The sequence below is a fragment of the Zea mays genome, chromosome 3 (assembly GCF_902167145.1).
Source record: "Zea mays cultivar B73 chromosome 3, Zm-B73-REFERENCE-NAM-5.0, whole genome shotgun sequence".
NCBI lineage: Eukaryota > Viridiplantae > Streptophyta > Magnoliopsida > Poales > Poaceae > Zea > Zea mays.
The window spans coordinates 127434845-127506933 of NC_050098.1; the positions used below are offsets into that span (position 1 = coordinate 127434845).

A 72089-nucleotide genomic window follows, 5' to 3' on the forward strand; every position below is an offset into this window, starting at 1 on the left:
CCCGTCTGCTTCGGAACGCCCTCCAACTTCCGAAGGGAGACCTTGACGTTCGAGGTGGTCGGTTTCCGAGGAACCTACCACGCGGTACTGGGAAGGCCATGCTACGCAAAGTTCATGGCCGTCCCCAACTACACCTACCTGAAGCTCAAGATGCCGGGCCCCAACGGGGTCATCACCGTCGGCCCCACGTACAAACACGCGTTCGAATGCGACGTGGAGTGCGTGGAGTACGCCGAGGCCCTCGCCGAGTCCGAGGCCCTCATCGCCGACCTGGAGAACCTCTCCAAAGAGGTGCCAGACATGAAGCGTCATGCCGGCAACTTCGAGCCAGCGAAGACGGTTAAGGCCGTCCCTCTCGACCCCTGTGGCGACACCTCCAAGCAGATCCGGATTGGTTCCGGGCTCGACCCCAAATAGGAAGCAGTGCTCGTCGACTTTCTCCGCGCAAACGCCGACGTCTTTGCGTGGAGTCCCTCGGACATGCCCGGCATATCGAGGGATGTCGCCGAGCACTCGCTGGATATTCGGGCCGGAGCCCGACCCGTCAGGCAGCCTCTGCGCCGATTCGACGAGGAGAAGCGCAGAGCGATAGGCGAGGAGATCCACAAGCTAATGGCAGCGGGGTTCATCAAAGAGGTATTCCATCCCGAATGGCTTGCCAACCCTGTGCTTGTGAGGAAAAAAGGGGGGAAATGGCGGATGTGTGTAGACTACACTGGTCTCAACAAAGCATGTCCGAAGGTTCCCTACCCTCTGCCTCGCATCGATCAAATCGTGGATTCCACTGCTGGGTGCGAAACCCTGTCCTTCCTCGATGCCTACTCAGGGTATCACCAGATCCGGATGAAAGAGTCCGACCAACTCGCGACTTCTTTCATCACGCCGTTCGGCATGTACTGCTATGTCACCATGCCGTTCGGTCTGAGGAATGCGGGCGCGACGTACCAGCGGTGCATGAACCATGTGTTCGGCGAACACATCGGTCGCACAGTCGAGGCCTACGTCGATGACATCGTAGTCAAGACAAGGAAGGCTTCCGACCTCCTCTCCGACCTTGGAGTGACATTCCGATGTCTCAAGGCGAAAGGAGTCAAGCTCAATCCTGAGAAGTGTGTCTTCGGGGTGCCCCGGGGCATGCTCCTGGGGTTCATCGTCTCCGAGCGAGGCATCGAAGCCAACCCGGAGAAGATCGCAGCTATCACCAGCATGGGACCCATCAAGGACTTAAAAGGCGTACAGAGGGTCATGGGATGCCTCGCGGCCCTGAGCCGCTTCATCTCACGCCTCGGCGAAAGAGGTCTGCCTCTGTACCGCCTCTTAAGGAAGGCCGAGAGTTTCGCTTGGACCCCTGAGGCCGAGGAAGCCCTCGGGAACCTGAAGGCGCTCCTTACAAAGGCGCCTGTCCTGGTACCCCCAGCTGATGGAGAAGCCCTCTTGGTCTACGTCGCCGCTACCACTCGGGTGGTTAGCGCCGCGATTGTAGTCGAGAGGCGATAAGAAGGGCATGCATTGCCCGTTCAGAGGCCAGTCTACTTCGTCAGCGAAGTATTGTCCGAGACTAAGATCCGCTACCCACAAGTTCAGAAGCTGCTGTATGCTGTGATCCTGACAAGGCGGAAGTTACGACACTACTTCGAGTCTCATCCGGTAACTGTGGTGTCATCCTTCCCCCTGGGGGAGATCATCCAGTGCCGAGAGGCCTCGGGCAGGATCGCAAAGTGGGCAGTGGAAATCATGGGCGAAACGATCTTGTTCGCCCCTCGGAAGGCCATCAAGTCCCAGGTGTTGGCGGACTTCGTAGCTGAATGGGTTGACACCCAGCTGCCGACGGCTCCGATCCAACCGGAGCTCTGGACCATGTTTTTCGACGGGTCGCTGATGAAGACGGGAGCCAGCGCGGGCCTGCTCTTCATCTCGCCCCTCGGGAAGCACCTACGCTACGTGCTACGCCTCCATTTCCCGGCGTCCAACAATGTGGCCGAGTACGAAGCTCTGGTCAACGGATTGCGGATCGCCATCGAGCTAGGGGCCAGACGCCTCGACGCCCGCGGTGACTCGCAGCTCGTCATCGACCAAGTCATGAAGAACTCCCACTGCCACGACCCGAAGATGGAGGCCTACTGCGATGAGGTTCGGCGCCTGGAAGACAAGTTCTTCGGGCTCGAGCTCAACCACATCGCTCGGCGCTACAACGAGACTGCAGACGAGCTGGCTAAAATAGCCTCGGGGCGAACGACGGTCCCCCCGGACGTCTTCTCCAAGATCTGCACCAACCCTCCGTCAAGGTCGACGACACGCCCGAGCCCGAGGCACCCTCGGCTCAGCCCGAGGCACCCTCGGCTCAGCCCGAGGCGCCCTCGGTTCGGCCCGAGGTACCCTCGGCCCCAGGGGCCGAGGCACTGCACGTCGAGGAGGAGCAGAGCGGGGCCACGCCTGGTCGAAATTGGCAGGCCCCGTACCTGCGATATCTCCGCCAGGGAGAGCTACCCCTCGACCAAGCCGAGGCTCAGCGGGTAGCTCGACGCGACAAGTCGTTCGTCTTGCTGGGCGACGAGGAGGAGCTCTACCACCGGAGCCCCTCGGGCATCCTCCAGCGATGCATCTCCATCGCCGAAGGTCAGGAACTCCTGCAAGAAATACACTCGGGGGCTTGCGGCCATCATGCAGTGCCTCGAGCCCTTGTCGGGAATGCCTTCCGGTAAGGCTTCTACTGGCCAACGGCGGTGGCTGACGCCACTAGAATTGTCCGCACCTGCGAAGGGTGCCAATTCTATGCGAAGCAGACCCACCTACCCGCTCAGGCTCTACAGACGATACCCATCACCTGGCCCTTCGCTGTATGGGGTCTGGACCTCGTCGGTCCCTTGCAGAAGGCGCCCGGGGGCTACACGCACCTGCTGGTCGCCATCGACAAATTCTCCAAGTGGATCGAGGTCCGACCCCTGAACAGCATCAGGTCCGAGCAGGCGGTGGCGTTCTTCACCAACATCATACATCGCTTCGGGGTCCCAAACTCCATCATCACCGACAACGGTACCCAGTTCACCGGCAGAAAATTCTTGGATTTTTGCGAGGATCACCACATCCGGGTGGACTGGGCTGCCGTGGCTCATCCCATGTCGAATGGGCAAGTAGAGCGTGCCAACGGCATGATTCTACAAGGGCTCAAGCCTCGGATTTACAACGGCCTCAACAAGTTCGGCAAGCGATGGATGAAGGAACTCCCCTCGGTGGTCTGGAGCCTGAGGACGACGCCGAGCCGAGCCACGGGTTTCACGCCGTTCTTCCTGGTCTACGGGGCTGAGGCCATCTTGCCCACTGACCTGGAATACGGCTCCCGGAGGACGAGGGCCTACAACGATCAAAGCAACCAAGCTAGCCGAGAAGAATCGCTGGACCAGCTGGAAGAGGCTCGGGACAAGGCCTTACTACACTCGGCGCGGTACCAGCAGTCCCTTCGACGCTACCACGCCCGAGGGGTCCGGTCCCGAGACCTCCAGGTGGGCGATCTGGTGCTTCGGCTACGGCAAGACGCCCGAGGGAGGCACAAGCTCACGCCCCCCTAGGAGGGGCCATTCGTCATCGCCAAAGTCCTGAAGCCCGGAACATACAAGCTGGCCAACAATCAAGGCGAGATCTACGGCAATGCTTGGAACATCAAACAGCTACGTCGCTTCTACCCTTAAGATGTTTTCAAGTTGTTCATATACCTCGCACCCACGCAAAGTTTAGTCATCAAGGAAGGGTCGGCCTCGCCTCGGCAAAGCCCGACCCTCCCTCGGGGGCTAAAAGGGGGGAGACCCCCTCCGCGTCGAAATTTTCCTCGAAAAAGGATCTCTTTTTAGCAGAATTTCTTTCGTGCTTTTTGACTACTTCGAAAAGCGGATCCTGGAAACGACGGAGTACACGTAAGCAGCCAAGGCTGACCGAGCCGAGGGACTCCTACGCCTCCGGGATATGGATACCTCACTCATCACCTTCTGCGATAAGTAACTCGCGTTCGGATAAAGCGACTCCGTGGACCGAACAAGTCTTCACGTTCGGAAGCTCTTCTGCCGAGGCGGTCTTTCAAGCCTTCTCGACTGAATCGGTGACAGGGCCTCATGGACGGGCGAAAGTACGCGTAAGCGGCAAGGCCGACCGAGCCGAGGGACTCCTACGCCTCCGGGATACGAATACCTCACTCATCACCTTCCGCGAGAAGCAACTCTCGCCCGCACAAACATCCCTGTTACCGACAAAAAAGTCCAGATGCTCGGAATAAGAGGAAAAGAGACGCGACTTTACAACGCAGCGAGGGCTCGGGTCTTCACGCTGAAGGGGGCTGCAGCACCCTCGGCATCGACGACGCCTTCAGCAAGGTCCGACCCAGCCTCGGACGGCGACGCGATCCAGGGACTTCTCCGGGAATCCGGCCCGAGCAGGCGGCTCGGCCGGTTACCCCTGGGGCCTCAGCCAACCATCTTCCAAGGGCGCCAGCCCGACCCGAGGCCTCGGCTGATCGACTCCGGCGTCGGCCCCGCTGACGGGCAACCCGGCTAGGCTCCGGCCAACCAGGTTCCCATTTTCGAGCCAACTCCGCCTCTGCTCGTACTGATATCGCTACCCCTGGCCTCGGCTCATCGAAGAGCGGCCAAGGGGTCCCTTTAACTAAGCTAGAGGAGCCTCAGACAACAAGGCCGATCGAGCCGAGGGACTCCTACGCCTCTGGGATACGGATACCTCACTCGTCACCAAGACACGGGGCGACTCATGCTTGGTGAAGCGGTTCAGATAATCGACAGGCGAGACTTAGTGCTCGAAAATAAAGAAAAAACACGGCTCCGTGCCGAAATTACATACATGTTCAGGCCTCGACAGCCACAATGAACAAAAACACTGGCATTCGAAGTGCCATTACAAACGGAACTCCGGTTCCCCCTCCGCAGGTACGAACAACCCCACTCCGAGGGGGAAGGCCTGCGGAGCAACGGAAGGCCGATGAACGGCGCGCCGTCACCTGCTCCAGCAGCGGCGACGACGACGACTTCTGCTCCGGGGGGTCGAACAGCGGCAGCACTGACCTCAGGGCGGGTGCTGCTGCCAGGAGGCCCCCGCCCATGCCGAAACTCGTAAGGCAAGGACGGGCAGAAGGCCGTAGAGTTGGAGGTCAGCCCGTGGCCGGCCCTGGCTATCACGTCGGCGGAAGAACCTCTTCCAGCTGCCGTGGCGGACGCCGGCGCCGTGAGCGGCTCCGAAGCCACTCGCGTCCGAAAGCCGGGCACGCTGCAGCTGCCAGCGCCACGGACAATAACCGCTCCTCCCCCCCATCACTGAGTGAAGGAGCGGGCCACCGCCCACGCAGGGGCCAACTCCAACTCGGCACACTCCCCCCCGCCTTGGTGATGAAAATCCTTGAGGCTGAGGGAGGGGCAGGGGCCGCAGCCCGGCTCGCTTTCCCCCACCATCAAGCCGGAGGTCACCATCTTGGGTGACCGCCGGTGGAGGGGTGCGGCCGGGCTGCATTATGAAAATCCTTGAAGCCGAACGATGGCTGAAAGGTACCAACTCCCACGGAGTTGCGTTACTCCAACGAGGAGGCGGAAAGACGGCGGATACCCCCCATCCGGGGGCTTGGAAGATGGAAAGACACGACGCATAAGGGAGGAAGAAGACATGGTTGCCTTCCGAAAGGGGTCGCCCTCCTTTTAAAGGCGACTCTCCCTACGTGCGCCCCCAAACGCCACGGGCTGAGTCTTCTCCAACACGCTCCAAGGCCCTCCCCTGCGGCGCGGGGGCTGGGTCCCGCATGTCATGCCAACCGGCTCAGAGCAGAAGAAGCCAAACCGCCGCGCGTGGTGCACACAACCGCCCAGCGGTTACAAGCGACCCCCCACTTTTGCCCAGACCAACGGGCGGAAGGGGCGGGCAGCCATGCAGGCGGCATGCAACCACGCCAGGTGGACGCGCTTCTCCGACTTCTGACACGCCAGCTTGGAGGCCCAGGCCCACGCGTCACGCAACCAGCGCGCCAGTTGCTGCATGCAAGCAACCGCACCGCCACTTGCACCACCATCGCACCTCTTCGGTTGCGGAACCTACGCCGCGACTCGAGGCGACCCAGCGCACGACCCAACAGCGCCAGCCTGTCGCGACGGTCAATGCGGCCGAAAGTAGGCCGGCAGTAATGACGGTGGCAGGCGGGCGGGAGCAGCAGTCACGTCGTCAGCCAGGCTCACGTCCCATCCAGGGATAGCAAGAGAGCCTCCTCCCACGGCGTGAAGACGGTGCGCCCGTGATCCGTTCCTCGAACGGCTCGCGCACGCGCAACAGCCGCCCCGCCAACCACTCGCCCCGTCGCATTAACTCCGTGGCGGGACAGGCGGCGCCTCTGGCAGGAGCAGCGGGCGACGCTTCGCCTTCGCCGTAATAACCGCGCCAAAAAAGGTACGCCACGTCGTTCGATTTCGTATCCTTTTCCTTCTTTCCTCTTTCTCTATCTCTTGCAACAGGGACCGGGAAAGGGGGATACCCCGAAAAGGATCCTTCTCTGTGAAGGAACCGAGCTCCGAGCCCCCCTACTGATCAGAGGTTCGAAGGCTGGCCCTCCGAAGGGTTCAACAGTCGCCTCAGATCGCGTGGGCCCGACACCCACTACTGGTCAGGGGTTCGAAGGCCAGCCCCCCGAAGGGCTCCATGGCCGCCTCAGGCTACTCGGGCTCCGCGCCCATTACTGATCAGGGGTTCGAAGGCTGGCCCCCGAAGGGTTCACAGTCGCCTCAGACGCCGAGCGAGGGATGACCAGGGGTACGTTCGATACATAACCGAGGCTCGGGCTGCGCTCCCGAGGTACCCTAGGACATTTCCGAGACCAGCGGGAACAATCTTGTAACGGAATCCCATCGGAGGGAGGCATCGAGCCCTCGGACCCCGTCGCCAGGGGACCGGGTCCGGCAGATCACCCGCAGGTACTTTTGGGCGTGCCTCTGGGCCCCTAGCCGACCCCCAACGAACGGGGCACGGACGTCCACTCGGATCACCCGCTTGCAGCTCACCGGAGACACCATGTTCGGTGCCCATTGAGGGTAACATGGCGCTCTCCCCCCCTCCTCCTTGCGGAAAGGCGACGCAGGGGCGTATGTAAAAAAGCCGAGTCTGTCGCTGATCGTCCTCTCGCCCTGTGCGGAGGCTCGGGGGCTGCTCTCGCAAACCCGGCTCCGGCCAGACCGTTGACAGCGTCAACATACCAGCCCGAGAGCTTGGGCCCCGATCGTGCACCCGGGCTACGGCCAGTTCGCATGAGGGAACAACCAGACCAGCCGAAGCATTACGCAAGGCATTAAGACCTCGAAGTAGTGAAACCACTCCTCCGAGGCCTCGGGGGCTACACCCGGCGGGTGCGCTCGCGCGCACCCACCGGAACAAAATGCAACCGAGAAAGGCTGGTCCCCTTGCAAAAAAGTGCGACGAAAGCCTCCAAGCGAGTGCTAACACTCCCTTCGAGGCTCGGGGGCTACTGTCGGGGACCATAATTAGGGGTACCCTCAAGACGCCTAATTCTCAGCTGGTAACCCCCATCAGCATAAAGCTGCAGAGGCCTGATGGGTGCGATTAAGTCAGGGATCAGTCCATACGAGTGACTCGATCACGCTTCGCCCGAGCCTAGCCTCGGCCAAGGGCAGCCGACCTCGAGGGACTTCCGTCTCGCCCGAGGCCCCCCTTTTAACGGCAGACGCATCTCCGGCTCGCCCGAGGCCTTGGCTTCGCTAAGAAGCAACCCTGACTAAATCGCCGCACCGACTGACCGAGTTGCAGGAGCATTTAACGCAAAGGTGGCCTGACACCTTTATCCTGACGCGCGCCCCCCGGCAGAGCCGAAGTGACCGCCGTCACTCCGCCGCACCACTGACCGGTCTGACAGAAGGACAGCGCCGCCTGCGCCACTCCGACTGCAGTGCCACTCGACAGAGTGAGTCTGACAGGCAGTCAGGCCTTGCCAAAGGCGCCATAGGAAACTCCGCTCCGCCCGACCCCAGGGCTCGGACTCGAGCTAAGACCCGGAAGACGGCGAACTCCGCTCCGCCCGACCCCAGGGCTCGGACTCGGGCTAAGACCCGGAAGACGGCGAATTCCGCTCCACCCGACCCCAGGGCTCGGACTCGGGCTAAGACCTGGAAGACGGCGAACTCCGCTCCGCCCGACCCCAGGGCTCGGACTCGGGCTAAGACCCGGAAGACGGCGAACTCCGCTCCGCCCGACCCCAGGGCTCGGACTCGGGCTAAGACCCGGAAAACGAGAACTCCGCTCCGCCCGACCCCAGGGCTCGGACTCGGGCTGAGACCCGGAAGACGACGAACTCCGCTTCGCCCGACCCTAGGGCTCGGACTCCGCCCTAGCCTCTGCCGAACGACCTCCGCCTCGCCCGACCCAGGGGCTCGGGCTCGGCCTCGACCACGGAAGACAGACTCGACCTCGGCTTCGGAGGAGCCCCCACGTCGCCCGACCTAGGGCACAGGCCCGCCACGTCAACGGGAAGCGCCATCATCATCCTACCCCGAGCCGACTCGGGTCACGGAGAACAAGACCGGTGTCCCCTCTGGCTAGCTCCGCCAGATGGGCAATGATGGCGCCCCACAAGCTCTGTGACGACGGCGGCTCTCAGCTCTCTTACGGAAGCAGGGGGACGTCAGCAAGGACTCGACCGCTCCGACAGCTGTCCCTCCGCCAGGCTCCGTTGCTCCTCCGACAGCCACGACATCACGCCAGCAGGGTGCCAAGATCTCTCCGGCTGCCACATTGGCATGTACTTAGGGCGCTAGCTCTCCCTCCGCTAGACACGTAGCACTCTGCTACACCCCCATTGTACACCTGGATCCTCTCCTTACGCCTATAAAAGGAAGGACCAGGGCCTTCTTAGAGAAGGTCGGCCGCGCGGGACGAGGACGGGACAGGCGCTCTCTTAGGGCCGCTCGCTTCCCTCACCCGCATGGACGCTTGTAACCCCCCTACTGCAAGCGCACCCGACCTGGGCGCGGGACGAACACGAAGGCCGCAGGATTTCCACCTCTCTCACGCCCGTCTCCGGCCACCTCGCTTCTCCCCCCTTCGCGCTCGCCCACACGCTCGACCCATCTGGGCTGGGGCACGCGGCACACTCACTCGTCGGCTCGGGGACCCCCCGGTCTCGAAACGCCGACAAGTTGGCATCCACCTTGTACGAAGATGTAGAAGCAAGTGCCACAGATGGATTTGCTTCCTGATAGGAGTCATCCATTCGGCACCAGCATCGAAGAGCGTTGTGACCTTCTTTCTCACAAATCTGACATGTTGGGCAAGAGATGGATCCACAACCACCAGACCGAGGAGGTCCACCTCGTCCGCGGGGCGACGCGCCATGGCCACGGCCAGAGCGACCACGACCACGATGAGATCCTCGACGACCAGCGTAGTTCGCTGAGGCACCGAGGTTCAGTTGAAGTTCCGCATGATGACGAAGTTGCCGGGCTTCAAATGCCACCAGATGGGCGAAGACATCATCAAGAGTTGGAGCGGCGGGCAGAGTTGTCATCATCGTGACAAACGGATCATATTGAGTAGGTAATCCTGCAAACAAATATGTGAGGATCTCGTCATCGTGAAGAGCAGCATTAGCAGCGGCCAGCTCGGTGGCGAGGCCACAAACCTTGTGAAAGAAGTCAGCTGCTGTCATGTCGCGTTCCTTGCACGTGGCCAGTTCCACATGGATCTGCATCATGCGTGCTCGTGTGGAGGACGCGAAGCGCTTCTGAACCGAGTGAAAGGGAAATAGTGTTTAACCTTTTCCTACAAATAATTTTGGTGGTTGAATGCCCAACACAAATATTGGACTAATTAGTTTGCTCTAGATTATATATTCCACAGGTGCATAAAAGTTCAACACAAATCAATAAAAGATCAATCTTAGGGTTGAAAAGCAAAGGAGCAAAGAAACCGAAGAGTGCCCTGGTCTGGCGCACCGAACTGTCCGGTGCACCAGGACCGTACAACTCCAAACTCTTCACCTTTGGGTTTCTGAGGCAGCGCTCCGCTATAATTCACCGCATTGTCCGGTGTGCCACCGGACTATCCGGTGCATCAGTGGAGCGACGGCTACCAGCGCAACGTTCGACTGCAATGGACACCTGCGAACGCTACAGTGCGCGCAGAAGTCATTGCAGCCGTCAGAGGCGCACCGGACAGTGAACAGTGTCTGTCCGATGCGGCACCGGACTGTCCGGTGCCACAAGAAGACAAAGCTCCAACGGTCGTCCGCGCCCGAACCCTAATGGTTGGGTGACGTGGCTGGCGCACCGGACAGTGTCCGGTGGCGCACCGGACTGTCCGGTGCGCCCATCGACAGCAGCCACCCCAACGGCTGTTTTGGTGGTTGAGGGCTATAAATACCCCCAACCACCTCCACTCCAACCATCCAAGCATTCATCACTCTCCATTCAATACAAGAGCAAAGTGCAACACTCCAAGACACAAATCAAAGCCACCGATCCGATCAAAGTCCTGTTGCTCTTGTTTGCTTGGCTTGGCTGTCTTTTCTTTCTCACTTCTTACTCTCAAGTGCTTTGTAAGCGAGGCAAGAGACACCAATTGTGTGGTGATCCTTGCAGTGTCTAAGTGACCCGTGATATTAAGGAAGAAGCCTCACTTGGTCTAAGTGACCGTTTGAGAGAGGGAAAGGGTTGAAAGAGACCCAGTCTTTGTGACCACCTCAACGGGGACTAGGTTCTTTAGAACCGAACCTCGATAAAACAAATCACCGTGTCCATCCGTTTTATTTTCTTGGTTGATTTGTTTTCCCATCTCTCCCGGACTTGACATTTGTTCTAACGCTAACCCCGACTTGTAGTGTGTTTAAAGTTGTAAATTTCAGTTTCCCCCTATCCACCCCCCTCTAGGCGACTTTCAATTGGTATCAGAGCCCGATACTTCATTTAGAGTCTAACCACTCGAAGTGATGTCGGGAGGATCTGCCAAGAGGGAGATGGAAACGGGCACAAGTCACGTGAAGGCTCCATCAAAGGAGTCCGGCGCCAAAGGAAGGGATCAATCACCACCACGAGTCAAGTAGCATCGGAGTGGCGACAAGAAGAAAAAGATGAAGAAAGTGGTCTACTACGAGACCGACTCTTCGTCGCCCTCCACCTCCGGCTCCGACGCCGCGTCCGTCACTTCTAAGCGCCATGAGCGCAAGAAGTTTAGTAAGATCCCCTTACGCTATCCCGCATTTCTAAACGCACTCCTTTACTTTCCGTTCCATTAGGCAAACCACCATATTTTGATGGTGAGGGTTATTGCATGTGGAGTGATAAAATGAGGCATCACCTAACCTCACTCCACGCTAGCATAGGGGACATTGTTGAGTTTGGAGCGCAGGTACCATCCGTGGGGGACGAAGGCTACGACTTGGACGAGGTCGCCCAAATCCGACACTTCAACTCCAAAGTCACTACTATACTCCTCGCCTCTCTATGTCGAGAGGAGTATAATAAAGTGCAAGGGTTGAAGAGCGCCAAGGAGATTTGGGACATGCTCAAGACCGCGCACGAGGGAGATGAGGTGATCAAGATCACCAAACGGGAGACGATCGAGGGGGAGCTCGGTCGTTTCATCCTCAACCAAGGAGAGGAGCCACAAGCTATGTACAACCGACTTAAGACCTTGTTGAATCAAGTGCGCAACCTCAGGAGCACCAAATGGGATGACCATGAAATGGTCAAGGTTATTCTAAGATCACTCGTTTTTCGCAATCCTACGCAAGTTCAATTAATACGTGGTGATCCTAGATATAAGCTAATATCTCCCGAGGAGGTTATAGGAAAGTTTGTGAGCTTTGAATTGATGATCAAAGGCTCCAAACAAATCATCAACTTGGAGCAAGGTGGCACCTCCACACCCGAGGTGCAACCCATCGCATTCAAAGCGACAGAGGAGAAGAAAGAAGAGTCTACATCAAGTAGGCTCCCCATCGACGCCTTCAAGCTCGACAACGAGGAGATGGTGCTCATCATCAAGACCTTTCGCCAAATCCTCAAGCAAAGAAGGGGAAAGGCTACAAGCCCCATTCCAAAAGGGTGTGCTACAAATGTGGTAAGCCCAGTCACTTTATAGCTAAATGTCCTATGACAAGTGATAGTGACAGGGGCGACGACAAGAAGGGAAAGAGAAAGGAAAAGAAGAAGTACTACAAGAAGAAGGGCGACGATGCCCACGTGTGTCGGGAATGGGACTCCGATGAGAGCTCCACCGACTCCTCCTCCGACGAGGATGCCATCAACATCGCTGTCAACAAGGGTCTCCTCTTTCCCAACGTCGGCCACAAGTGCCTCATGGCAAAGGACGGCAAAAGAAAGAAGGTAAAATCTAGAGCCTCCACCAAATATACAACATCTAGTGATGATGGTAGCTCTAGTGAAGATGAGGATAATTTGCTTACCCTTTTTGCCAACCTTAACATGAAACAGAAAGAAAAATTGAATGAATTGATAGGTGTTATTCATGAGAAAGATGAACTTTTGGATAGCCAAGAGGAATTCTTTATTAAGGAAAACAAAAAGCATGTTAAAGTTAAAAATGCTTATGCTCAGGAGATAGAAAAATGTGAAAACTTGACTAAAGAGCTCAGCATTTGCCATGACACTATTTCCAACCTTAGAACTGAGAACGCTAGTTTAATTACTAAGGTTGAAAAATTAAATGCTTGTGATGATTCTATTGTCAGTCTTAGAAATGAAAATGCTAGTTTAATTGCTAAGATTGATAAATTGAATGAATCAATTTCTAGCCTTAAAACTGAGAATGCTAGTTTAATTTCCAAGGCTAGAGATTTAAATGTTTGCAATGATTCTATTTTCTTTCTTAGAGATGAGAATGCCATATTACATGCTAAGATAAAAGAATTAAATGCTTGCAAACCCTCTACATCTAGTGTTGGTCATGTTACTTTTTGTACTAGATGTAGAGATGTTAATATTGATGCTATTCATGATCACCTTGCTTTAATTAAACAACAAAAATGATCATATAGCTCAATTAACTAGTAAAATCAATGAGCATGAGATAGAAAATGAAAAATTTAAATCTGCTAGAAGCATGCTCTATAGTGGGAGACGCCCTGGCATTAAGGATGGCATTGGTTTCCAATAGGGAAGCAATGTCAAGCTAAATGCCCCTAAAAGATTGTCTAATTTTGTTAAAGGCAAGGCTCCCATGGTTCAGGATAACGAGGGCTATATTTTATATCCTGCAGGTTATCCAGAGCACAAAATTAGGAGAGTTCATGCTAAGAAGTCTCATTCTGTTGCTCACCATGCTTTTATATATAAGAATGAGGCATCTAGCTCTAGGCAATCTACACATGTTAAAATGCCTAAAAAGAAAACTCCTACTACATCAAATGAGCCCAACATTTCATTTAAGATTTTTGATGCATCTTATGTTTTAACTAACAAATCAGGCAAATTAGTTGCCAAATATGTTGGGGGCAAACACAAGGGCTCCAATACTTGTGTTTGGGTACCCAAGGTGCTTGTTTCTAACATCAAAGGACCCAAGACTGTTTGGGTACCTAAGAACAAGGCCTAAATTGTTTTGCAGGTTTATGCATCCGGGGGATCAAGTTGGATTATTGGTAGCGGATGCACAAACCACATGACAGGGGAGAAAAGGATTTTCTCCTCCTATGAGAAAAATGAAGGTCCCCAAAGAGCTATCACATTCGGGGATGGAAATCAAGGTTTGGTCAAAGGACTTGGTAAAATTGCTATATCACCTGACCATTCTATTTCCAATATTTTTCTTGTAGATTCTTTAGATTACAACTTGCTTTCAGTTTCTCAATTATGCAAAATGGGTTACAACTGTCTTTTTACGGATATAGGTGTTACTGTCTTTTGATGAAGTAATGATTTAGTATCATTTAAGGGAGTATTAGAGGGTCAGCTATACTTAGTTGATTTTAACAAAGCTGAACTCAATACTTGCTTAATTGCTAAGACAAATATGGGTTGGCTCTGGCATCGTCGACTAGCCCATGTTGGGATGAAGAATCTTCACAAGCTTCTAAAGGGAGAGCACATTTTAGGACTAACAAATGTTCATTTTGAGAAAGACAGGGTTTGTAGCGCATGTCAAGCGGGAAAGCAAGTTGGCGCCCACCATCCACACAAGATCATAATGACAACGGACAGGCCACTGGAACTACTCCACATGGATCTATTCGGCCCGATAGCTTACATAAGCATCGGCGGGAGTAAGTACTGTCAAGTAATTGTGGATGAATATTCTTGCTTCACTTGGGTATTCTTTTTGCAGGAAAATCTCAAACCCAAGAGACTTAAAGGGATTCTTGAGATGAGCTCAAAATGAGTTTGGATTAAGGATCAAGAAAATAAGAAGCGATAACGGGACGAAGTTCAAGAACTCTCAAATTGAAGGCTTTCTTGAGGAGGAAGGCATCAAGCATGAGTTCTCTTCTCCCTACACACCTCAACAAAATGGTGTAGTGGAGAGGAAGAATAGAACTCTACTGGATATGGCAAGGACTGTGCTTGATGAATACAAGACACCGGACCGGTTTTGGGCGGAAGCAATCAACACTGCTTGCTACTCCATCAACTGGCTCTACCTTCATCGAATCCTCAAGAAGACATCATACAAACTCCTTACTGGTAAAAAGCCCAATGTTTCATATTTTAGAGTCTTTGGTAGCAAATGTTTTATTCTTATTAAAAGAGGTAGAAAATCTAAATTTGCTCCTAAGGCTGTAGAAGGCTTTTTACTTGGTTATGACTCAAACACAAGGGCATATAGAGTCTTCAACAAATCCACTAGATTAGTTGAGGTTTCTTGTGACATTGTGTTTGATGAGACTAATGGCTCCCAAGTGGAGCAAGTTGATCTTGATGAGCTAGATGATGAAGAGGCTCCGTGCGTCGCGCTAAGGAACATGTCCATTAGGGATGTGTGTCCTAAGGAATCCGAAGAGCCTCCACAAGCACAAGATCAACTGTCATCTTCCAATCAATCATCTCCACCAACTCAAGATAACGATCAGGCTCAAGACAATAAAGATGAGGATCAAGAGGATAAGCCACCTCAAGAGGAGGACAATGATCAAGGGGGAGATGAAGTTGATCAAGACAAGGAAGATGATCACGAGATACAGGGTCAAAGACCGCCACACCCGAGAGTCCACCAAGCGATTCAAAGAGATCAACCCGTGAACTCAATTCTCGGTGACATTCATAAGGGGGTAACCACTCAATCTCGAGTCGCTCATTTTTGAGAACATTACTCTTTTGTGTCCTCTATTGAGCCATATAGGGTGGAGGATGCACTAAAAGATTCGGATTGGGTGTTGGCAATGCAAGAGGAGCTCAACGATTTCACGAGGAATGATGTATGGCATTTAGTTCCACGTCCTAATCAAAATGTTGTAGGTACCAAATGGGCATTCCGCAACAAGCAAGATGAGCATGGTGTGGTGACAAGGAACAAATCCCGACTTGTGGCCAAAGGATATTCACAAGTCGAATGTTTGGATTTTGGTGAAACCTATGCATTCGTAGCTAGGCTTGAGTCAATTCGTATATTACTTGCCTATGCTACTTACCATGGCTTTAAGCTTTATCAAATGGACGTGAAAAGTGCCTTCCTCAATGGACCAATCAAGGAAGAGGTCTATGTTGAGCAACCTCCCGGCTTTGAAGATAGTGAGTACCTGAGAGCACCTAGAGGGGGGGGGGGGGTGAATAGGTGATCCTGTAAAAACTTAAACTTATAGCCACAAAACTTGATTAGGTGTTAGCACAGTTTATGCCAAGTGGCTAGAGAGGAGTCAAAACACAATAACCACAAGAATCCAATCACAGAGATGACACAGTGGTTATCCCGTGGTTCGGCCAAGTACAAAACTTGCCTACTCCACGTTGTGGCGTCCCAACGGACGAGAGTTGCACTCAACTCCTCTCAAGTGATCCAATGATCAACTTGAATACCACGGTGTTCTTGCTTTTCTTTTCTCAATCCCGTTTGCGAGGAATCTCCACAACTTGGAGCCTCTCGCCCTTACAAAAGATGTTCACAGAGAATCACAAAGCAAAGGAGGGATTAGCAACTCACACACGACACAAAGATCACAGCGAATACGCACACACAAGACCCAGACTTGAGCTCAAAAGACTAGCACACTAGAACGGAGCTCAAATCACTAGAATGTCGAACAAGTGCGCGAGATTGATGTGTGAGTGATCAAGAGTGCTCAAGGAATGCTTGGTGTACTCCTCCATGCGCCAAGGGGTCCCTTTTATAGCCCCAAGGCAGCTAGGAGCCGTTGGGAACAAATCTGGAAGGCCATCTTTGCCTTCTGTCTCGTGGCGCACCGGACAGTCCGGTGCACACCGGACACTGTCCGGTGCCGATTTGTTTCCATAAAAAGCGAAGCCGACCGTTGCCGACCGTTGCAGATCTGGCGCACCGGACAGTCCGGTGCACACCGGACAGTCCGGTGCTCCCTTCCGACCGTTGGCTCGGCCACGTGTCGCGCGCCGATCGCGCGGCCGACCGTTGGCCCGGCCGACCGTTGGCTCACCGGACAGTCCGGTGCACACCGGACAGTCCAGTGAATTTTAGCCGAAGTCGCCGGAGAAAAACCCGAGAGCGGCTGGTTTGCGCTGCGCTGATCTGGCGCACCGGACACTGTCCGGTGCACACCGGACAGTCCGGTGCCCCAGCCCGAAGCAGCCTTTGGCTGTACACAGCCACTCTCCACTTCTTTTCTTTTCTTCTTTCTCCTGTTTCTAACACTTAGACAAGATGTTAGTACACAAAACTAATGTACTAAGGCTTAGAAACATACCTTTACTTGTGATTTACACTTTGTTCATCCATGAGCATATTTTCACATTTAGGCCCTTGTGTTTGCACTCAATCACCAAAATACTTAGAAATGGCCCAAGGGCACATTTCCCTTTCAATCTCCCCCTTTTTGGTGATTTATGCCAACACAACATAAAGCAAGTGGAACAAGTGCAAAATCACTTCAAATAAAAACTCAAATTGGTTTTGATTCAATTTTGGCATATATGGATCATCCTTTGCCACCACTTGGTTTGTTTTTGCAAATCAAACTTAAATCTCTATCTATAAGTCAAACACACATATTGAAGCATAAAGAGAGTCATTTCAAAAGAATTTGACCACGGATTTCAAAAACTCCCCCTTTTTCCCATAATCAACACTTCTCCCCACAAGAAGCCAACTTTTGAAAATAGAGACAATAAGAGACAATAAAAGCTTTTGACAAAACAAAAACTCTATTCTACTATTTTCAAAATCTCTCAAGTGGTAGCTGATCCATTTATCACTTTGGCCTTTATTTTCTCCCCCTTTGGCATCAAGCACCAAAACGGGATCAATCTTGGCCTCTTTAATCTCATTGCCTCACCAAAGTCTTCAAATAAGATTTCATGAGATGAACTTGGAATTAGTTACCCTCTCATCGGAGTGCAGTGGAAGTCTTTCATGGTCCAAGTCCACCTTTTCCCTTTCAATCCTCCTTTGAGACTCAATCAAGCAAACTCAAGCAAATGGTTAGTCTCAAAGGGTCAAGTTGTAACACATCTCCCCCTAAACATGTGCATCACTTTGCAACGGACTTGTGAGGTCCAGGGAGTGTTTGTACAACTTGAGCACCATAATAAGCAACAAAATGCAAAAAGGAACATGATCAAAAGCATAAGTACATGTATGCTACAATTCAATCCAGGTTCCGCGAATCTATGACATTTAGCTCACTACGCAACCTGCAAAAGGTCTTCTCATCTAGAGGCTTAGTGAAGATATCGGCTAGCTGGTTCTCGGTGCTAACATGAAACACTTCGATATCTCCCTTTTGCTGGTGGTCTCTCAAAAAGTGATGCCGGATGTCTATGTGCTTTGTGCGGCTGTGCTCAACAGGATTCTCCGCCATGCGGATAGCACTCTCATTGTCACATAGGAGTGGGACTTTGCTCAGATTGTAGCCAAAGTCCCGGAGGGTTTGCCTCATCCAAAGTAGTTGCGCGCAACACTGTCCTGCGGCAACATACTCGGCCTCAGCGGTGGATAGGGCAACGGATGTTTGTTTCTTAGAGTTCCATGACACCAGGGACCTTCCTAAGAATTGGCACGTCCCCGATGTACTCTTCCTATCGACCTTACATCCAGCATAGTCGGAGTCTGAGTATCCAACTAAGTCAAAGGTAGACCCTTTTGGATACCAGAGCCCGAAGCAAGGCGTAGCAACCAAATATCTAAGAATTCGCTTCACCGCCACTAAGTGACACTCCTTAGGATCGGATTGAAATCTAGCACACATGCATACGCTAAGCATAATATCCGGTCTACTAGCACATAAATAAAGCAAAGAACCTATCATTGACCGGTATGCTTTTTGATCAACGGACTTACCTCCTTTGTTGAGGTCGGTGTGTCCGTCGGTCCCCATCGGAGTCTTGGCGGGCTTGGCGTCCTTCATCCCAAACCGCTTTAGCAGATCTTGCGTGTACTTCGTTTGGGAGAGGAAGGTGCCGTCCTTGAGTTGTTTCACTTGGAACCCAAGGAAGTAGTTCAACTCGCCCATCATTGACATTTCGAATTTCTGCGTCATCACCCTGCTAAACTCTTCACAAGACTTTTGGTTAGTAGAACCAAATATTATGTCATCGACATAAATTTGGCACACAAACAAATCACCATCACATGTCTTTGTAAAAAGAGTTGGATCGGCCTTCCCAACCTTGAAAGCATTAGCAAGTAAAAAGTCTCTAAGGCATTCATACCATGCTCTTGGGGCTTGCTTAAGTCCATAGAGCGCCTTAGAGAGCTTACACACATGGTCGGGGAACCGTTCATCCTCGAAGCCAGGGGGTTGCTCCACGTACACTTCCTCCTTGATTGGCCCGTTGAGAAAAGCGCTCTTCACATCCATTTGGTACAACCTGAAAGAATGGTGAGCGGCATATGCTAGCAAGATTCGAATTGACTCTAGCCTAGCCACAGGAGCAAAAGTCTCCTCGAAATCCAAACCTGCGACTTGGGCATAACCTTTTGCCACAAGTCGAGCCTTGTTTCTTGTCACCACCCCGTGCTCGTCCTGTTTGTTGCGGAACACCCACTTGGTTCCCACAACATTTTGCTTCGGACGAGGCACCAGTGTCCAAACTTCATTGCGTTTGAAGTTGTTTAACTCCTCTTGCATGGCCAACACCCAGTCCGGATCTAGCAAGGCCTCTTCTACCCTGAAAGGCTCAATAGAAGAGACAAAGGAGTAATGCTCACAAAAATTAACTAATCGAGATCGAGTAGTTACTCCCTTGCTAATGTCACCCAGAATTTGGTCGACGGGATGATCCCTTTGAATCATCGCTCGAACTTGGGTTGGAGGTGCCGGTTGCACTTCTTCCTCCATCACTTGATTATCTTGTGCTCCCCCTTGATCAAGCGCCTCCACTTGAGGTACCTGTTCGTCATCTTTGGTTGGGGGATGCACCATAGTTGAGGAAGAAGGTTGATCTCGTTCATCTTGTTCATGTGGCCGTACTTCTCCAATCGCCATGGTCCGTATAGCGGCCGTTGGAACATCTTCTTCATCTACATCATCACAATCAACAACTTGCTCTCTTGGAGAGCCATTAGTCTCATCAAATACAACGTCGCTAGAGACTTCAACCAAACCCGATGATTTGTTGAAGACTCTATACGCCTTTGTATTTGAGTCATAACCTAACAAAAACCCTTCTACAGCTTTGGGAGCAAACTTAGAATTTCTACCTTTCTTCACTAGAATGTAGCACTTGCTCCCAAATACACGAAAGTAAGATACATTGGGTTTGTTACCGGTTAGAAGCTCATACGACGTCTTCTTGAGGAGGCGATGAAGGTAGACCCTGTTGATGGCGTGGCAAGCAGTGTTCACGGCTTCCGTCCAAAAGCACTCGGGGGTCTTGAACTCTCCTAGCATCGTCCTCGCCATGTCAATGAGCGTCCTGTTCTTCCTCTCTACCACACCATTTTGCTGTGGTGTGTAGGGAGCGGAGAACTCGTGCTTGATCCCTTCCTCTTCAAGGAACTCCTCCACTTGAAGGTTCTTGAACTCGGACCCGTTGTCGCTCCTTATCTTTTTCACTTTGAGCTCAAACTCATTTTGAGCTCTCCTGAGGAAGCGCTTGAGGGTCCCTTGGGTTTCAGACTTATCCTGCAAAAAGAACACCCAAGTGAAGCGGGAAAAATCATCAACAATAACTAAACCATACTTACTTCCCCCTATGCTTAGATAGGCGACGGGTCCGAAGAGGTCCATATGCAGCAGCTCCAGGGGTCTTGAAGTGGTCATCACATTCTTGCTGTGATGTGCTCCTCCCACCTGTTTCCCTGCTTGACAAGCTGCACAAGGTCTATCTTTTTCGAATTGAACGTTAGTCAAACCTATCACGTGTTCTCCCTTTAGAAGCTTGTGAAGGTTCTTCATCCCCACATGTGCTAAGCGGCGATGCCACAGCCAGCCCATGCTAGTCTTAGCTATTAAGCATGCATCTAGACCGGCCTCTTCTTTTGCAAAATCAACTAAATAAAGTTTGCCGTCTAATACACCCTTAAAAGCTAGTGAACCATCACTCCTTCTAAAGACAGACACATCTACGTTTGTAAATAGACAGTTATACCCCATATGACATAATTGACTAACAGATAGCAAATTATATCCAAGACTCTCTACTAAAAATACATTAGAGATAGAATGCTCATTAGAAATCGCAATTTTACCTAACCCTTTTACCTTGCCTTGATTCCCATCACCGAATACAATTGAATCTTGGGAATCCTTATTTTTGACGTAGGAGGTGAACATCTTCTTTTCCCCCGTCATATGGTTTGTGCATCCGCTGTCGATAATCCAGCTTGAACCCCCGGATGCATAAACCTGCAAGGCAAATTTAGGCTTGGGACTTAGGTACCCAACTCTTGTTGGGTCCTACAAGGTTAGTCACAATTTCCTTAGGGACCCAAATGCAAGTTTTATCACCTTTGCATTTTGCCCCTAACTTCCTAGCAATTACTTTTCTATCCTTTCTACAAATTGCAAATGAAGCATTCAAAGCACAATAAATTGTAGAAGGTTCATTTGCTATTTTCCTAGGAGCATGAATAACATTCCTTCTAGGCACATGATGAATAGCATTTCTTTTAGGAACAACATTTCTCCTAGTAACATTTCTATCATACACATAAGAGGAACTAGGAGCAAACATGGTATGAGAATCATAAACATATGAATCATAAGCATCATGACTTACATTTCTAGTTTGTCTTCTATCATGATACAAAAAAGCATGGTTCCTTTTAGCACTAGTAGCCATAGGGGCCTTCCCTTTCTCCTTGGCGGGAATGGGAGCCTTATGGCTTGTTAAGTTCTTAGCTTCTCTCTTGAAGCCAAGTCCATCCTTAATTGAGGGGTGTCTACCAATTGTGTAGGCATCCCTTGCAAATTTTAGCTTATCGAAATCATTCTTGCTAGTCTTAAGTTGAGCATTAAGACTAGCCAGTTCATCATTAAGCTTGGAAATTGAAACTAGGTGTTCACTACAAGCATTAATGTCAAAGTCTTTACACCTAGTACAAATTTCAACATGTTCTACACAAGAATTGGATTTGTTTGCTACTTCTAATTTAGCATTTAAATCATTGTTGACACCTTTCAAAGTAGAAATGGTTTCATGACAAGTAGATAGTTCAAAAGAAAGCATTTCATTTCTCTTAACTTCTAAAGCATAGGATTTTTGTGCCTCAACAAATTTATCATGCTCTTCATACAACAAATCCTCTTGCTTTTCTAAAAGTATATTCTTTTCATTCAAGGCATCAATTAATTCATTAATTTTGTCTATCTTAGATCTATCTAAGCCCTTGAACAAACATGAATAATCTACTTCATCCTCATCACTAGATTCGTCCTCACTTGAAGAAGCATAGGTAGAGTTGCGAGTACATACCTTCTTCTCTCTTGCCATAAGGCATGTGTGACGCTCGTTGGGGAAGAGGGTTGATTTGTTGAAGGCGGTGGCGGCGAGTCCTTCATTGTCGGAGTCGGACGAGGAGCAATCCGAGTCCCACTCCTTGCCTAGATGCACCTCGCCCTTTGCCTTCTTGTAATGCTTCTTCTTTTCCCTCTTGTTCCCCTTTTCCTGGTCACTATCATTATCAGGACAGTTAGCAATAAAATGACCAAGCTTACCGCATTTGAAGCATGATCGCTTCCCCTTGGTCTTAGTCTTGCTCGGCTGTCCATTGCGACCCTTTAGCACCGTCTTGAATCTCTTGATAATGAGGGCCATTTCTTCTTCATTAAGACCGGCCGCCTCAATTTGCGCCACCTTGCTGGGTAGCGCCTCCTTGTTCCCTGTGGCTTTGAGAGCAAAAGGTTGCGGCTCGTTGATCGGTCCATTCAAGGCGTCGTCCACATACCTTGCCTCCTTGATCATCATTCGCCCGCTGACGAATTTTCCTAGTACTTCTTCGGGCGACATTTTGGTGTACCTGGGATTCTCACGAATATTATTCACCAAATGAGGATCAAGAACGGTAAAGGACCTGAGCATTAGTCGGACGACGTCGTGGTCCGTCCATCGCGTGCTTCCGTAGCTCCTTATTTTGTTGACAAGGGTCTTGAGCCGGTTGTATGTTTGAGTTGGCTCCTCGCCCCTTATCATCGCGAACCGTCCAAGCTCGCCCTCCACCAACTCCATTTTGGTGAGCAAGGTAGCGTCATTTCCCTCATGAGAGATCTTGAGGGTATCCCAGATTTGCTTGGCGTTATCCAAGCCACTCACTTTATTATATTCATCCCTGCACAATGAGGCTAGAAGAACAGTAGTAGCTTGTGCATTCTTATGGATTTGCTCATTAATGAATATAGGACTATCCGAACTATTAAAGTGCATTCCACTATCTACAATCTCCCATATGCTAGGATGGAGAGAGAATAGGTGACTACGCATTTTGTGGCTCCAAAATCCGTAGTCCTCCCCATCAAAGTGTGGGGGCTTGCCGAGTGGAATGGAAAGCAAATGTGAATTTGAACTATGCGGAATACGAGAGTAGTCAAAAGAAAAGTTAGAATTAACCGGTTTCCTTTGTTTGTCGTAGTCGTCGTCCTTTTGGGAAGAAGAGGACTCATCGCTGTCGTAGTAGACGATCTCCTTGATGCGTCTTGTCTTCTTCTTCTTCCCATCTCTTCGCTTGTGGCCCGAGCCCGAGTCATTGGACTTGTCATCCCTTGGCTCGTTGACGAAGGACTCCTTCTCCTTGTCGTTGATCACAATTCCCTTCCCCTTAGGATCCATCTCTTCGGGCGGTTAGTCCCTTTCTTGAAGAGAACGGCTTTGATACCAATTGAGAGCACCTAGAGGGGGGGGGGTGAATAGGTGATCCTGTAAAAACTTAAACTTATAGCCACAAAACTTGATTAGGTGTTAGCACAGTTTATGCCAAGTGGCTAGAGAGGAGTCAAAACACAATAACCACAAGAATCCAATCACAGAGATGACACAGTGGTTATCCCGTGGTTCGGCCAAGTACAAAACTTGCCTACTCCACGTTGTGGCGTCCCAACGGACGAGAGTTGCACTCAACTCCTCTCAAGTGATCCAATGATCAACTTGAATACCACGGTGTTCTTGCTTTTCTTTTCTCAATCCCGTTTGCGAGGAATCTCCACAACTTGGAGCCTCTCGCCCTTACAAAAGATGTTCACAGAGAATCACAAAGCAAAGGAGGGATTAGCAACTCACACACGACACAAAGATCACAGCGAATACGCACACACAAGACCCAGACTTGAGCTCAAAAGACTAGCACACTAGAACGGAGCTCAAATCACTAGAATGTCGAACAAGTGCGCGAGATTGATGTGTGAGTGATCAAGAGTGCTCAAGGAATGCTTGGTGTACTCCTCCATGCGCCAAGGGGTCCCTTTTATAGCCCCAAGGCAGCTAGGAGCCGTTGGGAACAAATCTGGAAGGCCATCTTTGCCTTCTGTCTCGTGGCGCACCGGACAGTCCGGTGCACACCGGACACTGTCCGGTGCCGATTTGTTTCCATAAAAAGCGAAGCCGACCGTTGCCGACCGTTGCAGATCTGGCGCACCGGACAGTCCGGTGCACACCGGACAGTCCGGTGCTCCCTTCCGACCGTTGGCTCGGCCACGTGTCGCGCGCCGATCGCGCGGCCGACCGTTGGCCCGGCCGACCGTTGGCTCACCGGACAGTCCGGTGCACACCGGACAGTCCGGTGAATTTTAGCCGAAGTCGCCGGAGAAAAACCCGAGAGCGGCTGGTTTGCGCTGCGCTGATCTGGCGCACCGGACACTGTCCGGTGCACACCGGACAGTCCGGTGCCCCAGCCCGAAGCAGCCTTTGGCTGTACACAGCCACTCTCCACTTCTTTTCTTTTCTTCTTTCTCCTGTTTCTAACACTTAGACAAGATGTTAGTACACAAAACTAATGTACTAAGGCTTAGAAACATACCTTTACTTGTGATTTACACTTTGTTCATCCATGAGCATATTTTCACATTTAGGCCCTTGTGTTTGCACTCAATCACCAAAATACTTAGAAATGGCCCAAGGGCACATTTCCCTTTCAGTACCCTAATCACGTTTACAAACTCTCAAAGGCACTTTATGGGCTCAAGCAAGCCCCAAGAGTGAAGCGCCCCAATCCTGTGGGACTCAAATGTGATACAATTACTAGTCCCAGGAGGCTAGTAAACACATTTATACATCAGATGATCCCAAATCTGCTTAAACGAGACAAACCTATAAAGGTGGCGATCAACTTTAAGAGTTGGTCCACAACTCGGGACATATCATCAGAGTGGGGCTGAAGCAGCCCGATATACGCAGTGAAGCAAATTAGTGGTCCAACAGCCACATGCAAGGTTGGGAACAGGCGTAACTCTTACCCGATCAACGATCTCCTTCTCTGAAAAACAACAAATAAGCAAGGGTGAGTACAAACGTACTCAGCAGCCCACCTTCACCCGCCGAATGAGGAAATCAGATACAATGCATGGAATATGTGGAGCTCAGGATATTTTGCAGAAATAGCAATATTTGATGCAGGGTTATTTTGTAAAACATTTTATATTTTTCAAAGCACATCCTCTCCCAAAGGAGCAGGAAGTTTTTTTTCAATATAGAACAAAATCCCCTGGACTAAACCATCTAGGTATCTCAGCAGTTTCCCACTGGTTGTCATTTTCAAAAACAGCTACTGGACTTTCCGTCCACCATAGCTCAACCACCGAACCTTTTAAAAACCACTTTTCAAAAGCACCTCTTTTTTTGGAAAACAAAACACTAAATGTCATACCACACCAGACTCGTCCATTCCTGTGGACACAGACTATTCGAATAGGTTTGAACTCTGCACAGAGGGGTACACTTTACCCACTAGTCCGGCTCTGCGATCTCATGGCCAGTGAGACCCGAATCCGAATCTCTTTCTTTCCTCGCACATCCTTACCTTAACGGTTATACCGGAAGGAGTCAGGCCACCGCCATGTCCAAACCGGACAAAACATTCCCCCTCCTTCACTACAACACACATGACCTTCTATGACGAATATGCGATGACACTAGTGGGAATCGTCATTAGATCGCTCTGTTTATGACGATGTCAATGAGACGTTTAAGTTTAATGACAAAAAATTAACCATCGTCATTAAAACTGTCATAACTCATTGTAACATACTTTTGGTGACGATGATCCATGACAATATGGGTTCATCATGAGAATAAATCGTCATATTTTGCTATACATCAGACTTGTGACAATTGTATGACAAGCTCATTAATCGATATATGAGATAGAATATTTAAAATGCAATATTATATAATCGATGTAATGAGAGGTCCACCAAGGCTAAATGGGTTCTGCATGAGGTGCTTATTGATGTTACACATTAAACTACTTTTTAATTTTTCATCTATTTATATTAAAGGGCCTCTAGTATATAGCTAATCTATAGGATTTTGCCTCATATGACCTTGTTTTTACCCCATAATATACTAACTTACCCACGATGACAAATCCATAGCACCTACCCATATGGTCAAGCCACTGTTTTATAGACGTGGAGAGGCAAGGCCAAATTTTTTACGCATCTTTTAATTCTTGAGCCATCTAGCGTCTTTGACTAAGAGCCCACTTCAATTGAAGAGTATTCAATTGAGTCCTATTATTTTTCCCGACAATAGTTGCATATATTTATTGCATAATTTATGTCTATCAAGATTTTTAGATCAAAAATAAATATAATGATGAAGAATAAATATAATATATAATATAAACATGAAGAATAAATATAATATATAATATAATGTCTAGATCCATATATGTCTACACCCATACATGTCATGTTGCAATCTATTGTGCCCAAAAAAGCCCACATCGACCAGGTCCATATACACACGTGAGGTACAAATCAGCATGGTACAGCCCACCGAGTAACATCAATTTAAGTCCTAGTACAGCCGCCGCCTAGCAGCAGTACAGCCGCCGCCTGACTCCAGCCTTTACAGCCGTACATGCTTGCTGACTGGCTGTACCTGACTCCAGCCTTTTCAGCCGGACATGCTTGCTGACTCCATACAGCCGCAACAGCCAAACGCCGGAAACACAAGTAGGAGCTTGAAGCCGTCGACGGCTGTTCTGGCGCTATTACCGTGGCAAGGTGTTTCCTGCCGTACAAGAGAGAAGAAACATCAAAAGGTTTGTAGATCATAAGTACTATATGCCATAATGAAAACTGTCCTAGGTATTACTCCTAATGGATAGTATGATCCGTGATCCATCCATCTAGGTGCAGGAACAGAACTTGTGGCCTAATGTTGGGGCTGAAACCATTAATCTTACCATCCTTTTGATGTTCTTCCAAGATTCGCCATCTTCCAAGTCTCCAAGATAGAGCACTCGCCATCTTCCAGGATTAACCGTCAAGTTTTCTTCCCTTGCTGCTGATAGAGACAACCTCATATTCAGTTTGAAATCTGTCTAGCCAAGGGGAACCAGTGTCTGCACAAGTTGACAGGTTAGTGACTAATATAGTACATGTTTCAGATTTCACATTAGTTTACAGGTTACACATAAAAACTTAACATGTTTCACAGACAGAACAATAGTTCAAAGGTTTCAGATTTCACACAGGTCTCACATGTTCACACCCAAGTTCACAGGTACACAGATTCATAGAATTTACACATAAGTTCACAGGTTTATGTGATGTTCACTGGTACACACACAAAAGTGAATAGGTTTCACAGACTGACAATTGGTTCAGTTGACACACAAGTTCAGAAAAGAAGCTTCAGTTCACACAAGTTCATAGGTTTCCTTGATGCTCACATGAGCAGCCCCTCACCAATACAGGTTTGATAGATTTAACACTGGTTCAGTTCACACACAAGTTCACAAAACAAGCTTCAGTTCACACAAGTTCATAGGTTTCCCTGATGGTCATAGTGAGCAGCCCCTCACCAATACAGGTTTCACAGACTGAACACTGGTTCAGATCACACACAAGTTCACAAAACAAGCTTCAGTTCAGTAGTTCACACAACTATTTTGAAGAGCGGCTCTAGAGTGACCCATTTTGCCAATTGTGTCACTTGCAAATAAATCAAATGTGAGTCACAATTGAGTATTCATTCTGTTTTTTACTACCATTTTAGTTATTTAAAAGGAGAAGAGAACATTGACCTACCATTCTAACAGTGAACTATATGTATTTGTTTAACTAGAGCTACAAATCTCAAGTTTGCTAGCGTTGGGCATATTGTAGTGTCAAGTAATGGTTTTTAGGATTTTTTATTTGTTTCACCTGTAGTGTTTTATTATTTCAATGTATGACAGATGGACAGATCTTGGATCAATTCTAGGCTTTTCAGCAACAAGTATCTAGCCGGGGTGGATGAGTTCATGAAGTTTGTTGAAGAGCGGTTTCCTGATGTCACAGAGATCTTATGCCCATGTCGACAGTGCTTGAATCAAATTTCTAAACATAAATCACAAGTAGAGGATGACTTATATATTAATGGGATGGCGAGCACATACACAACATGGATACATCATGGAGAGCTACTATTGACAGGTAGATTACATGAAAATGTTGTCGATCTAAATGAACCACCTAGTTTGAATGAGGATGGTAGTATGAATGCGTATGAACAAGATAACCCTGATGATAGATTACCAGAAATGGTGCATGAGTTATTCACATCTGAAGAAGGTATAGGGAAGTCCATGTTTGCAGTTGTGTTAGATGAGATGAAGCAGACACTTCACCCAGGTTCACCATTCACGAAATTTTCTTTTGTGGTTCGGTTACTGCATATCAAGTCATTTTATCGGATCAGCAATGTGGCATTCAATGCAATTTTGAAGTTATTATCATTGTCATTCCCACAATGTTGCCTTCCAACATCTTATAATGAAGCAAAGAAACTTATTCGTGTATTAGGACTCGGATATGAGTCAATCCATGTGTGCCGAAATAATTGTGTTTTGTTTCGGAAGGATTATGCAAAAAAAGATGAATGCCCAGTTTGTGGAGAATCTAGATGGAAAGATGGTGAAGGTATAAATAAGAGTCCTCAAAAGGTACTTCGGTATTTTCCTTTGATTCCTAGGTTGAAAAGGATGTTTTCCTCGAAAAAAATATCTGAGGAGGCACAATGGCATAAGTTGAAGAGGAAAGTTATGGAAAATGAGCTCAACCATCCCGCGGATGGTAAGGCATGGAAGGACTTTGATAAGAAACATGGTTGGTTTGCAGAAGATCCTAGGAATATCAGGCTTGGGCTTGCAACAGATGGTTTCAATCCATTTGGGAAAATGAGCTCCTCTTATAGTATGTGGCCTATTTTTGTTATCCCATACAACTTTCCTCCATGGGTATGTGTCGAGCAATCAAACTTCATGATGTGTCTACTTATCCCTGGCAAAGAATGCCCAGGAAAGGATTTTGATGTATTTTTAGATCCACTAATTGACGAGTTGCAAGATCTTTGGTTGGGTGTCAATACTATTGATGCAAGAGCTGGAAAAGAGTTTATTCTACATGCTGCGGTGCTATGGTGCATACATGATTATCCAGCGCTAAGCACATTGTCTGGTAGAGTCACCAGAGGCTATTATGCTTGTTTGCATTGTGACAAAAATCCATGCTCTAGGAGAATACGGAATAAGATTTGCTATATTGGGCATCGACGATTCCTTGAAAAGGATCATCCATGGAGAAAAAAGAAAGACTTTGATGGGAAAGTTGAAAACCGTGACAAGCCAGAAGCATTTAGTGAGGTTGAATTGAAGCAACAGTTGGACAATGTCAAGGATGTTAGACCAGGAAAACATACTCAAAACAAGAAGAGAAAGCGGGATGCAAATGATGGCCAATGTTGGAAGAAAAGGTCGTGTTTGTGGGATTTGCCTTACTGGACAGGGTTGAAGCTGCGACATAACCTTGATGTGATGCACATCGAAAAAAATATATGTGAGTCAATTCTTGGTACATTACTAGGTATACCCGGGAAGTCGAAGGATAGTACCAATGCTAGGCTTGATATGGAAGACATGGGCATACGAAAATCTTTGCACTTGAAGCGTGATGGAGATTCATATAGCGCTCCACCTGCTCCATACACAATGGATAAAAAGCAAAAGCTTGCTTTCTATGACTTTCTAAAAAGTGTAAAGTTTCCAGATGGATATGCTTCTAACCTAGCAACATGTATTACAGCTGATGGTTGCAACCTCCAAGGGTTAAAAACTCATGATTGTCATATAATACTGCAACGCATTTTACCTGCCGCTCTTCGAGGAATCATGGATAATGACATGTACATAGCAATTGCTGAACTAGGTAAATTTTTTCAGCAATTATGTGCTAGGACATTGAAGTTAAATGTTTTGCATAGAATGAAATATGAAATCCCAATTGTTCTATGCAAGCTTGAGAAAATATTTCCTCCTGCATTTTTCGATGTCATGGTTCACTTGACTGTCCATTTACCTGATGAAGCTATCTTGAGAGGCCCAGTGCAATATGGTTGGATGTACCCCGTCGAAAGACGGTTATATACTTTAAAGCATTCTGTGAGGAACATGGCACGTCCTGAAGGCTCAATTGCTGAAGCATATGTTGCTAATGAATGCTTGACTGCTTGTTCACGGTATTTTGATGATCTCGATACACGACATAATTGGGAGGGTAGGAACAGAGAGCGTGTTGATATGAGCACGGGTGATTTATCTGTTTTCCAACATGGAGTCGATTTACTCGGAGGGCATAGGATTACATACCAAGAAAAAATATATGAAAAGATGGTTTGGTATGTGTTAAACAATTGTGCGGAGGTTGAACAATATATAGAGTATGTCTTCATATCCACAATTTTGCTTCATTTGACTACAAACCTACTAATTTGATGTGATAAGTGTTTGTTTAAAAAATGCTTTCCAGGTTATACAGAAAGGAGCTAGATAATGAAGGAAATCAAGATATTGAAAAAACCATTGAGAAACAATTTGGTACCTGGTTTAAGAACCATGTGAGTTGTTCTTGTATATTTTCTTAAACCATTTTTAGTGGTTGAAGTTGTTTTAACCATCTTGGGGAATTCTGTGTACAGATTGCAACTCTACGATTTGTGAATGGTAAAGATGTAAGTGGTGACCTATACGCTTTGTCATGTCAGCCAGATCTGCGAGTAAGAATATTTTCAGCATGTATTGTTGGTGGTGTAAGGTTCCACACTATTGAGCGTGAGAGAAATAGAAGGACGCAGAATAGTGGAGTTATGGTTGATGGCACACATAATGGAGAAGATATTGAATTTTATGGTTGCTTGAAAGAAATAATTCAGCTGCAGTACAATGCAGACTCTAGCGGATATCGGTCAGTGGTTCTATTTCGGTGTGATTGGATTGATACGTGTAGTAACAGGGCAAGGATGAAAGATGATGGATTCTTTAGAAGCATCAACCATGCATGTATTTGGTACAAGGATGATCCTTTTATTCTATCCACGCAGGCGACAAAGGTGTTTTACTTGGAAGATACCAAATATCGTGGAGACTGGCGAGTTGTTCAAAAATTCTCACATAGGCATTTGTGGAATGTGGATGAAATTTCAAGTGATGAAATATCAAAGGGTGTGGAACTGTCATACCAAGATGATGAGTGTGTTGATTTTCATATTCAAGATTATGATGTCAATATGGACATTGATGCGTTGGGCGGTGAAAATTCTTTTACTGTTCATGCAAGTATAGTTGAAGACCTTCATAGACAAAGGGAGGATGAACCTGAAGATTTATTTGAAGACGAAGAAGATGAAACATTTCTGCAATATGCTAGTGATAATGAAGAGAGAACAATCCATAACGGCGAAGATGATGATAGCGACAATGAGTAGCATGACGAATAATCAGCACAGATTCCAACAAAACAATCTGGTTGCTACTGCTACTAAGTGGTCACTAACATTACTTAAGAGACCAATATAGGCAAATTTTTATAAAGGCCCAATAAATATAGGGGAAAATCTCTTTAGATGCTTGTGGTGATAGAATTTGCTTAAAATAGGTCGGCAACCAGTGAATCTAGAGAGAGCATATGCAGTTGTGTATGTAAATACTCATTATTGGATTTATGATACATATATGTCATATATATAAATATTCAACACATTCGACACTAACCAGGTTTGAATCCTATAAACAAATTGGATTTCTTATAAATATATCCATAGATATATACCCAACGCATTCAACACTATCTATATTTGACTTTGAATCCCAGAAACAAACGACTAGTGTTTGTGTATTTTGCTGGCAGCTACAAGTTACTGTGGTTATGCAAATGGCAGGAATCGAGACTAACCTGTCCATCAAGGGTACCACTTCCATCAATACCCCGCCGCCTCCTCCACGGACGCTCCGCCTGCGAACGTAAGAAGAAGCGCCCCAGGAACATGAACCCAACTCTGAACGGTGACTCACCAGATCCAGTAATCTACAGTGCACCAACAGAAGGGTGAGCTGAGGTCCTTTGCGGTGGACACCAAGGACGGGGGAGAGATGTCGAGTACCTTGAGCAGCGCGTTACCAGGAGGAGGCGGGATGGCAGAGGGCGCTCACGAGAAAAAAACAAATGGCGCGCGACTGCGCACCTAGCCAGATCCGACTGCTCACCTCCTCAAGCGACGTGAACGTGGATGCAGCGCCTACGGGGGGTTTGAGGGGGCGGTGGGGGGGGGGACAGAAGTGCTTCTGGTTGGATGTGAGCGGAGATTGAGCGGCAATGGCGCGCGACAGTGGATTTGGGGAACAACTCGCATTGGTCTAGTGAAGAAGAAGGTTCCTGAATCCTATAGGGGCGGTGGGGGACAGAAGTGCTTCTCGTACTCGTTGACGCGTGGGCCAGCCACGGACAGCAGCTGTTTACCGCGTCTACTCTCCCACAGGTGTCATCTCGCGCCACTTTTTTAGAAGAAAAACTAATGAGCTACGGACAACGGATGTTTACTTCGAAATTCATTTGTATTGGTTTTGGGATACATTATGCACATTTGTATAATCCTCAGATTTTTATGGCAAACAACTAAGACCAGATTAAGGCTCCAGGCAAAGTTTCACTATTTTTTACCACTTTTGGTATTTATTTATTTTTCTCGGATTGGAAAGTCATTAAATCATAGAAATCAATAAATAATCCAAGAAGGGAGATCATCGGTGGAAGTAAGTTTACAGCGGTTAGAAGAAACAAATGATACACTTGTGAAGAAAAAACACAAACACGAGTACGAAATATGGCTCAAATCGTGAAATCCTACTCCAATGCTATGAATCTTAATGAGAGAGATGAGCATCTGTGCACAATCTACAAACTAACTTTTGTATAACCCTTTGATTTTTTTATCGCAATCAACTACAACCAAATTAAGGCTCCATGCCAAGTTTCACTATTTTTTTACCACTTTTGGTATTTATTTATTTTTCTCGGATTGGAAAGTCATTAAATCATAGAAATCAATAAATAATCCAAGAAGGGAGATCATCGGTGGAAGTAAGTTTACAGCGGTTAGAAGAAACAAATGATACACTTTTGAAGAAAAAACACAAACACGAGTACGAAATATGGCTCAAATCGTGAAATCCTACTCCAATGCTATGAATCTTAATGAGAGAGATGAGCATCTGTGCACAATCTACAAACTAACTTTTGTATAACCCTTTGATTTTTTTATCGCAATCAACTACAACCAAATTAAGGCTCCATGCCAAGTTTCACTATTTTTTTACCACTTTTGGTATTTATTTATTGTTCTCGGATTGGAAAGTCATTAAATCATAGAAATCAATAAATAATCCAAGAAGGGAGATCATCGGTGGAAGTAAGTTTACAGCGGTTAGAAGAAACAAATGATACACTTTTGAAGAAAAAACACAAACACGAGTACGAAATATGGCTCAAATCGTGAAATCCTACTCCAATGCTATGAATCTTAATGAGAGAGATGAGCATCTGTGCACAATCTACAAACTAACTTTTGTATAACCCTTTGATTTTTTTATCGCAATCAACTACAACCAAGTTAAGGCTCCATGCAAAGTTTCACTATTTTTTGACCACCTTTGGTATTTATTTATTTTTCTCGAATTGGAAAGTCATTAAATCATAGAAATCAATAAATAATCCAAGAAGGGAGATCATCGGTGGAAGTAAGTTTACAGCGGTTAGAAGAAACAAATGATACACTTTTGAAGAAAAAACACAAACACGAGTACGAAATATGGCTCAAATCGTGAAATCCTACTCCAATGCTATGAATCTTAATGAGAGAGATGAGCATCTGTGCACAATCTACAAACTAACTTTTGTATAACCCTTTGATTTTTTTATCGCAATCAACTACAACCAAATTAAGGCTCCATGCCAAGTTTCACTATTTTTTTACCACTTTTGGTATTTATTTATTGTTCTCGGATTGGAAAGTCATTAAATCATAGAAATCAATAAATAATCCAAGAAGGGAGATCATCGGTGGAAGTAAGTTTACAGCGGTTAGAAGAAACAAATGATACACTTTTGAAGAAAAAACACAAACACGAGTACGAAATATGGCTCAAATCGTGAAATCCTACTCCAATGCTATGAATCTTAATGAGAGAGATGAGCATCTGTGCACAATCTACAAACTAACTTTTGTATAACCCTTTGATTTTTTTATCGCAATCAACTACAACCAAATTAAGGCTCCATGCAAAGTTTCACTATTTTTTGACCACCTTTGGTATTTATTTATTTTTCTCGAATTGGAAAGTCATTAAATCATAGAAATCAATAAATAATCCAAGAAGGGAGATCATCGGTGGAAGTAAGTTTACATCGGTTAGAAGAAACAAATGATACACTTGTGAAGAAAAAACACAAACACGAGTACGAAATATGGCTCAAATCGTGAAATCCTACTCCAATGCTATGAATCTTAATGAGAGAGATGAGCATCTGTGCACAATCTACAAACTAACTTTTGTATAACCCTTTGATTTTTTTATCGCAAGCAACTACAACCAAATTAAGGCTCCATGCCAAGTTTCACTATTTTTTGACCACCTTTGGTATTTATTTATTTTTCTCGGATTGGAAAGTCATTAAATCATAGAAATCAATAAATAATCCAAGAAGGGAGATCATCGGTGGAAGTAAGTTTACATCGGTTAGAAGAAACAAATGATACACTTGTGAAGAAAAAACACAAACACGAGTACGAAATATGGCTCAAATCGTGAAATCCTACTCCAATGCTATGAATCTTAATGAGAGAGATGAGCATCTGTGCACAATCTACAAACTAACTTTTGTATAATCCTTTGATTTTTTTTATCGCAATCAACTACAACCAAATTAAGCCTCCATGCCAAGTTTCACTATTTTTTGAAGCAAATAACAAACAAAAGTATTAAATTACACCTTTGAAGCAAAAACAAACAAATGAGTCAATTAGTGCAGTGGTATGAGCATCTTCTCACGATGCATGAGCGCTTAGGTTCGAATCCTCCATGTAGTGGCATATTATTTTTTTGATTAATTACAGAACTTTTTTTTTGCATTTTGTAAACGCGGAATCCGCACCCCACGTCCCACGACCACGAAATTATCTCCTTGGCACATAATTATCGCCTCAGCTTCCCCATACTGCGCACCCACCTCCCCATACCACGGCGGCGGCGGCACTTCACCAGGTCACCTGCTAGGGCGGCGGGACTTCACCAGTTCATCTGCACGGGCAGCGGCGGGACTCCACCTGCACGGGCGGCAGCGAGACGACTTCACCAGTTCGTCTGCACGGGCGGCGACGGTGCTCCACTTGCACACGCGGTGACGGGGCTCCACTTGCACGCGCGGCGGCGGGCACATCCTTCAGCAGATCCGAAGCAAACATGGCTCCAGGGAGGAAGGGAATACGAAGCACAAGGGAACCCCCACCAGCTGGTAAATTTCAATCGCTCTTGTACCCTAGGTTTAACAGAAATTTAGCATTGTTTTAACCTTACACTAGCTTGAATCAAAATAATCTTGTGAATGCCCAATACCCAATGAGGGAGAATAAGTATTAACATTATTCTACAACCTCAGTGCCAAGTCGTTTGTTTAGGGCTTCATTCCACATGTTTGCAGCATAAACTGGCTGCAATCTAGTCCACATTGACATAACTGCCATTACCTGTAAACATTGTTTGACGAAACTGGGGTGACATATAAATCATGCATATTTAATTCAAGCTTTCCAAACATAGATAAGATTTACCAGGTTAGTATCAAGAGGAGGGGGATAATTATCTCCTATTGTAGAAGTAATTTTAGAGCACTTGCATTAAGCTATAGCAGTTTAGCTATAAATTTTGGAGCTCGAAAGTTAAGGAAAAAGAGAGATCCAAATTACCTACTTTCAGCACACGCACGAGTGGGAGGGGGATTAATCGATGGATTTCTAAGCAAGCCGGGGTGCGAGTGTAATGGATCTGATGCATTGCAACTGAGGATGCCTTCTCACTGTCCCTCACTCGCTCTTCATTCTCTCCTTATGGCCTCCTGTTGTAGTAGTAACATCACCATATTACATGCTTTCAGCACACGCACTCTAGTGTTAAACACTTAGCGATCTATGGTTGTAGCAGATTTTAACCAGTAATTAAATCCTTATCATTTATCAGTGAGCACTATTACTTGATTAACATTAGCAAAACATTCAATTAATATTAGCAAAACTTCAAGATTGTTTACCTAGTTCAAAGGTGTGTATCTAATCTTCAATATTGTTTACCTAGTTCAAAGGTGGTTTCTTTGTACTAATACAGTATATAGTGATCATTCCATCCATTTTCAAATTGGGATTTCATTCCTTCTTTTCTAATGTTTTTTCAGTTTTCTTTTTTGCTATTGTGCTCTTGTGGGTCAGTACATGCATTTGACTTTGATTTTTCAGAGTTATTTATTATTTATGAAATGATGTCATTAATTTACAGAAATCAATCCTACTGACTATGAGAAACAGAGGGCAGAGAATGTGCTGAGGAATAATCAGATGTTCCAACGACTTGGGATTAATCAGTTACGCACAATGATGACTGCCACACGAGCAAGGAGCAAATATGATGGTCCTCAGGAATCAGGGTCTTTGTTTGACGGCGAGGACAGTGAAGGCTCTGAGCAAGAGGAAGTAAACAAGTTTATAATTCATCTATTTCTTTCCTCATGTTATATATCATTACACATGCATTTGCAAATAAATTGATATGCATGATTATTGTATTATACCTACAGGATTCCCATGTTGCAAAAGGTGTACATGGCCACAACCCCACTCATGTTGCTGACAAAACTACGCAAGGAACACGAGGATCTAAGAGGGTTGTGGCCCCTGATGTTCCTGGACAAGAAATTAGATTCACTAGGCAAAGGAGTGCTGCCATAAACCAACAATCCTCCTTAAGCCTAACTACTACTACACATGCTAGTTCACGAGCCACCACAAACCAAGCATCCACACAGAACTTGACTACCGCAACACATTTCACTTCAAGTGTTGCCACTGAGGAAGATTACACCGAAGGCCTGAATACTGCTGCACAGCCTACTTCTCCCATACAAGCTGAGGTCAATGACCACAATACAGATGAAGGCAAGTGATTATTTGATATTCAATCAGTGTATCAACTTATCTTCAATTTCTAAAATAAATTAATCTATCAACCTCATGATATGTAGTAGCTATCTAGAATGCTGTGTAGGTAATAGATGCAACTAATGCTTGGTTTTTTATTATTGGGTTGTTAAACATAGAACAAGGATAGAGCAATGAAGTTGTATATTTGTCCAGATATTACTGTATGTTCTGCTCTGTGTACAGAAAATGCTTAGATGCACCAGAACCCATATGATCTTTACCATTCACTAGATTTTTTCTTGCTAGTTTGAAAATTTAATATCTTTTTGCCTTTTATGATGTTAATCACCAGAATTGGTACCAAGGCAACGAAGTAGGGGCAAACAACTTGAATCCTTGAGCAGAGGGTTAGGCACTAAGATTCCAATCCAAATCTCTGATGGAAAGCGAAGGCCAGAACCACCTATTCAGGCGGCAAAGTTTGCATCGGAGGGTGGGATCATACTGAGGCAACACATTCCAATATTTCCGCACTGGAAGGAGTACAAGAAGCAAGAGAACGAGGGTAAAATTACAGACTACATTGGGAAGCTTGCTGTAAGTCATTTTCCCTCACTTGTTTAGTTACAGTTCATTGTCCTTTTTCAATTGAGTATCATAGAGTCACCACTTCTTTGCTAGGGTCAATTCACCATGGATGTTGACAGTAATTCAGTAAAAGATGCATGTGTTGATATGCTAAAGGGTGGACAACGCCAAATGAGGTATAGGCTGAAAAAAAAGTACTTCACTGGAGTTCCCGCAAATCAAGTGAGGACTACATCACCTGTTTCATGTATGAATGATGATCAATGGAGAGAGTTGGTACAAATGTGGTCTAGCCCAAACCACAAGGTATTTGCGATCAAACTCCACTTTTCCCTCTATATAAATAATATTTTTATTTATGAAGTGTTTGGAATGCAACGTTTCTTTTTCTTGGGAAAATTGTTCTTTGTTAGCACTATTTGAGAACCTAGTGGTTGATTCCACCTCCAATAGCTCTGTAACCATTTAGTTGTGGCATGTATTGATCATTAGGCTGGCTCCAAGAGGCCAGGTATTTGGCCAGGCAAAGCCAATTTAGCTGGCCGGTTTGTACTGTAGCGGCTCCAAAGAGCCAGCAATCCAGCCCAGGCAAATTAGATGGAAGGAAAAAGAACTGGTAAACTAGCTGGTCTCGGCACGCCAGCCATTTCAGTTGGACCAATAGGATGCGTTGGTTTTTTGGCGCCAAAACGAACTGAACTAAGGCCACAGCCAGTTTGCCTGCTTCGTTGGAAACAGAAGGTTATTGCTGGCCAGGTATAATACTGAGGGCATGTAAACTGTGAAATGGCTGGGCAATATAGCTGCTCGTTGTTGGAGTTAGCCTTATCAGTAACCATTTAGCTGTGGCCTGTAAAATGAGCAGTTTTGCTTGCTGTTGGTAAAGGTGTTGCTTAATGTTCTTCCATCAAATGAATGTGTTGCTTGCTGTCATGCTGTAAGAAATGAAACATCAATAATTCTGATGCTAGGAGCAAGCAACATGATTTCTAAAAATTTTTATTGCCAAGAACAGCAAGCAGCAACTAGTTCATTTTCAACAGCAAGCAGTTCACTTTCAAGCACACCAAAAATTGTTTTCTGGTCAGCAAGAAGCAGCAACCAGTTCAGTTTGAACAATAAATTGTTCAACAACTGTTTCAGTTTCAACATGTTTTGTCTTACTCGCTGAAAGAACAACAACCAAGCAACCATTTCAGTGACTTATATGAGTTGACAGACTTATTATTTACCTTCACTCAATATTTATGTAACCCAATACAAAATTATTGAAGTGTCATATATGCTTTTCAATGTCCATATTATCCTCTAAAAGTATTTTGTTCTTGTTCTGGATTTATGATGAAAAGATAACTCGTACAATTATGAAACTATATTTCAAGCTGCACTCGATTTATGACTAAAGTTGATTGTATATTCATAAACATAATCTATTAATTTATCATCGCTATTTGTCTACCTTACAATTGTATTTTACATACAGAACAATTGTGTGAAGAACAAACTTAATCGTGAGAAGGTGCAATTTCCACAGTGCACAGGATCTCAATCATACGTTGCAAAAGCTTATGTAGTGGTAAGAAACTAATTGTGTTATGTTTGGAGGAACTTGTTGCTTCTCACAATCTTGGTTATTGTATAAATGGCTACTGGTACCAATACAATCGCTTCAATGCAGTCTGTATTTATAGCATTGTTCCTAGTTCCTAGTTCATGTTTTTTAGCGTATACACACGGATGAAGCACATTATCCTATTCATGGCATTGTCCACTGTTGTGTGCCAATTGTCTTCCAACATGTTCACTTGTTTTTTAGCGTATACACTGATGAGCACATTATCAAATTGTTTCACTCAAATTAATATGTTTTCAACTCCATGCTGATCAAATTTATTTGACTACATTTCAGAGACAAGAAAAATATAAAGATGTCGAACCTAGTGCAATTGATCTTTTCAAGGAGATGCATTGTAGCAAGAAAAAAGGATTTAGTGAAGTTGTTCAGAAAGCTATAGTAAGTACATGTTTATCTCCTTTTTACTACTTTCCACTATGTATTATACTATATTAAGTTTTAATACTTATGCTAGGGTGATATGGAAGCAATGGTGGCAACACCAGTAGAAGATGGACAGCTTGCAAAGTCTGCAACAGAAGTTGTTTTCAATGTTCTGCCTGGTTCAAGTAAATTTCTTCACAATGCTGGCTTTTTGCCCTCCTCCAAGAGAAGCAACACAGGGACTGTTTCAGCAAGAATGCATGAACTTCAGTCTCAATTGGACAATGAGAGGCGAGAAAAAGATGGACTTCGAGAAGATATGGATACCTTAAAGGCCAAGTCAGAATCATCTGAGGCAACCATTGCTAATCAATCAACTGAGATTGCAGATTTAAAGAAGTCCTTAGCAGAAAATAGCATCCTACTGCGACAGATATTAAGTATTAGTCGTGATCAGGCCAATCCTTAAGCATGCTTGCTCAGATGCTAGTGTCAACCATCCTGAAGACACATCTCACAAAATTGTGGACCTCCTTTTATCCTTATGTTTGCTATATGGAACTGCAACTTACAATCTATTATATGTGTTCTCTTACTATAGAGTTTTAGTACATGTCTGGTTAAAGACTTATGAACAATGTTCTTTTGTGTGTTTTTGCTTGAAATATATGGATGTTGCAAAAAGTTGTGACTTTGGATGAGTGTGAAATATATGCATTATCTTTTGGATGGTTGTAGCATCATTGTATTTAGTGATGAACCAAAATATCACAATATGATTGCCATGTCACTTGCCATGTCATCGACCATACAAGTGTTTTGTGACAAAACATTGCGTCATAATTTATTTGACACGTCATCTACCACGCCATGATGAAATTTATTGTCACAAAGTTATTGCCACATCAGCATCCACGTAAGCTTATTTATGACGCATATATCCGTCATAACATATTGCCACGTCACCTACCATGTCATATCGCCACGTGGCAACCGGTCCAGTACTACACTTAATGACGTTTTCCCCCTCATCTATGACGATGTTGAGTGTCATAGATTTAATGACGAAAATGTGTGGTCGTCATTAAGTCTGTGACGTTTCCTAACCATTCGTCATAGAAGGTGCTTTAACACGGCACTTCTGTGACGACAGTGTTTTTGTCATAAAGTCGTCACAACCATTTATGTTATGACACAAATACCATTGTTTGTGACGTAATCTAAATGTCATAGAAGGTCACATGTGTTGTAGTGCTTATCCTCTCGGTGCTCCCCATCCTTCATAACCCTGGGGTTTGGACCGTACGAGTTCAGATTGAGTGACTGCCCATATAGTCTCGAGTGGTTATACTTGTCATGAGTACAGGTAGTGAAGGATGACAAACCAGTCCTTATATGAGAGGACAATCCTTCTGCTCACACCTAACCCGGCTGAGCCAACACCGGAGGCCCTCCCCTAAACCAGGGAGTCCCTGATCATCCCTACTCAAAGGTGATAAGGGTGACAACCCTTCATCATACACATTTTGGAAAACATTTTCTTTTGAAAACTCACACCTTTTCTCAAATCATTTTTAACAAATATATCAAGGATTGATTGCGGCAAGCGGCTGGGTGGCCATAATAACTTGTCTCAAAATCATATCATGCATAAAATAATAGGCTGAGGGTTGTGGTTGAAAAATCATAGGTAATTTATGCATCAAAGGGATCCAGTGAGCAAACATACAAACCAACGAGTATATCAACAGATATTTAGTATAGTGGTCAGAATAGCTGTGACACCCCAGTGTCACCTAGGATTTCTCTCAAAAAGCCAAACCAAGAACCATCATTTTATGTGAACCAAAGTAAGCATGAGCATCAAATTAACTTAAGTAATAAAGAATTCACCAAGCATATACTTAAAAGTATCATGATCAAGCAAATGGGTCCTTCAAAAATGTAAGAATGTTGTAACCCTAATAAAAACCCTAAGTGAGCCCCATAAGCAAAATTCAAAAAAATAAGGAAAAGGGTATGAAAAATTTAAAATTATGACTTGAGCCAATTATAAAAATTGAAGTATATTTAATAAGCAACAAGAAAGGTTGAGAAAGCTTGGCCAAAATAACTCAAATAAAACCCCAAATCAAGCTTCTCATGTGGGGACTTAATGGGAATTCTGAATTTCAGAATTCTGAAATTCAGACCTTGAGCCAAAGATCAGGGATGTTCACCTTGATCCCTAACTCGAATCCTAATGGCCCCATTAACAAAAATGTGCCTAACTAACCCCTCTGTCGTGTGCCAGAAGATGGCATTGGGACGCAAGCCCTAGACACGACAAAACCTTGGATTTGCCTTGGGTTTGAGCAGGGAGACAGACCGGATTTCCGGGCTCCATAGCTCTGCAACCAGTAGACAAAATCCTATGACCCCCCACAAGATTGGTAGCTTGTAGGGAGGAGAAGAGGTTTTGTGCACTGACCAAGGCGAGAGCAGGCTCGGATGGGCGACCACACGCGCCAGAACTTGGGCAGAACGCACGGGCACACGTGTTCGACCCTGGTCGGCATGCCAGCGCTCGCCCAACCCACGTGCGCGCTCGCCCTGACGTTCGGTCAAGTCCGCCGCGCGCCCTTGCTTTCGGCTGTGCCCGCCCGCGCCTATAAAGCCTCCCCGGGCGTGCCTCACTTCACCCCGCGCTCACCTTCACCGGCCAGCCCCCTCTCCTTAGCTCCGGCGAGCGCATTTCTGCCCGCCATTGCCACCAGAGCTTCGGCCACCGCGGCCAGCCCACTCTAGCCACCCCCAAGTCGAGCCAGTGCTTCGGCTAGCTCCGCCAGTGGTCCATGAAGCTTTCCAAGCCCTCAGACCAGGCCGGACTGTTGGAACTTGCTCTCAGTTGCAAGGGGATCCAACGAGGGTGAACAGTGACAGTAACAGGGTTCTCGCGCAAGATGGCAATAACTCTGTTAATCTAGCCTCTCTAGGGCACTATGAGGGGGGTATTTATAGGTATCTGAGTGCCCATCGTCTCGTGTTAAGGACGCATGTGCCCTCAGACACCTAGGTTATCCCCAGAATATTCCCATAAAGCGGGGTTACAGACTGTAATTACAGAGGCGCCTTTACAAGTTAGGCCCGTAACACGCAGCGGCCACGCAGGGCCTGTTACAATGGGCCGGATCACACGTGGGCCTCCATGCTGGACGAAGCCGCACGGTGGGGTGACCTCGTCACAGGTCTTCGTCCGATGTCGTATGGAGCGAAGGGTGTCCTTGCCTGTTGTCTTGTCTCCGTTGGACCAACGACCACGGCAAAGGCCTCGAGCGAAGGGTGGCGTCTTTGCCTTCTCCCAAACATTTGCCCTCCGAGGGACCAGTTCGACTAAGTCATCTGGTGCCGAAGACGTCGCTAGATGGTGGAGACGCTGCCCTCGCTCGAAGTGGTTCCGCGGGGGTTTTTGACATGACCGTTGATTGACACCGTACTGTTTGACTGCGGGTTTCCCGAAGCGCCGTGCCCTGTGTATAAAAGGGGGCGGGGGGCGGCGCGTTTTGAACTTTATCCTTCCGCGCTCCGTGAAAACCCTAGCCGCCTTTTCCACCGTCTTGCTGCTCGTCTGCCCTCCTTGCTCTTGTTCGCCGGAGATCTGGCTTGAGTGAAGCAAACCGTCCGCCGCCGCCGACGGTACGTTGCGATGCCGACCTCTTCTTCTTCTGCTGTCGCTACGCCGCCGGCTGACGCGTCGTCTGAGGAAACGCTGAGTACTGTGGCGGTGGAGGAGTTGCGCGCCGGCGATACGGTGGATTTTGGTGTGTCGCGGATGTCGTCGGTCCGCGTGCAAGATATGCAGCGGCTGGGTTACTTTGGCGGCGGAGTCGCTCGTGTCCCGGGGACGGAGGAAGTCCCCGAGCCGGAGGGCGAGTTGGTTGTGTTCGAGGCGTTCTTCGCCGCCAGTCTCCGCCTGCCTGTGCACCGATTTGTTGGAGAAGTCCTGCGCAGATTTAATGTTCAGATCCATCAGTTGACTCCGAATGCCGTGGTGGCGCTGTCGAAGTATGTCTGGGCGACGACTTCGTACGGCGGACAGCCATCAGTCGAAGTCTTCGCGAAGTACTATTGCCTGCACTGGTAGAAGAGGATGATTGGGGATGAAGTTGCCCAGTTTGGGTCCTGTACATTTACGCCGAAGACCGGCAAGACCACGATGGAGGTAGTTGAGTTGGTTCCTTGCGCCCGCAACAAGTGGGGCAATTGGAATGAGTTTTGGTTTTACGTTGCGGAGGGTACAGTCGAAGACCATCCGGGGCTCCCTGTGTCCGAGATGTGTTCGCATCTTTACTCAGCATACCCGCCTTTTGAAGTGGCGGGGATGATGCAGACGAAGGGGCCCTTCGGTGCGCCGCCGGCCTGAGCAGCGGGCGCGATTTGGTTGAGGAATTTGTGGCGTACGGGGTATGGTTTTTGGCGCATGGCTGGGCGTTGGGCGAAGTGTGCCCTCGCTAGATGCCTTCCCATGGTGGGAAGCTGGTGCGAAGTCCTGCCTTCGCGCTTGATCTGCAAAGCCGCGATCCGACCGCCTTTGTGCGTGAGGCGGAGGATGGGGCGGTGCGGATCGTTGGTCGGTACGTGCCGAGGACAGAGGGCCAGCGTAGCTGGGATATTCACGGGTCGAATGACCGCTTGAACAGGGTTTTTGAGTTGAATCGTCTGCCATATGGCAGTTATCCCGGCCAAGATGATGTGGATCGTCGCAGGAAGAAACCGGTTGTAGAGTCTGGAGACGACCCCGCGCCGGCTGCCGCCCCGTCCTCTAAGAAGAGGAAACTAGGTACTGCTATGGGAGGACTTGGGGTTTCCGATGGTTTTGCTAGAGAATTGATGAGGACATGCGCGGCCCCGGGGGGGAGGATGTCTTCGCCCGAGCTCCGGGAGTCTTCGGCGCGTATGCTGAGGGTTACCAGGGGTTGGTGGCCTAGGAATGTTCCTATCCCCCGCGCGGCCGGCGAAGACTTTTTTACATCTCGTATGGTTCGTGAATGGAAAGTGTTTCCTTACGGGCGGAATATTGCTGCTGTTGTGTCGGCAGTGATGGACAAGGATCGCCAGGGAGCTGCACAGAAGCGCCAACGGTCGTCAGGCTTCATGAAGCTAGGCCGAAGAGGCAGCGGGGGGGGCTGCGAAGGCTGCTGCCCCCGGCGGAGGCAAGCCGCCGCTGGCGGCGAAGTCGACCGCCCCTACATCTGGCAAGGCGCCGAAGGTTGCGGCTGCCGCCGGTGGTTCCAAGTCTGCGAAGGCTGCACCGGCGTCTAGCAGGGTGCCGGAGGCCGCGAAGGCGGCCCGAGAGTTGCCGCCGCCGGGAAAGCGTGTTGCCGACTTCACCACCGACATTAGCGTGGACGACTATCTTGTTGGTAAGCCGTTGGTTCGATTTTCTTTCCTCTTTTTTTTGTTTTTTTGTGTAATTTGTTGATACGTGGCAGGGTCGGGCGAAGGCCAACTCGTTGTTGTTCCGCCTGCCGCGGCGACCACGGCGGCTGCCGTAGTGCCAAAGGCGAAGGGAGGTGCACTTAGTGCCGGTGGAGAGATGCCGGCACTCGCTGCTGTCAGGGACGAGGCGGGTGCTGTGTCCCGCCGGCTGAAGGAGATGAAGGAGGCACTAAGTCAGGTACATTGAGCTAGACTTCGGGGTTTTTTTTATCGGCTTCGTTGGGGCTGTGGCCTTACGTGTGTTTTGCAGGCGACTGACTTCGTAGACCGCGCGGCGTCGGGGGCCCTCACGGCAGTTGTGTCTGCCGAAGTTGAGAGACTTCGGACGCAACATGCTGACGCCGTCCGGGAAAAATCGGCCGCCGACAGTAAGTGCTGCAAGCTGGCGGACAAGGTAGCCGCACTAGAGGGGGAGAAGACTGACCTCCGGCGCCAACTGGCGGAGGAGAGGAGGGAGGCCAATGAGGCCCTCGCCAAGGCGCAGGCTGCGCTGGCGGAGGCCAATTTGGCGCGGGTGGAGGGCAGTCTTGCCAGGGAGCGCGCCGAGCAGCTAGAGGAGCGGCTCAGCGCCCTGCAGAGCCTTGTGGAGAGGGCCGAGGCCGCGACGCGCACGGAGGCTGAGCGGACGCGCAAACAGCTTATGGATTCCTACCATGAGCTGGGCGCGCGGACCGCTGACTTCAAAGTGCCGGACCGAGAGCCCGGACTTCGCTGCCTGGAGTGGGTACATGAGGAGTTGCAGGCACTCCCCACTATCGTGGAGGGGTTCATGTCTTATGCCTTCCTGGTCACCTGCGAGGGGGCGATGAATGCGCTCTCTCGCGAAGGGTGCCGGCACTATGAGGTCTTCGACCAAGCTGATGAGGATTTCGAGCGTGATATCTTCAAGGTTGAGGACCCTATAGTGAAAGAATCTGCCGGAGCCATCTACGACCGGATGTGGGGCCCGCACGGTCGAGAGGTGGTTAGGGAGCGGGCCGAGACAGTGAGGGGTCAGGTAACGTTTGGCTTTTGTTTGATGTTTGTTGGATGTGGGCTATGTATGGGTTTGCTGAATTTGTGTGCTGTGTCTCAGGCGGCGTGTGGCGAGAGGGTGGATGACTTTGGGGCTTTGAACAGCGCGCTGCCTGACCCGGAGTCGAACCCGGCGGAGGCTGTGTCCGTGGCCGCCCTGGAGCCTTCCCCGGAAACCGCCAAAGGCGCTCCTGATGCCCCCGCAGCCGCTGCTGCCGGCGGAGGCCCGCCCCCGGAGACCGCCGAAGGCGCTCCTGATGCCCCCGCAGCCGCTACGCCGAGGGCTGAGGACCCTGTGACGGTGGCGGCGGAGGCGACAGCAGAGGCTCCCGCGACGGCTGGGTCTTCGCAGGTGGCGTAGTGGGTGTGGGTAGTTAGGGAATTTTGGATATGTTGCTGAATCTTGGTTGCTGCGCAGGTTTAAGATTTTGGGCCTGCGCACGCAACCGCCACTACTAATTTTTTGGCGGCTTCGACCGTGGGTGATGGTAATAAATCGGATGGGTCTGCATCTGAGTTTTCTGATTTTGGTGACTCTGGGAGCTCGGTTGAGTGGACTGAAGAGTCGTCGGATGAGGACTTGGACTACTTCGCGGCCTTGGATGTGGCAGCGGCGGAGGCTTCACCGCACGCTGCGGATGCAGAAGATGTGCCTGGTCCGAGTACTGGGCGTAGGCGGCGAAGGGCGGTTGCGAAGCGTAGAGTGAGTGGGGCGGAGGGCGGACGGCTTCGTGTGAGTAGGGTTGGCCGGCAAGAACTGTTGTCCTTGCCGGCCACCGTGAGTACAGGTGAGGGGGAATTGCGAAGTCTTTTTGCGGGTGAGGAGCTTAGGATAATGTTATTTAACTATAGGGAGATGGGAATTATTCCGAAGGTTGAGCCGATGTAGAGTGTGATGCCCTCGCTTGTACATGTGTAATGGCTTGTATGATGAAGTTGTGTGCCCTCGCACATGCAGCTATGCTCGCGAAGGCGTTACGTACTTGGTCAGGTGTAATTGTTATGCTGGACTGGTGCGCATGTAGTCGGTCTTTGCGCGGACAGTTTGGTGTGGTCGTTTTCGCTTTTGTTACGCTTTGTCCGGCTGTGCCTTCGGGCAACTGTTGCACGGATAGTCTCCGTGGTAGACTTCGGTTTTTCGCACTTTATTGTGCTAGTCCGGCTGCACCCTTAGGCGACTTCTGCACGGATAGTCTTCGCGGTAGTCTTTGGTTTTTCGCACTTGTTGTGCTAGTCCGGCTGCACCCTTAGGCGACTTCTGCACGGATAGTCTTCGCGGTAGACTTTGGTTTTTCGCACTTGTTGTGCTAGTCTGGCTGCACCCTTAGGCGACTTCTGCATAGATAGTCTTCGCGGTAGTCTTCGATTTTTCGCACTTGTTGTGCTAGTCCGGCTGCACCCTGAGGCGACTTCTGCACGGATAGTCTTCGTAGTAGACTTCGATTTTTCGCACTTGTTGTGCTAGTCCAGCTGCACCCTGAGGCGACTTCTGCACGGACTTGTCGCAAGCGAGGGTGGCTAGCGCTGAGCCTCGCAGTGACTTTGTATTGGTCGAATGTCGAAGACCGTTGTCGCGGTCTTTTTTCGACGCATGTTTTTGCGGGGGATTTTTCACTTGTATATTACATGGCTCCGCCTCGTTAAAAACCTCACCCCTCGGGAGGAAAAGAGTGCGGGCCAGAATAGAATTGTTTTTGCGAATTACAACGGCGAATCGACCCTGATGAGTCAAACCAAAAATTTGCGGAGATTGTCGATGTTCCAGGAGTGCTCCAGGTCTTCGCCGTTTGGCGTTGCGAGCCTGTAAGCGCTGGGGGAAGCTTTCGTCTTGACTATGAAGGGGCCCTCCCACTTGGGCTCCAGCTTGCCCCTGGACTCTGTCCGAGCTGTTCGGACGAGTACGAGGTCCCCTTCGCTGAATTCCCTCGGGATGACTGCGTGGTCGCGTCATGCTTTTGTCTAGGCTTGGTATTTATTTAGAGCCTGTAAGGCGAAGACTCGGTCTCCATCGATGAGATCCTTCGAAGTGGGCTCGTCCACGTCGGGGACGGCTGACGGAACTGTTCGCGGGGACCCATGATTTATTTCTTGTGGGGTCATGGCCTCCGATCCATATAGAAGGCAGAAAGGAGTGAACCCGGTCGCCCTGCATTCAGTCGTGTTTAGCGCCCAGACCGCCTCGGGTAATAAATCGGACCACCTGCCTTTTTTCGTCGAGGAGCATCTTTTTGACGGCTGTGAAGATTTTTCCATTGGCGTGTTCCACAACTCCGCTGGATTGCGGGTGATAGACTGAGGCAAAGGCAAGCTTGGTGCCGATGGAGAAGCAAAAATCCTTGAAGTCTTGGCTGTCAAACTGCTTGCCGTTGTCAACTGTTAGTTCGGACGGTACTCTGAAGCGGCAAACAATGTTTTGCCAAAAGAATTTTTGGGCAGTCTTTGATGTTATTGTGTAAACAGCCCTTGCCTCGATCCATTTGGTGAAGTACTCGACAGTGACGAAGGCGAACTTAAGGTTCCCCTGAGCCATGGGCAGGGGCCCGACAATGTCCAGGCTCCAGCGCTGGAGAGGCCTTGTGTGGGCGATCAGCTTTGTAAATTGCGACGGGCTGCCTGATCGAGGAGAAAACTTCTGGCAGGCTTCGCAGGACCTTGTGACCCGATTTGCGGCGCAGATCATTGCGAGCCAGTAAAAACCTTGGCGGATCACCTTAGCAGCTAGGGCCCTTGGCCCTGTGTGTGAGCCGCAGGTACCACTGTGGACTTCGCGTAGGATCTGGACGCCTTCGGTTTCGGTGACGCATTTAAGCATTGGCTGACTGACCCCCTTCTTGTAGAGTTGGCCCTCAATCAGTGTGAAGTCCCGGCTTCGATGTTTGAGGCGCTTGGCCTCGCTGATGTCGGTTGGATGATAGTACCCCTGTAGGAACAGGGTTATTGGTGCCCGCCAGTCTTCGGTCATGATAAGGTTGACTATGCGGTGGCCCTCGCTGTCATTGGTTATTTGGAGCCCTTCGGGGCTCCGGACGGCTGGTGTGCCGATGACATGGTAGAACACGTCGGAGGGCAGGGACTTGCCTCTGGCGGCAGCCTTGGCCAATGCGTCGGCCTCTTCATTCTTGGCCCGGTCCACATGCTGCAAGGTGAATCCCTTGAATTGTCTCTCGAGACTTCGGATGGCCGCGAGGTATTGCATGAGTGCGGGGTCCTTTGCTGCATAGTCTTTCTCGACCTGGCCGGCAACTACCTTGGAGTCTGTTCTGATGATGCAGGTGGTGACCCCAAGGGCCCTCAGCTTGCGGAGGCCGAGGATGACTGCTTCGTATTCTGCTATGTTATTTGTGCATCTGTCAGATTCCAGAGCGAAGCTGAGGCGTGTTGCATATCTGTGCTTGACCCCGGCTGGTGAGGTGATGACTGCAGCGGCGCCTGCCCCCGCATGGCACCATGCGCCGTCGCAGTGGATCGTCCAAACCTTCTCTGCGGACGGGTCCGGCTGTGTTATTGGCCCAGTCCAGTCAACGACGAAGTCTGCCAGGACTTGTGACTTGATGGCTGTCCTGGGCTCGAAATTGATGTGGTAGTCAGAGAGTTCGGCCGCCCACTTGGCAATCCTCACCGATGCTTCCGGGTTTCTGAACAATTCGCCGAGTCCTCTGTCTGAGGTGACTCAGACCTTAAATGCTTCAAAATAATGGCGCAATTTGCGCGAAGACATAACAACTGCGTAGGCAATCTTCTCCACTTCTGTCATGTTACATTTGGACGGTGTCAGCACTTTGGAGACGTAATAAACTGGGCACTACCTGATCGCGCCCTCAACTGTCTGCTCCTGCACCAGTGCCGCGCTGACTGCATGAGGCGAAGCCGCAACATAGAGCAATAGTGGTAGCGAAGAGTCGGGGCTTGTAAGGACTGCCAACTCCAACAAGTACTGTTTTAATGAGGCGAAGGCCGCTGCCTGCTCTGGTCCCCAAGCGAAGTCTTTTGCGCCACGAAGAGTTTTGAGGAAAGGAAGACTTTGCTCAGCGGACCTGGAGATGAATCTGTTGAGAGCGGCCAATCTGCCTGTCAGGCGCTGGACGTCTCTGGCCGACTGCGGAGGCGTCATGCTTATGATGGCCTGAATTTTGGTTGGGTTGGCCTCGATGCCGCGGTGTGATACCATGTAGCCCAATATTTTGCCTTGGCGAACGCCGAAGACGCACTTTTCCGGGTTTAGGCGGAGTCGTGCGTTTCGCATGTTCGAGAATGTCCCGGCGAGGTCAGCGAGATGGTCCTCCTTGCTCTTGCTGGCGACGACGATGTCGTCCACATATGTGAATATATTTCTGCCAACTTGCCCTTCGAGCACTGTCTTGGTAAGCCTGGAGAAGGTGGACCCGACGTTCTTGAGTCCCTCCGGCATTCTGATGAAGCAATATGTGCCGAAGGGTGTTATAAAGCTGGTGCTAGCCTTGTCTTCCTCCTTCATGTATATCTGGTGGTAGCCGGAGAAGCAGTCGAGGAGTGACATGACTTCGCATCCGGTCGCGCTATCGACTATTTTGTCGATCCGTGGCAATGGGAAGTTGTCCTTTGGGCAGGCCTTGTTGAGACTGGTGAAGTCGATGCACATTCGCCACTTCTCGCTCTTTTTCTGCACCATTACAACATTGGAGAGCCACATGGGGTAAGCCACCGGCTCGATGAATTTGGCTTCGAGGAGGCGGTGCACCTCTGCCTTGGCGGCCTCTGTCTTCTCGTCGGACATTTTGCGAAGCCGCTGTTTTTTCGGTCTCACCGAAGGGTCAATTCCCAAGCTGTGCTCAATTACGGATCGGCTGACCCCGACCAGGTCGAGGGCTGACCAGGCGAAGACATCTTTGTTCTTGGACAGGCAGCAGAGGAGTTTTTCCTCTTCATGCGAAGTGAGGTCTTCGCTGATAGTGACTGTCTGCTTGGGCGTGGCCTGATCGAGGGGGACAGTCTAGGTCCCGTCGTTGCTCTGCATCTGTGCCTTGTCGTGCTCTTTGTCGGTTGGGCTGGCGGACGCAGGGACCTCGCGCTGGGCCGTGAGGCAGTGCACGTTTCTTTGCTCGGGGACGAAGTCCCGCTCTATGTTGCGCGCGGTCTGTTGATTGCCGTAGACCGCAATGGTGCCTAACGGACCTGGTATTTTCATGCACAGGTACAGTCCGTGAATAGCTGCCTCAAACTTGTTGATGGAGCCCCGACCCATGATGGCGTTGTACGGATATACCATATCCACAATATCAAAGGTCACTTGCTCACTTCGGGTATTGGGTGCTACACCGAAGGAGAGAGGCAGCTCTATTTTGCCGACAGGAAAAGTGCCCTTGCCGCCGAAGCCGTACAACGGGTTGTCCGAAGGCTTGAGCAGGCTGTGGCTTATGCCCATGCGGTCAAAGGCATGGAGGAAAATGATGTCTGCTTGACTGCCATTGTTGGCTAGGACTTTGTGTAGATCCCAGCCTGCCACGCTGCAGTTGATAACCATGGCGTCGATGTGGGGGGCGCTGCGCAGGTCGACATCTCGTGCGTCGAAGGTTAGCGGTACATGGGACCACTTCGTCTGCACGACTGGGCCGGTGATGGCGACGTGGTTGATGCTGCGGTAGTGGTCCCGCTTCTGCCGCTTTGTGTCGAAGTCGGTGCTGGACCCCCCAGTGATCATATGAATGACTCCGCGATACGGCTGATCGGCGAAGTCTTCTTGTTTTGGGGCGTGAGGGTGGGGGATGTTCTGATGTTGCTGGTGTGGAGGTGGCGGTGGGGGAGGTACGATTTGTACTTCCTGGTGGTGTTGGTAGGCGTGGTGCGGTGGATGCGGGGCGGGGGCGTGGATGTAGGGTGGAGGGGGTTGCTGATAAGTGTGCGCGACAACTCTGGGGTTGTCGGCTGGCTGCGCCCGTGCCATCCTGTCTTTGGTGGCCTTCGTTTCTGGGCAGTCTTTGGTTTGGTGGGCACAGTCTTCGCCATGGAAGAGACAGTAGAACCGGCGCGGCGGCTGCGCACGCCCCCGACCCCTACCGCGAGTTCCATTTCCGCGGCCCTGGGGGGATATTCCTGGCGGCGAGGGGTGTCAGCAGCAGGGTGCTGATTGGCGATGTTGTGCACTTGCTGTTGATTGCGGCCGTCACGACCGGAGTCTTGCTGCGGAGTCCTCGTCCACGTGCGGCTGGACTGTGGAGCATCTTTGGGTTTCCTTTGAGACTCAACCTTGCGCTGGTGGAGCTCTTCGGATTTGGCGTATTTTTCAAATAGCTGATATAATTCCTGGAGGTTCTTGGGCGGATCTCTGATGCAGTGGCTATAGAGGACGCCGGCGCGAAGGCCACTGATGGCGTAGTGGATGGCGATCTGGTCATCGACTGAGGGCAGCTGTGATTTGAGTGTTAGAAATTTGCGGTAATATTCCCGCAGAGTCTCCTTTTCCAGCTGCTTGCAGAGCGAGAGTTCGGCCAAGGCGTCGGTGTCTGGGCGGTACCCTTGGAAGTTGAGCAGGAACTTGTCCCGGAGGCTTCTCCAGGAATCAATGGATAGCGGAGGCAACCTGGTGAACCAGGTGAGAGCTGGGCCTTCGAGGGCGATGATGAAAGACTTGGCCATTGTGGCGTCGTCCCCTCCGGAAGATGCAACGGCGACCTGATAACTCATTATGTATTGTGCAGGGTCGGTGCTGCCGTTGTACTTGGGATAGGTCCTTGCCCGGAAGTTTGCGGGCCAAGGCATCACTTGCAGATGTGGCACCAGGGGACTTCGCTCGTCGAGGTAGTTGACCCCTTGGAATGGCGCGACGTGCGGGAAGGTGTGGTCGCGCTGGGGGAAACGCGGGTCTTCCGGTTGTGCGCGCTGTTGCAGAGGTGGCCCATGCTGTAGGCCGAGGTGGCCTTCGCGCGTGTCTTCCAATTGTGCGCGCTGTTGGAGGGGTGGCCCGTGCTGCAGGCCGAGGTGGCCTTCACGCTGCATCAGCGCGATCTCCCGCTCGAGGTCCTGGGCCTTCTGCTCTTCGTCGCGTATCATTTGCCGCACCTTGGCTAGTGCGGACACGCGCTAGCGCTTGGCCTCCAGTTTCTCCTTTTGCCTCTGCAGATTGTGGTTCTTGAGGCGCAGGGCGCGCAGCTGTAGCTGTTCTTCCGCTGAGACGCCGAGGACTTCACCGTCCTCGGTGAGGTCCGCGCCCTCCGGTGGGGCGAAGCCTGGGGGAGGCTGGGATTGTCCTTCAGGGCCACAGGTGCGGAGAGTGTCGTCTTCGCAGGTGCGGAGAACGTCGTCTTCAGTGGCCTCTTGGTGGGTGGATTGGGTGAGGGCGAGGGCCTTGCCCTTTCTTGCGGCAAGTAGTGCTGCCTTCGCAGCCTCGTCAGCCTTCGAGTTAGCTTTCTTGGGTGCCATCGCGGGTGGTTTTTTCGTAGCACGAACGGTGGGCGCCAAATGTTGGAACTTGCTCTCAGTTGCAAGGGGATCCAACGAGGGTGAACAGTGACGGTAACAGGGTTCTCGCGCAAGATGGCAATAGCTCTGTTAATCTAGCCTCTCTAGGGCACTGTGCGGGGGTATTTATAGGTATCTGAGTGCCCAGCGTCTCGTGTTAAGTACACATGTGCCCTCAGACACCTAGGTTATACCCAGAATATTCCCATAAAGCGGGGTTACAGACTGTAATTACAGAGGCGCCTTTACAAGTTAGGCCCGTAACACGCAGCGGCCACGCAGGGCCTGTTACAATGGGCCGGATCACACGTGGGCCTCCATGCTGGACGAAGCCGCACGGTGGGGTGACCTCGTCACAGGTCTTCGTCCAATGTCGTATGGAGCGAAGGGTGTCCTTGCCCGTTGTCTTGTCTCCGTTGGACCAACGACCACGGCGAAGGCCTCGAGCGAAGGGTGGCGTCTTTGCCTTCGCCCCAACACGGACTTCACCGGAGGCCCGAGATCGACCTCACTGGACTTCGGTCTTTCGCCGCCGCGTGTGGACAGAGCTAACCGGTGAGTCTCCGCCCAAATCCTTGCACCCATATCTTCTCTGGCACCCTGTGAACCTCTCTGACCCGTCCAATTGAACTATCTCGCCGTGAGCAGGCCGGACTCCTCGCCGCCGACGAGCATCCCCGCCTGCGCACGTGGACCGGCCAACTCCGACCACCCCCGACGGCGACCCGCACACCGTTGTGATCCCCGAGACCTCCCCTACGTCCTCGACCACTTCACCGGAGCAATCTCGCCGCCGATAAGCCCCTCCGCCCTTTCTTCCGCCGCGGTCACAGTTTAAGTTAGGAGAAGGACCTCGGGTTAGGATTTGAAGAACCCAAGGGGTTTTCTGTAACGTCAGTGACCCATGTGAATAGTATCCTAGGGACTGATCCGCGAAGAAAACATAAAACACCCGCCAGGGACACCAGTGCAAAGTAGTTTTCCATTAAATCAATTCTGTTAATCTTTTTAAAATGACCAGAGAACTTAGAAAACCCATAACTTGATGAATTCTTAATAAAAAGTTGTCAAACTAATTTTGCTAGCTCCTGAATATTATGAACTATCATTTAAAAATAACAAACCCTATGCTTTCTGTTCTAGATTTTAGAGTTTTAAATTAAAAACAGAAACCTACCAAACCTTGTTTAATTAAGGAAAATTAGTTTTTCTTCTCTACTGAACCTAAGAAAATTTATGGGTATTCAAACCTCATCTAGACATTGTTTAAAAATAGTAGGAACCTCAGCATTGGAAAATATGATGTAGATATTCATTTAAAGTTATTTTGCCCAAAACTTAGGAAAAATCAGAAAGGCATTAGGAATTCATGAACAGTGATTAAAATTATTTTTCCTAGTTTGCTTATGTAACAGGGAACCTAGGAAAAATAAAGAGACCATTAGTCCAGATCAATTTTAAATTAAAATGCTTTACTTAGCCTTATTTGAACTGAAAATCAATTATGGGAATTACAAAACTATACCCAAAATGGATAATAAAAATCCAGTGGACTTACAACCACCAGAGACCCACTACAAAAATAAAGAACACCTCAGCCCAACTTTTTAAGTAAGGAAAATAAATATAAAATGCTAATGAGGCGTTTTCCAAATAAATCATGAACAACCCCTAATAATGTGATAATGGGCAACCAAACATTAGCTAAGTCCATAGTGAGATAAACCACCAGAGAAAAATGCAAATCCATGAAAAAGAAGCAAAATCATGCCTATTGCTAATGATTTAAGAAAAAGGCCACTTAATTCAAATAATGCATACCACCACTTCCCTTAAGCAAAAAGAGCCAAACTTCAGAATGATTGCTCTTGCGCAAAACAATAACTAAGAAAAATAAGAACTCTGTTGTGTGACATTTTTCAACTATAGTGGTAGTAGAAAGCACCTATTTGGCTAGAAACTTGAGAAAACCATAGAAAAATAACTAAAAGGTATTAATGACTAGAAATTTGTATCAAGTCATGTTATAACACCTAAAGGCCAGCAAAAATAAGTTCTAGAGAAGTAACCCCTGCTAAATAATAGTTGTAGTTCAAAGCACCCCTTCTGCCCTAAAATTTAATTATTTTTTCCAGAGAAAACCATTCACTTTCTGATCCCCAAATTTTGAGACAGAGAAACATACACCAGTACCAAGCCACTGTAATTTTTTCAGAATTTTTAGAATTTTATAAAAGCAACTTGTAGTTCAAACCCACTCCAAAACCTTTAAGAGAATAAAAGAAAAGGGAAGAAGAAATAAACCTCACCCCAATAAGTCTAACTTGAATGCTTATCAATTCTCACTAACACTTAAAAAGGAATTCAGTGGGACCCCAAAAATAAACCTTCCACTTACCTTAGCTAAGTTTAACCCAATTTACCAAGTATACCACCCAAGGGTCTTACATGAGAAAAGTTAACCTTGTTTAACTCAAGAAGATCATACACCTCCAAAGTTGTAATTTCTAAAAGCACATACATATCATATCATGCATATATCTTACGCATTGCATTCATTAGATTGTAATCTTGCCGACGGAGAGTACGTGCTCATCCCCGAGCAAGGACCTGTCCAAGAGGAGGACTAGGAGCAGGCTTCAGAGGCTGCTATTGAGGATCTCCCCGCAGCCCCAGCAATTGAAGGCAAGCCCCGGTTTTATGCATAACCGTATTATTATATGCTACTTTACTACACTTAATGCTTGTAGGTTTGTAATGTGCACTTAAGTGTAGGAGTTGCTTGAAACCTCTAGTTGCATGAACTTAGGATTCCTTTTTGAGATGAATACTAGTATGCTAGGTCGAGTAGCTGCTTGCTAATCAGGATCTCGGTAGAAGTCGAGTGGTTTTTCTAGCACTCGCGCGAGGTCAGGAATTGATTGTATTCATCTTGATAATGGGATATATGTTAGTCTATGGACTTGGATCCAGGGAGGATGCCTTGTCCATGAGACGGGAAAAAGAATTAAGGATTAATGTGTGGATACCTGAGTCAAGCTTTTGAACGTACTAAGCACATGCCGGGAAAAATGGTAACCGGTAAACCTAGTACCTGATTGAAGCCGGGCGCGGACTTTATCCCTCATGCGACCTGAGACTGGGTCTCCCATGCTAGCTATGGTGGGTACAAGTGCGGTCACTGCACGGCGGCAGCCGGGGTCAGTGGAGCATTGTATGCCAAGGCGGTGAGGCCTGGACGCGAACGGGGAATCAATGGGGACGGTTGTCATGTGTGGGGTCGGAGTACCCTAACATGCCGTGTGTTTAGGTTTACCTTGCAAGGTTAAAACTCGATTCGAATCGTCTGCTTCTCGCAGCTAATGAGACTGCTTGACCCCTTGTACTGCATCGAGTAAGAAGTGAAATGAGGTTACATGAGATAACTTGTTGATTGAACTAAATGCTTGTCACCATGAATGCTTAGAAGGAGCAAATCTAGCTAAGTTAATGATGATAGAAATTGAAAAGCTAAAAATTGATTTTAGAAACAGTTTGTGCTTTTGGTAAACCAAACCCCTCAGCCAAACAGCTGCATAGTCTAGAGGTAGAGGAGTAGACTCCTCACACTGGTTAAGTCTAGCTGAGTATTAGTATACTCAGCCTTGCTTGTGACATAATTTTTGCAGGTACCATTCAGGAAATGGTTGATGGTGTGACTTGGCCTACCACCCTGCCACCGGGTTGGACGGTCGAGTGGGATGTTGCTCCGGCAGGAGAGGAGCATGAGGAGTAGTGGGCTAGGCCTTGCCCATTTCCTCATTACCGACGACATCGATTATCCGCTGCACTTTATTTTGTGAACTCTTATTTGCTACTCAAAAACTCCGATTTATGTAATAACTCAGTACTTAATTTGAGGTTTCCTGTTTTATTGTATTTCTTCTGTGACTCGCCTTCGAGTGAGATTGTGGAATTTGATCCTGGTTAAGTGGCTCTATCAGACTAGATCTGAGGGACTGACGGGTTATTCCGATTTAAGTGTGTTACGGCCCCTGAGGCGTGACTTAGGCACTTAAGCTGGAATAATTCGGGCGGTTCCGCCACAGCTGGTATCGGAGCATATTCCACCACAAAGAAGGACAATAAACCATGAATACGAATTTTCAAAATCTAAAACTTGCCTAGAACTGCTACGGATCGTCAGGACTAGACCGCTAGACCTAGGACGAAAGGCCTTAGGCATAGAGGGAGAAATAGGTGGCTAACTAACTAGGCCCCGTGGGCCAGTACTTATATTTTTATGGATGCCCTAAAAAGCACCCTATTTTCTTTTGAGAGGCAACGTTTCTTCCAGCATGCATGCATTATAAAAACACAAAGAGGAATTAAAATTTGGAGCTAACCCACTTTCTTTAAAACAATCCGGGCTCTCTTTTTCTTTTTCCTTCCACCATAATCTTTACCCTTGATTCCCTTCCACAGATGAATTCACCCACCCCCGCCAGTGGAGGAGACTCTCGTTTCAGTTCTGACTTCCTTTCTCGTGATGGCTTTCCTTCCATCTTGTGAGAAGTGCTTAACTCCGCCGGTTACCCTACGCCCCCTTTTTACACGGTGCAGTTGTATGAGGAGCATCGGGTACCTCGTTGTCGGGTCTGGCTGACTTTGGAGGCTCATCCCCTTCAGCCGGGTTGGCGTTCTCTTGATTCTGAGACGATTGGACTCAGGACGGACAACACCGTTGAAGCAGCAGCCATGAAGACTCTGACGACTTTCTGTGGCTACCATCCCCTAGAGATGGTGATGCACCCCTTGGGACTCTTCCCTGCTGAGAAGAAGGATGATCCCATGTGGTGTAACCGCGTGAGCCATGTAAAGGAGGTGTGGGCAATGTATCCTGACTTGGTTGGGAGGGTCACCGTTCAGTGCATGAGTGTGTTGTACCGCCTTCAGGCCCTTCAGAGCGATGCTATGGCACTCCTTGCTAACACCGCTCAAACTGCCAAGCTCACTCTCGACAGTCGAGAAGATTTTGTGGTTGATCTATCCACCGAGTTGGTAGAGAAGGATCTGCAGGTGGAGAGGCTGAGCCAGCGCATCACCACCTTGGAGCAGCAGGTGGAGATCTGAGACAACACTATTGATGTCTTGGAGAACCAGCTTCACGATGTGCAGAGGGAACTCGAAGAAGCGAATGACCACTTGGACATGCACCACCTGGAGATGGAGGCCAATGAAGCAGGAAGCGAGGGAGAAGAGGCTCCCGAGGAGCTAGGACCAGCCCCTGGTGCCAATGGGACTACCTCCGCGATGCCTCCTTCACCCGTATCCAGTGTCGCTTCCACCGCTCAGGGTTAAGCAGTCACTTCGACACTTTTAGGCGGATAGAAACCTATGCGAGCTTAGTAATGTAAAATTTTAGACTAGGCTTATGGGTGCTTTCCCCTGATTGATGTAACCCTGTGAACCTTTGAAATCTGTGGGATATTTGTCACCATGTTATCTTCATTTCGAACCTAATATTATGATTATGGCATTTTTCCTTCCATATGAGATGATATCTTGTCGTTCGAACTGTGAGTTGGGATAATAATGGCGACAATCTCTGTTTTCAGATGGCAGCTAGGCAGCGTTGCGGGCATAACGAGCAGGTTCCCCCGCCACCTCCTCCAGCTCCCACAGTGCAGGAGCTGATGGCCCAGCAGAATGAGATTCTGCGACAGCTCTTGCAGCGCCAGCCCCACCCTCAACAGCATGGTGGAGGCCAGCATCAGCGACCTTGAAAGGGAAATGTGCCCTTGGGCCATTTCTAAGTATTTTGGTGATTTAGTGTCTAACACAAGTGCTTAAATGTAAAATGGTGGACAAAGTACAAACCAAGGATAAAGGTATGTTTCTCAGACTTAGTACATTGTTTTATGGACTAATGTATTGTGTCTAAGTGCTGGAAACAGGAAAAATCCAATTGAAAATGTCTTGGCTCGAGCAGCCAAGAATCTGCTCAGTCTGGGAGCACCGGACTGTCCGGTGGTGCACCGGACAGTGTCCGGTGCGCCAGGCTGGTTCGAGCGAAGTGGCCGCTCTCGGGAATTCACCGACGACGTACGGCTATAATTCACCGGACTGTCCGGTGTGCACCGGACTGTCCGATGAGCCAACGGTCGTCCGCGCGATCTGTGCGGGACACGTGGCCGAGCCAACGGGTAGAAGGGGGCACCAGACATGTCCGGTGCGCCAACGGCTCTTTGGCTGCCAACGGTCGGCTGCGCCAGTTAAGGAAAGAAATCAAGCACCGGACAGTGTCCGGTGTGCACCGGACTGTCCGGTGTGCCACGCGACAGAAGGCAAGAATTGCCTTCCCAGATTGCTCTCAACGGCTCCTAGCTGCCTTGGGGCTATAAAAGGGACCCCTAGGCGCATGGAGGAGAATACCAAGCATCCTTTGAGCACTATTGATCACTCACACATCATTCTTGCGCACTTGTTCGCCATTCTAGTGATTTGAGCTCCGTTCTAGTGTGCTAGCCATTCGAGCTTAAGTCTGGGTTCTGTGTGTGCGTATTTGCTGTGATCTTTGTGTCTTGTGTGAGTTGCTAATCCCTCCCTTACTCCGTGCTTCTTTGTGAACTTCAAGTGTAAGGGCGAGAGACTCCAAGTTGTGGAGATTCCTCGCAAACGGGATTAAGAAAAGCAAAGAAAACACTGTGGTATTCAAGTGGGTCTTTGGACCGCTTGAGAGGGGTTGATTGCAACCCTCGTCCGTTGGGACGCCACAACGTGGAATAGGCAAGCGTTGGTCTTGGCCGAACCACGGGATAACCACCGTGCCATCTCTGTGATTGATATCTTTGTGGTTATTGTGTTTTGTTGAGACTCCTCTCTAGCCACTTGGCAATTATTGTACTAACACTTAACCAAGTTTTGTGGCTTAAGTTTTAAGTTTTCCAGGATCACCTATTCACCCCCCCTCTAGGTGCTCTCAATTGGTATAGGAGCCGTTCTCTTCAAGAAAGGGACTAACCGCCCAAAGAGATGTATCCTAAGGGGAAGGGAATCGTGATCAACGACAAGGAGAAGGAGTCCTTCGTCAACGAGCCAAAGGATGACAAGCCTACCGACTCGGGCTCGGCCCACAAACGCAAAGATGGGAAGAAGAAGAAGACAAGACGCATCAAGGAGATCATCAACTACGACGACAGTGATGAGTCCACTTCTTCCCAAAAGGACAACAACGACGATGACTATGAGAAAAAGAAAACGGTCAATTCAAACTTTTCTTTTGATTACTCTCGTATTCCTCAAAGTACAAATGCTCATTTATTATCTATTCCACTTGGTAAACCTCCTCATTTTGATGGAGAGGACTACGGATTTTGGAGTCACAAAATGCGTAGTCACTTGTTCTCTCTCCATCCTAGTATATGGGAGATTGTAGAGAGTGGAATGCACTTTGATAGTACAGATAGTCCCATGTTCATTAATGAGCAAATTCATAAAAATGCACAAGCTACTACTGTTCTTCTAGCTTCATTGTGCAGGGATGAATACCACAAAGTGAACGGCTTGGATAACGCCAAGCAAATTTGGGACACCCTCAAGATCTCTCATGAGGGGAATGACGTCACAATGCTCACCAAGATGGAGTTGGTGGAAGGCGAACTCGGGAGGTTCGCTATGATAAGGGGAGAAGAGCCAACCCAAACATACAACCGGCTCAAGACCCTTGTTAACAAGATAAGAAGCTATGGAAGCACGCGATGGACGGACCACGATGTCGTCCGCCTAATGCTAAGGTCTTTTACTGTCCTTGATCCTCATCTTGTAAACAATATTCGTGAGAATCCTAGGTACACCAAGATGACTCCCGAGGAGATACTTGGAAAGTTCGTAAGCGGGCGAATGATGATCAAGGAAGCAAGATACGTGGACGACGCATTGAATGGTCCAATCAATGAGCCTCAACCTCTTGCTCTCAAGGCAACAAGAAGCAAGGAGACGCTACCTAGCAAGGTGGCACAAATTGAGGCTGCCGGACTTAATGATGAAGAGATGGCTCTTATCATCAAGAGATTCAAGACGACACTAAAAGGTCGCAAGGGGCAGCCAAGCAAGACCAAGACAAAGGGGAAGCGCTCATGCTTCAAATGTGGTAAGCTTGGTCATTTTATTGCTAACTGCCCCGACAATGATAGTGATCAGGATCAAGGGAACAAGAGGGAGAAGAAGAAGAACTATAAGAAGGCACAGGGTGAGGCGCATCTAGGCAAGGAGTGGGATTCGGATTGCTCCTCTTCCGACTCCGACAACGAAGGACTCGCCACCACCGCCTTCAACAAGTCATCCCTCTTCCCCAACGAGCGTCACACATGCCTTATGGCAAGGGAGAAGAAGGTATGTACTCGAAACTCTACTTATGCTTCTTCAAGTGAGGACGAATCTAGTGATGAGGATGAAATAGATTATTCATGTTTATTTAAGGGCCTAGATAGAACTAAGGTAGATAAAATTAATGAATTGATTGATGCCTTGAATGATAAGAATAGGCTTTTAGAAAAGCAAGAGGATTTGTTGTATGAAGAACATGACAAATTTGTAGAAGCACAAAAATCTCATGCTTTAGAAGTTAAAAGAAATGAAATGCTTTCTTGTGAATTATCTTCTTGTCATGAAACAATTTCTAGCTTAAGTAGCATTAATGATGATTTGAATGCTAAGTTAGAAATAGCTAGTAAATCAACATCTTGTGTAGAAATTGTTAAAACTTGCAATAGGTGTAAAGACTTTGATATTAATGCTTGTAGCAAACATCTAGTCTCAATTTCTAAATTAAGTGATGAGGTGGCTAGTCTTAATGCCCAACTTAAGACTAGCAAGAGTAATTTTGATAAACTAAAATTTGCTAGGGATGCCTACACGGTTGGTAGACACCCCTCAATTAAGGATGGACTTGGCTTCAAGAGAGAAGTCAAGAACTTAACAAGCCATAAGGCTCCCATCCCCGCCAAGGAGAAAGGGAAGGCCCCTATGGTTAGTAATGCTAAAAAGAACCATGCTTTTATGTACAATGATAGAAGACAGTCTCATAGGAGTTGTAATGCTTTTGATGCACATGCCTATGATTCTTATGCTATGTTTGCTTCTAGCTCCTCTTATTCGCATGATAGAGATATGTCTAGGAGTTATATTCATCATGTGCCTAGAAAGAATATTGTTCATGTCGCTAGGAAAGTTATGAATGGTCCCTCTACAATTTATCATGCTTTAAATGCTTCCTTTGCTATTTGTAGAAAGGATAGGAAGATAGTTGCTAGGAAATTAGGGGCAAAATGCAAGGGTGATAAAACTTGCATTTGGGTCCCTAAGACAATTGTGACTAACCTTGTAGGACCCAACAAAAGTTGGGTACCTAAGTCCCAAGCCTAAATTTGCCTTGCAGGTTTATGCATCCGGGGGTTCAAGCTGGATTATCGACAGCGGATGCACAAACCATATGACGGGGGAGAAGAAGATGTTCACCTCCTACGTCAAAAACAAGGATTCCCAAGATTCAATAATATTCGGTGATGGGAATCAAGGCAAGGTAAAAGGATTAGGTAAAATTGCTATTTCAAATGAGCACTCTATCTCTAATGTGTTTTTAGTTGAGTCACTTGGATATAACTTGCTATCTGTTAGTCAATTATGCAACATGGGATATAATTGTCTATTTACAAATGTAGATGTGTCTGTCTTTAGAAGAAGTGATGGTTCACTAGCTTTTAAGGGTGTATTAGACGTCAAACTTTATTTAGTTGATTTTTCAAAAGAGGAGGCCGGTCTAGATGCATGCTTAATTGCTAAGACTAGCATGGGCTGGCTATGGCATCACCGCTTAGCACATGTGGGGATGAAGAACCTTCACAAACTTCTAAAGGGAGAACACGTGATAGGTCTAACCAATGTTACTTTCGAAAAAGATAGACCTTGTGCAGCTTGTCAAGCAGGTAAACAAGTGGGAGGAGCGCATCACAGCAAGAATGTGATGACCACATCAAGACCCCTGGAGCTGCTACATATGGACCTCTTCGGACCCGTCGCCTATCTAAGCATAGGAGGAAGTAAGTATGGTCTAGTTATTGTTGATGACTTTTCCCGCTTCACTTGGGTGTTCTTTTGGCAGGATAAGTCTGAAACCCAAGGGACCCTCAAGCGCTTCCTAAGGAGAGCTCAAAATGAGTTTGAGCTCAAGGTGAAGAAGATAAGGAGCGACAACGGGTCTGAGTTCAAGAACCTTCAAGTGGAGGAGTTTCTTGAGGAGGAAGGGATCAAGAACGAGTTCTCCGCCCTCTACACACCACAACAAAATGGTGTGGTAGAGAGGAAGAACAGGACGCTCATCGATATGGCGAGGACGATGCTTGGAGAGTTCAAGACCCCCGAGTGCTTTTGGTCGGAAGCCGTAAACACGGCTTGCCACGCCATCAACAGGGTCTACCTTCATCGCCTCCTCAAGAAGACGTCGTATGAGCTGCTAACCGGTAACAAACCCAATGTATCGTACTTTCGTGTATTTGGGAGCAAATGTTACATTCTAGTGAAGAAGGGTAGAAATTCTAAGTTTGCTCCCAAAGCTGTAGAAGGGTTTTTGTTAGGTTATGATTCAAATACAAAGGCGTATAGAGTCTTCAACAAATCATCGGGTTTGGTTGAAGTCTCTAGCGACGTTGTATTTGATGAGACTAATGGCTCTCCAAGAGAGCAAGTTGTTGATTGTGATGATATAGATGAAGAAGATGTTCCGACGGCCGCTATACGAACCATGGCGATTGGTGATGTACGACCACAGGAACAAAAGGAGCAAGATCAACCTTCTTCCTCAACTATGGTGCACCCCCCAACTCAAGACGACGAACAGGTTCATCAACAAGAGGCGTGTGATCAAGGGGGAGCACAAGATGATCATGTGAGGGAGGAAGAAGCGCAACCGGCACCTCCAACCCAAGTTCGAGCGATGATTCAAAGGGATCATCCCGTCGATCAAATTCTGGGTGACATAAGCAAGGGAGTAACTACTCGGTCTCGATTAGTTAATTTTTGTGAGCATTACTCCTTTGTCTCTTCTATTGAGCCTTTCAGGGTAGAAGAGGCCTTGCTAGATCCGGACTGGGTGTTGGCCATGCAAGAGGAGCTCAACAACTTCAAGCGCAATGAAGTTTGGACACTGGTGCCTCGTCCCAAGCAAAACGTTGTGGGAACCAAGTGGGTGTTCCGCAACAAACAGGACGAGCACGGGGTGGTGACGAGGAACAAGGCTCGACTTGTGGCAAAAGGTTATGCCCAAGTCGCAGGTTTGGACTTTGAGGAGACTTTTGCTCCTGTGGCTAGGCTAGAGTCCATTCGTATTTTGCTAGCATATGCCGCTCACCATTCTTTCAGGTTGTTCCAAATGGATGTGAAGAGCGCTTTCCTCAACGGGCCAATCAAGGAGGAGGTGTACGTGGAGCAACCCCCTGGCTTCGAGGATGAACGGTACCCCGACCACGTGTGTAAGCTCTCTAAGGCGCTCTATGGACTTAAGCAAGCCCCAAGAGCATGGTATGAATGCCTTAGAGATTTCTTAATTGCTAATGCTTTCAAGGTTGGGAAAGCCGATCCAACTCTTTTCACTAAGACTTGTGACGGTGATCTTTTTGTGTGCCAAATTTATGTCGATGACATAATATTTGGTTCTACTAATAAAAAATCTTGTGAAGAGTTTAGCAGGGTAATGACGCAGAAATTCGAGATGTCGATGATGGGCGAGTTGAACTACTTCCTTGGGTTCCAAGTGAAGCAACTCAAGGATGGCACCTTCATCTCTCAAACGAAGTACACGCAAGACTTGCTGAAGCGGTTTGGGATGAAGGATGCCAAGCCCGCAAAGACTCCAATGGGGACCGACGGACACACCGACCTCAACAAAGGAGGTAAGTCCGTTGATCAAAAGGCATACCGGTCAATGATAGGGTCTTTACTTTATTTGTGTGCTAGTAGACCGGATATTATGCTTAGCGTATGCATGTGTGCTAGATTTCAATCCGATCCTAAGGAGTGTCACTTAGTGGCAGTGAAGCGAATCCTTAGATATTTAGTTGCTACGCCTTGCTTCGGGCTCTGGTATCCAAAGGGGTCTACCTTTGACCTAATTGGATATTCAGATTCCGACTATGCTGGATGTAAGGTCGATAGGAAGAGTACATCAGGGACGTGCCAATTCTTAGGAAGGTCCCTGGTGTCATGGAACTCTAAGAAACAAACCTCCGTTGCCCTATCCACCGCTGAGGCCGAGTACGTTGCCGCAGGACAGTGTTGCGCGCAACTACTTTGGATGAGGCAAACCCTCAGGGACTTTGGCTATAATCTGAGCAAAGTCCCACTCCTATGTGATAATGAGAGTGCTATCCGCATGGCGGAAAATCCTGTTGAACACAGCTGCACAAAGCACATAGACATCCGGCATCACTTTTTGAGAGACCACCAGCAAAAGGGAGATATCGAAGTGTTTCATGTTAGCACCGAGAACCAGCTAGCCGATATCTTTACCAAGCCTCTAGATGAGAAGACCTTTTGCAGGTTGCGTAGTGAGCTAAATGTCTTAGATTCGCGGAACTTGGATTGAATTATAGCATATATGTGTTTATGCCCTTGATCATGTTCCTTATGCATTTCGTTGCTTACTTATGGTGCTCAAGTTGTACAAACACTCCCCGGACCTCACAAGTCCTTCTGCAAGTGATGCACATATTTAGGGGGAGCTGTGCTACAACTTGACCCTTTGAGACTAACCATGTGCGTGAGTTTGCTTGTTTTAGTCTCAAAGGAGGTTTGAAAGGGAAAAGATGGACATGGACCATGAAAGACTTCCACTGCACTCCGATGAGAGGGTAACCTATTCCAAGTTCATCTCATGTACTCTTATTGCCTTTGTATTCTTATTGAAGATTTTGGTGAGGCAATGGGGTTCTTGGGCCAAGATTAATCCTGTTTTGGTGCTTGATGCCAAAGGGGGAGAAAATAAAGGCCAAAGCGATAAATGGATCAGCTACCACTTGAGAGATTTTGAAAATAGTAGAATAGAGCTTTTGGTTTGTCAAAACTCTTTTATTGTCTCTCTTGTCAAAAGTTGGCTTCTAGTGGGGAGAAATGTTGATTATGAGAAAAAGGGGAGTTTTTGAAATCTTGAATCAATGTCTCTTGGAATGACTCTCTTTATGTCTTAACATGTGTGTTTGACTTAGAGATAGAAATTTGAGTTTGATTTGCAAAAACAAACCTAGTGGTGGCAAAGAGTGATCCATATATGTCAAATTTGAATCAAAACAATTTGAGTTCTTATTTGAATCGATTTTGTATTTGTTCTACTTGCTTTATATTGTGTTGGCATAAATCACCAAAAAGGGGGAGATTGAAAGGGAAATGTGCCCTTGGGCCATTTCTAAGTATTTTGGTGATTTAGTGTCTAACACAAGTGCTTAAATGTAAAATGGTGGACAAAGTACAAACCAAGGATAAAGGTATGTTTCTCAGACTTAGTACATTGTTTTATGGACTAATGTATTGTGTCTAAGTGCTGGAAACAGGAAAAATCCAATTGAAAATGTCTTGGCTCGAGCAGCCAAGAATCTGCTCAGTCTGGGAGCACCGGACTATCCGGTGGTGCACCGGACAGTGTCCGGTGCGCCAGGCTGGTTCGAGCGAAGTGGCCGCTCTCGGGAATTCACCGGCGACGTACAGCTATAATTCACCGGACTGTCCGGTGTGCACCGGACTGTCCGGTGAGCCAACGGTCGGCTGGGCCAACGGTCGGTCGCGCGATCTGCGCGGGACACGTGGCCGAGCCAACGGGTAGAAGGGGGCACCAAACATGTCCGGTGCGCCAACGGCTCTCTGGCTGCCAACGGTCGGCTGCGCCAGTTAAGGAAAGAAATCAAGCACCGGACAGTGTCCGGTGTGCACCGGACTGTCCGGTGTGCCACGCGACAGAAGGCAAGAATTGCCTTCCCAGATTGCTCTCAACGGCTCCTAGCTGCCTTGGGGCTATAAAAGGGACCCCTAGGCGCATGGAGGAGAATACCAAGCATCCTTTGAGCACTATTGATCACTCACACATCATTCTTGCGCACTTGTTCGCCATTCTAGTGATTTGAGCTCCGTTCTAGTGTGCTAGCCATTCGAGCTTAAGTCTGGGTTCTGTGTGTGCGTATTTGCTGTGATCTTTGTGTCTTGTGTGAGTTGTTAATCCCTCCCTTACTCCGTGCTTCTTTGTGAACTTCAAGTGTAAGGGCGAGAGACTCCAAGTTGTGGAGATTCCTCACAAACGGGATTAAGAAAAGCAAAGAAAACACCGTGGTATTCAAGTGGGTCTTTGGACTGCTTGAGAGGGGTTGATTGCAACCCTCGTCCGTTGGGACGCCACAACGTGGAATAGGCAAGCGTTGGTCTTGGCCGAACCACGGGATAACCACCGTGCCATCTCTGTGATTGATATCTTTGTGGTTATTGTGTTTTGTTGAGACTCCTCTCTAGCCGCTTGGCAATTATTGTACTAACACTTAACCAAGTTTTGTGGCTTAAGTTTTAAGTTTTCCAGGATCACCTATTCACCCCCCCTCTAGGTGCTCTCAGACCTCCGGCTATGGCAACTTACCAGGAGTTTCTGAGCACGCAGCCACCCTTGTTCACCAAGGCAGAGGATCCGTTGGACGCCGACGTATGGCTTCGCGTCGTCGAGTCCAAGTTTCCCCTCCTCACAGGAGACTGCCCTGATGAGGCCAAGGCTCGCTTCGCCGCACAGCAGCTTCGCGGCCCTGCTCGGACTTGGTGGGACCACTTCCGTGCTGTGCTCCCCGCTGATCATGAGGTATCTTGGGAGGAATTCAAGACTGCCTTCAGAGGACACCACATCCCAGCTGGCATTCTTGATCGGAAGTTGAATGAATTTCTGGCCCTTAATCCAGGAACCCGCATGGTACTGCAGTATGCGCAAGCCTTCAACGACTTATGCCAGTATGCAGGGTATCATGCTGATTCTGATGAAAAGAAGAGGGATCGCTTCCGCAGGGGTCTCAATACCAAGCTCCGTGAACGACTCAACACTGTCCGGGCTGATAGCTTCAATGAGTTGGTCAACATGGCCATCTCCCAGGAGGATTGCATTGTTGCTCACCGGGCAGAGAAGAAGAGAAAGGCACCAATGGCAGCACCATCCGCTCAGGCTCAGAGGTTCCGGATTGTTTCTCACAATCAGAGCAGGGGTTTCCAGCAGCAGGCAGGCAGATGGGTGATCAGGCCACCTCAGCAGCAGCAGCAGCCGGCACCCAACCGCTACCCAGCTCCCGCCCCAAGGAACAATCAGCCTCCGCAGCAGCAACAGTTCCGCCAGGGCAATGGGAACAAGTGTTTCACTTGTGGCAATGTGGGCCACTATGCCAAGAATTGTCCCAGGAACCAGCAGAGGCAGATGCCAGCACCAAATCAAGACAAGGGAAGAAAGCAGAAGGTGCAAGTCAGGCAAGGGAAGCTCAACTTCACTACTCTAGAGGAAGTACCTGAAGGAGCTCCTATCATGACCGGTATCTTTTCAGTTTATAATCAACCTGCTTTAATTCTGTTTGATTCTGGTGCATCTCATAGTTTCATTAGCCAAAAGTTCAGTGCTAGATGTAAACTGCCATTCTCTCACTCAAAAGGGTCATTCATGATAGTCACACCTGGGGGTAAAATTGCAACTAATCAATTGAACCAAAGTGTGCCTATTCAACTGGGAAGTCACATTGTCAAAACCACTCTTCTTGTGTTGGGATTGGAAAATGTGGACATTATTCTAGGAGCAAATTGGATGACCTTGCACCAAGTTGTGCTTGATGTAGCCAGTCGTACTGTGGAAGTTAATTCTCCATTCTGCGGGAACTTCACCTTAATTCTGCCTAGTCAAGGTTCTACTCAGTCATGTGCTTTCTCTATGACGGAGTTACCTCTGAAGAAGATCCCAGTGGTCTGTGAGTATGCAGATGTCTTCCCTGATGAATTGCCAGGAATGCCACCAGACCGGGATATTGAATTCGCCATCGAGTTGCAACCGGGAACGACCCCAATTTCCAAGAGGCCCTACCGAATGCCACCCGCTGAGTTGGCAGAATTGAAGAAGCAATTGCAAGAGTTGCTGGATAAGGGATTTATTCGCCCGAGCACTTCGCCTTGGGGATGTCCAGCACTGTTTGTAAAGAAGAAGGATGAAAGCTTGAGGCTGTGTATAGATTACCGCCCTCTTAATGCGGTAACTATCAAGAACAAGTATCCTTTGCCTCGTATTGATGTTCTTTTTGACCAGTTGGTCGGGGCCAAGGTGTTTTCCAAAATAGACCTTCGCTCTGGCTACCATCAGATCAAGATACGAGCGAGTGATATTCCGAAGACGGCATTCTCAACCAGATATGGGCTATATGAATTTTTGGTGATGTCATTCGGGCTGACAAATGCACCAGCATATTTCATGTATCTGATGAATTCCGTTTTCATACCGGAATTGGACAAGTTCGTGGTGGTTTTCATCGATGATATTTTGGTGTACTCAAAGAACGAAGAAGAACATGCCGGGCATTTGCATGTAGTGCTTCAACATCTGCGAGAGCACCACCTTTGTGCCAAGTTATCCAAGTGTGATTTTTGGCTAAAGGAAATCAAATTCTTGGGTCACACTATCTCTCAGGCTGGAATAGCTGTTGATCCTGATAAAGTGCAAGAGGTGATGAACTGGAAGCCACCAACAACTGTCCGTCAGATTCGGAGTTTTCTGGGATTAGCTGGTTACTACCAAAGATTTATTCCGGACTTCTCTCGAATTGCGAAGCCTATAACTGAGTTGCTAAAGAAAGAAGTCAAATTTGTTTGGAGTCAGAAGTGCGAAGATGCCTTCCATGCGTTAAGGCAGCATCTGACCACAGCACCAGTATTGGCACAACCCGACAACAACAAGCCTTTTGATGTATATTGCAATGCCTCTGGCACCGGGCTAGGTTGTGTCTTGATGCAAGACAACCGAGTCATTGCTTATGCCTCAAGAGCACTCAGGCCTCATGAGCAAAACTATCCCACTCATGACCTCGAGTTGGCAGCAGTGGTTCATGCATTAAAGATGTGGAGGCATTATCTAATGGGAACCCACTGCAACATCTTCACTGATCATAAGAGTCTTAAGTACATTTTTACTCAGGCTGATCTCAACATGAGGCAGAGAAGATGGCTAGAGCTGATCAAGGATTATGACCTGGAGGTACATTATCACCCAGGAAAAGCTAATGTGGTAGCAGATGCCTTGAGTCGGAAGATGCAATGCAATTGTATTCTGATGGATTCTCGCATTAACACCTTGTGTGATGAGTTGAGCAAGATGCAAATTGAAGTGATTCTTCTGGTTCTTTGTCTCACATTTCTGTTGAGCCAGCTTTGCAAGACCAGATTATCATGGCCCAGCTCAGTGACAAGGGAGTGCAAATTATCAAGAAGAATCTCCATCAGAAGGTTGAGAAGTATAATTGTTTCCGCCAGGATGAAAAGGGTGTGTTATGGTTCAAAAGCAGATTGGTAATTCCTAAGGACCAGGACCTCAAGAGGAAAATCTTGGATGAGGCTCATCTCTCCAAATTCTCTATGCATCCGGGAAGCACCAAGATGTACCATGATCTGAAGCCTTTGTACTGGTGGACCAGAATGAAGAGGGAGATAGCCTAGTATGTATCAGAATGTGACACCTGTCAGAGGATAAAGGCAAGCCACTTGAAACCAGCTGGAGCTTCACAACCACTATTCATACCTTCGTGGAAGTGGGATGACATCAGCATGGATTTCATTGTGGGTCTGCCCAACACCTCTCGTCATCATGATTCGATTTGGGTTATTGTGGACCGACTGACAAAAGTGGCACATTTTCTTCCTGTGCATACCACTGATAAGGCTCAGAAGTATGCAGAATTGTATATTGACCAGATCGTGTGTTTGCACGGATTACCTCAGACCATTGTTTCTGACCGAGGAGCCCAATTTGTTGCCAGATTTTGGGAACAATTGCAAGAGTCTTTGGGAACCAAGCTAATCAGGAGTTCAGCTTACCACCCACAGACTGATGGTCAGACGGAAAGGGTAAACCAAATCCTGGAGGATATGCTGAGAGCTTGTGCAATCGATTGTGGCAAGAACTAGGATAAGCACCTCTCCTTGGCAGAGTTTGCTTATAACAATAGTTATCAATCCAGCCTAAAGATGGTACCTTTTGAAGCTCTCTATGGAAGAAGGTGCAGGAC

General features: G+C 48.1%; 1 protein-coding gene and 1 long non-coding RNA gene across 4 annotated transcripts; one reads left to right on the plus strand and one right to left on the minus strand.

Annotated features, from left to right (window-relative positions):
• Window positions 1–26387: 26387 nt before the first annotated feature.
• LOC103650521 (uncharacterized) lies at window positions 26388–32599 on the minus strand. 3 transcript variants are annotated; one of them, XR_002750295.2, is made up of 4 exons: window positions 32196–32599; window positions 31988–32119; window positions 26962–27095; window positions 26388–26786 (listed from the first exon to the last, which is right to left on the minus strand). It is a non-coding gene; the product is annotated as an uncharacterized lncRNA (long non-coding RNA). The 3 variants fall into 3 exon arrangements; XR_002750296.2 differs by having other exon boundaries at window positions 26962–27099; XR_564197.4 differs by having other exon boundaries at window positions 26962–27120.
• A 2951-nt stretch (window positions 32600–35550) lies between these two features.
• LOC103650522 (uncharacterized) lies at window positions 35551–40604 on the plus strand. The gene is made up of 8 exons (XM_008676100.3): window positions 35551–35602; window positions 36637–36830; window positions 36935–37292; window positions 37630–37874; window positions 37959–38171; window positions 39349–39441; window positions 39775–39879; window positions 39956–40604. The coding sequence occupies exons 1-8, from the start codon at window positions 35551–35553 to the stop codon at window positions 40331–40333; spliced, it is 1638 nt and encodes a 545-aa protein (XP_008674322.1). The 3' UTR covers window positions 40334–40604.
• Window positions 40605–72089: the final 31485 nt, after the last annotated feature.

Coding starts and splice junctions, on each gene's coding strand:
- LOC103650522 (XM_008676100.3), top strand. CDS start 35,551: ATGGCTCCAGGGAGGAAGGGAATACGAAGCACAAGGGAACCCCCACCA. Junction 36,831..36,934: donor AAGGCTCTGAGCAAGAGGAA/GTAAACAAGTTT, acceptor TTATACCTACAG/GATTCCCATGTTGCAAAAGG. Junction 37,875..37,958: donor ACTACATTGGGAAGCTTGCT/GTAAGTCATTTT, acceptor CTTCTTTGCTAG/GGTCAATTCACCATGGATGT.